The sequence below is a fragment of the Aquarana catesbeiana genome, linkage group LG03 (genome assembly GCF_042186555.1).
Source record: "Aquarana catesbeiana isolate 2022-GZ linkage group LG03, ASM4218655v1, whole genome shotgun sequence".
Lineage (NCBI taxonomy): Eukaryota > Metazoa > Chordata > Amphibia > Anura > Ranidae > Aquarana > Aquarana catesbeiana.
The window spans coordinates 692690360-692762448 of record NC_133326.1 but is presented as its reverse complement, the minus strand read 5'-3'; the positions used below and the strand labels follow the sequence as shown (position 1 = coordinate 692762448).

The 72089-nt window shown below is 42.0% G+C and overlaps 4 protein-coding genes across 4 annotated transcripts; 1 reads left to right on the top strand and 3 right to left on the bottom strand.

Moving 5' to 3' along the window:
* Nucleotides 1–9768: 9768 nt before the first annotated feature.
* LOC141134796 (olfactory receptor 5P55-like) lies at nt 9769–10823 on the bottom strand. The gene has a single exon (XM_073624231.1). It carries the CDS (start codon nt 10803–10805, stop codon nt 9858–9860), a length of 948 nt encoding a protein of 315 aa, XP_073480332.1. The 5' UTR covers nt 10806–10823; the 3' UTR covers nt 9769–9857.
* A 9167-nt stretch (nt 10824–19990) lies between these two features.
* On the bottom strand, nt 19991–20944 carry LOC141134205 (olfactory receptor 11L1-like). Its single transcript, XM_073623787.1, has one exon. It carries the CDS (start codon nt 20930–20932, stop codon nt 19991–19993), a length of 942 nt encoding a protein of 313 aa, XP_073479888.1. The 5' UTR covers nt 20933–20944.
* A 20514-nt stretch (nt 20945–41458) lies between these two features.
* LOC141134204 (olfactory receptor 11L1-like) lies at nt 41459–42391 on the bottom strand. Its single transcript, XM_073623786.1, has one exon. It carries the CDS (start codon nt 42389–42391, stop codon nt 41459–41461), a length of 933 nt encoding a protein of 310 aa, XP_073479887.1.
* A 26899-nt stretch (nt 42392–69290) lies between these two features.
* On the top strand, nt 69291–70226 carry LOC141134795 (olfactory receptor 10A7-like). The gene has a single exon (XM_073624230.1). It carries the CDS (start codon nt 69291–69293, stop codon nt 70224–70226), a length of 936 nt encoding a protein of 311 aa, XP_073480331.1.
* The last annotated feature ends 1863 nt before the right edge of the window (nt 70227–72089 follow it).

Below are 72089 nucleotides of genomic sequence, written 5' to 3'. Positions count from 1 at the left end.
GAGCTCCAAAGGGATGAAGCTAAGGGGAAAATAATACTGGGAGTATGCTATAGGCCACCTAACCTGAGGGAGGAAGTGGAGACGGATCTCCTATCACAAATTGGATTAGCAGCAAGGATGGGAAGTGTTATCATAATGGGGGATTTTAATTATCCAGACATAGACTGGGCGGAGGGAACCGCGCATTCATTTAAGGCTCGCCAGTTCCTTAGTGTCTTGCAGGACAATTTTATGGGTCAGATGGTAGACGCACCAACTAGAAATAAAACATTACTAGATCTACTGATTACCAACAATACAGACCTGATAACAGATGTGGAAATACGGGGCAATTTAGGTAACAGCGATCACAGGTCAATTGGTTTCAGTATAAATCACACAAATAGGAGACATGAAGGGAACACAAAGACACTGAATTTCAAAAGAGCCAACTTCCCTAAACTACAAACCTTGCTAAAAGGCATAAATTGGGATAAAATATTAGGAACAAAGAATACGGAGGAGAGATGGGTTTGCTTTAAGAGCATATTAAATAAGGGCATTAGCCAATGTATCCCATTGGGTAATAAATTTAAAAGAGCGAACAAACATCCTGGATGGCTTAACTCCAATGTAAAAATGCATATAAAAGCAAAGGAGAAGGCCTTCAAAAAATACAAGGTTGAGGGATCATCCACAGCATTCAGAATTTATAAAGAATGCAATAAGAAATGTAAGGGTGCAATTAGGTTGGCTAAGATAGAACATGAAAGACACATAGCGGAGGAGAGCAAAAAAATCCCAAGAAATTCTTTAAGTATGTAAACAGTAAAAAAGGGGGGACAGACCATATTGGCCCCATAAAGAATGAGGAAGGACATCTGGTTACAAAGGATGGGGAGATGGCAAAGGTATTGAATTTATTCTTCTCCTCAGTCTTCACGAGTGAATCGGGGGGCTTCAGTAACCAAAACTGCAGTGTTTATCCTCATGACACAACACAGGAAGCACCTACATGGTTAACAGAGGACGGAATTAAAATTAGACTTGAGAAACTTAACATTAATAAATCACCGGGACCAGATGGCTTGCATCCGAGGGTACTTAGGGAACTCAGTCAGGTGATTGCCAGACCGTTGTTCCTAATTTTTACAGACAGTCTATTGACTGGAATGGTACCAGCTGATTGGAGAAAAGCCAATGTAGCACCAATATTTAAAAAGGGCCCAAAAAACATCCCTGGGAATTACAGACCAGTTAGCCTAACATCAATAGTATGTAAACTCTTGGAGGGGATGATAAGGGACTATATACAAGATTTTAGTAATAAGAATGATATCATTAGCAGTAATCAGCATGGATTCATGAAGAATCGTTCTTGCCAAACCAATCTATTAACCTTCTATGAGGAGGTGAGTTGCCATCTAGATAAAGGAAGGCCCGTAGACGTGGTGTATCTGGATTTTGCAAAAGCATTTGACACAGTTCCCCATAAACGTTTACTGTACAAAATAAGGTGCGTTGGCATGGACCATAGGGTGAGTACATGGATTGAAAACTGGCTACAAGGGTGTGTTCAGAGGGTGGTGATAAATGGGGAGTACTCAGAATGGTCAGGGGTGGGTAGTGGGGTTCCCCAGGGTTCTGTGCTGGGACCAATCCTATTTAATTTGTTCATAAACGACCTGGAGGATGGGATAAACAGTTCAATCTCTGTATTTGCAGACGATACTAAGCTAAGCAGGGCAATAACTTCTCCGCAGGATGTGGAAATCTTGCAAAAAGACCTGAACAAATTAATGGGGTGGGCGACTACATGGCAAATGAGGTTCAATGTAGAAAAATGTAAAATAATGCATTTGGATGGCAAAAATATGAATGCAATCTATACACTGGGGGGAGAACCTCTGGGGGAATCTAGGATGGAAAAGGACCTGGGGGTCCTAGTGGATGATAGGCTCAGCAATGGCATGCAATGCCAAGCTGCTGCTAATAAAGCAAACAGAATATTGGCATGCATTAAAAGGGGGATCAACTGCAGAGTTAAAACGATAATTCTCCCGCTCTACAAGACTCTGGTCCGCCCGCACCTGGAGTATGCTGTCCAGTTCTGGGCACCAGTCCTCAGGAGGGACGTACTGGAAATGGAGCGAGTACAAAGAAGGGCAACAAAGCTAATAAAGGGTCTGGAGGATCTTAGCTATGAGGAAAGATTGCGAGCTCTGAACTTATTCTCTCTGGAGAAGAGACGCTTGAGAGGGGATATGATTTCAATTTACAAATACTGTACTGGTGACCCCACAATAGGGATAAAACTTTTTCGCAGAAGAGAGTTTAATAAGACTCGTGGCCACTCATTACAATTAGAAGAAAAGAGGTTTAACCTTAAACTACGTAGAGGGTTCTTTACTGTAAGAGCGGCAAGGATGTGGAATTCCCTTCCACAGACGGTGGTCTCAGCGGGGAGCATTGATAGCTTCAAGAAACTATTAGATAATCACCTGAATGACCGCAACATACAGGGATATGTAATGTAATACTGACACATAATCACACACATAGGTTGGACTTGATGGACTTGTGTCTTTTTTCAACCTCACCTACTATGTAACTATGTAACCTACTATGTAACTATGTAAGATAAGTACCTGCCTTTGGGATCCTTTATTTCCTTGTGTAAGGTGAAGTTAAATGTGTCTTTAATGGCCGTCTATATACCTCTCTTTTTTCTGTTAGTATTGGCAGTGAAGACATGAGGGAAGTTTGTATGAGTACATTTGGGTGGTGCGCTATAACAAAAATGTGTCTCCTAAATGCATAGAACATCACAGTGGAAACGCAGAGCTTCTTGCCATAAGGATTTGCGTTTGACAGGGTGATTCAGGTCATTTGAGTTAATAGACAGAAAGGTGAATCCCATTGTTTAGTTATGAGAAGTTGCAGTGTGAAGTGAAAAGTACATTTACTCACTGTGGACTGTGGATACTCTCTAGTGGCTGAATCCATAAATGATCATATCTCAGTGGTGTTCACCATAGGTACTGGTAAGGAAGTTTTTGATGATACAAGTTGTTTTAGAGGTAAATAATCATGCTCAAAAGGGAAGAAAGAAAAGTAAGTTGAACAAACAAAAAATGCGATTAGAAACTGCATTAATCGACAACTGAAAAGAATAATAGAACTAATATGGGTAATGAACCCGTTTGCGGCCTTTTGCTGCTCAGGTTAAGTGGGGGGGAGTTTGAACTAAAGTTCATCTTTCATCTCCCAGATAATTTGATTACCTTTTCGTAACCCTTACCAGGTCAATTGTGCTTCCGCAAGTTTTTATTGGTCACCTTTTTCCATTCCTGAACTAGATGGTTTGTGTTTTTGGGTGAGGAGGAAGGAGCAGATGATTCAGGGATTATTTGCCAGGATTTGAGCAGCCTTTTTCCAAAGAGTCTATGACGTGAGCAGAGCCATCTGATGTCATGATTCCATAAGGCTTTCATAATAGTGTTGAGATTTCTCCTCTTCTGTAGTGTATACTGGGACAAATCAGCATAGAATTGCAATGGCAAATATTGGGAGGGAATGTGATCTTTTCTGCGCATTGTAGACATGAGCTTTTCTTTAATATGAAAAAAGTGTAGGTGCAGAATCACATCTCTGGGGATGTGGGCTGAAAGATGGGGAGGTTTCAGAAGGTGATTGACTCTGTCTACTATGACGTCCAGATCAGAAGCTTTAGGAAGTATGGCTTTGAACATGATGGTAACAATGGAACACAGTTCAGTTTGTGTAACTGATTCAGGGACCCCCCTTATTTTCATATTATTCCTTCTAGATCTGTCCTCAAAGTCTGCGATTTTTGCTTTTACCCACTCCATCTCCTCATCCTTTCCCTCAAAGTCATCCACTAGATCATTAATGGTGGTAGCAAATTCCCCCATCTTATTTTCTATGTGATCTACCCTGGATTGAACAGCTTTTAACTCTTTGTTAAATTTGTACATACAGGAAATCAGATCAGCTTGGAGGGAGCGTCTTAAAGACATTAACATATCTTTCATAACTGTGTCTAGCACAGGTTGATTAGAAGTTGGAAACTCCTCAATGGAGTCAGGCAGCTCCCTAGTGTCCTCCCCAGAATCCACTATGTAGCTCAACTCATGTCCTTTTTTCTTTGCATCCATCTTGAATATGAACTTTTCAGGGCTGCCAGCGGTGTGGGGGAGCTTGATTGAGGGCTGTGTGGCGATCTGCTGGAGGAGGCATGTATTCCCTGCTGGGACACTTGTGGTGCCACTCTGGGAGTCGGGGTGGAAGGCTCGCTGGTGCCATCTTGTCTGCTGCCTCATTGTTGTTGAGGGAAGAAAGCCATGATTTCTGAGGCTTTTTTCCTCCTTGCGCTTCTTCGTCATGGCCCCTGGGGTGTAAACCACAGGAGTGGGGTGACTTGTGGCGGGTCCTGGAGGTTGGTTGGAGCCATTATTATCCCCTGCTGGGCCGGAGCTTTTCTCTCAGACTGCCATCTCAGATCACAGCAAGCTCCGCCCCCCCAGATTTTGCTTCTTAAAGGGAATTTAAGAGCACAGACTTGTCAACCTGGTGAATTTTTATTTCCCCAACACTAATCATGTCTTGTTCCTAGTCAATCTTATAAAACAACTAAAAACATTTAGGACTGATGCTCCAATTTTTTGGAAGATTTTACCCTAATCTTATATTTCCTACTAACTAATTCAGATAGGAAATCATCCATGTCTTATAGAGTCTTTAACCACTTACAGACCGGAAGATTTTCCTCCTTAATGACCAGGCCATTTTTTGCGACATGGCACTGCGTCACTTTAACTGACAATTGCACGGACGTATGACAACGTACCCAAACAAAATTGACGTCCTTTTTTTCCCACAAATAGAGTTTTCTTTTGGTGGTATTTGATCACCTCTGCAGTTTTTATTTTTTGCGCTATAAACAAAAAAAGAGCGAGAATTTGGAAAAAAAATAAACAATATTTTTTACTTTTTGCTATAATAAACCCAAATTAAAAAAAATAATTTCTTCATCAGTTTAGGCCAATATGTATTCTTCTACATATTTTTGGTTAAAAAAATCACAATAAACATATATTGATTGGTTTGCACAAAAGTTAGCGTCTACAAGGGATAGATTTATGGCATTTTGATAATTTTTTTATTACTAGGATCAGCATATCTCTCTCTAATTCCCCTGTCAGAACGGGGATCTGTCTTTTTACATTGACAGATCCCCATTCTGGCTCTCGTTACCGCCTCCGGCCACGTGCATCAAGTCCCCGCCGTACAGCGGGTGTGTGCGAGCGCTTGCTACGGCTCCTTGTAGGAGCCGCCATACACCTACTGCGATTTGCAGGAACGTGCCGACCTGCTGCCGTATAATGCGTCAGCAAGTGGTTAAACATATCTTGAACCACTTGTGTGCACTACATCTGGTTGACACATTGCAGCTTCTACATATGTTTCTTTATTTTGAAAGATGCTCTTCCACTCCTTAGGACTGCATATATTTATTCTATAAACCTTCTCAGACCACACTGCCCTTAGGATCACAATATCTATTAATTATTGCCAGCTTAAACAATGATGTTTGTGACAAAACCTCTAAAACCCTCCCTCTGATATTGATACTCTATCCATCCACAAAGCAATTATACAAGTGGAAGAGAAATCTTTATTTACTATGTGAGAAGCCCAAGAGTGCACTCTGCAGGGGGACTTATCTCATTAGCAGAATAAAGAAACAAAGAGCCAAATTAAAAACAATCTCCAAGACCAGATTAAATATATTCTCACTGGAACAAATTCAGTAAATATCTAGCTAAATCTCTGAGATTACAATTGAGAAAACAATATCTTTGAGAACAAAAAACCTCCAAAATAGGTCCCATCACAATCCAGCAGCTATAGCATATATATTCAAGGAGTACTTCTCTAAGCTCTGTCACCTGCATACACCTTCACACTCCAGCCAGGGGACCATTGACCACATTCTGAAAACAATGGATTCCCCTCCAAAAGTAAAGACCAGGCAAGAGTGTTAGAAAAGACCCCTGATGGATAACTGACTGCTTCTATTGGTGACACAGCAACACCAGTGCAGAGGGCTTGGACATAACACTGATGACATGTTATATTTGTTTGTTTGTTTATTTGATTTGATACATATTTGAATGTCTATACGATATGTAACCCAACTTCTATCTTCTAAACAATTTTAGAATTTTAGCATTTTTTTTCTCTTCTCTTTAACAGTACCACTTGGTCATGGTACCAATGTTCTGATATGTCATTGTAACCTACTCTTGGTGGCCATATGCTGGGCTGCAATCACAGTTCCTGAGAATACATCAAGCTAGCTGATCACAGTTTGTTCCCGATAGGGGTGCCTTGCTTTTCATAATAATTATTCCTTATTCCTTTCTGCTATCTGACTTCTTTAGGTACTACAGTACAGATCAAGGAATCAACGTTACTATAAGGAACCAAAGAAACCCAGATGTGCTTGTATAGCTTACTGTGAAATGTAGTGACATTAATGTACATCTGGCTTGTATGTATGTATGTATAACTTCATTAAGATATCCAATAAAAATCTTAAAGTAAAAAAAAAAGAAAAGACCCCTGATGAGTTACTCCAAGCCTGGTCTTTCATGAGAACAGGGGAGAATCTAGGTCCAAATAACTTTACCATACTTTCTTATAAAACTTTTGTCAATCAACTCCCGCAACACCTTCTGAAAGCCTTCTACACAATCATCTATGGCGTTCCACTTCCAGTCTTCTTTGTCCAGGATCACATGTTGGTTATTCTGCAGACATGCAAGGATACAACATTCTAGAATTAATGACTGTCCCAATCGTACTACTTTAAATTAATGGTCACTTGTCAGATCCATTTTCTAATAAAAATGGGACACATCAGTGCTGCTACATGCCCCCCTTAATCTATTTCCTGTTAATAGTTCCTTTTATCCACACTATTAATTTATAATTTCTTTACAGAGGAGTACAGCGGGGAAGATGGCAATACCTGGTTTCAGCTTTTGTAGATGATTTACTTTTATACATATCTCATTCAAATCACATGATTACTCATCTCATGGAAGTTTTTAAAACCTTCAGCTCCCTGTGTAACTTAAAAATAATTTATGGTAAAATATATGGCTCTTAACAGTCCTGTTCCTAGTCCACTTCTAGAACTTTTTTCCATTTCAATATCAATTAAATATCTAAGTGTCCACATCCCAGCCCTCCCAGTGGTACCTCACAATTTTCTCCTGGTTTGGTCAGGTGACCATAATTACCTAGACTCCTATTCACACTTCAAACAATACCCATTCTGTTCCCAGCCCCTATTTGAATAAAACATGCTCTTCTTACTTTGCCCAACTGATAGGTGCAATAGGCTTGCCTAAGTTTAAACTGTATAATTACACCTGCCTACTAATTACAATTGTTGACTGTCCTTGGTACTCATTTTCTAAGGGCCATGTCTCTTTATTTCATTATAAATGCATGTCTTATTTATTATCATGTTGTAAAGTGCTGTGCAAATTGTTATCGCTATATAAATATTGTATAATAATAAAAAAAGTGCAATATTTTATTTCAACAGCATAGTTTAGGCTCATTGCACCTTAAAGTATAATGGATGGTGAAGACAGGCATTCAGTAATGTTCCAGGATGGTCCTCTACTAGGTACCAGATAAACATAAGCTGGGTGGCATAAAAGAATGAGACCACAGTCAGGGGAGCACTGCATGTTGAGAAAACATCTCGTCTGACATTATTAGAAGGAATTTTGAGGCCAGTGTCTATACTGTTGATGCTATATGAATCCTGTATAACAATAATAGTTTGGAAGTCATGAGTGATCCAATTTATCAAGCTTCAGTAATGTAGTATACATTATATAAATAAGCCAATGTCCACATAAAATGCAAGTCAAGCTTGTAGCACAAAAAGAGCAGAGATTGAGTAGACACTAGACAGGATAACTGTAATTTAGCAATCAACTATTAAGAGTTTTGTTAGTTAGATCCTACCATACTGTGGACTGCATACTTGCCATAGAGATTACACTCTGTAGTTATTCAATGAAACTGGCTATGTAAAAGCCTTCAGACCATCCATGCATAAATCTGTATAGATAAGGAAGATTCTATATACATCACAAGATACTAGGATGTGCTCACTTCACAGAACAAAGTATAAAAATGGTATAAGTGGTATTGGCCCTATATCACCAAGCACACATCACACTGATATGCCCTATAGGTACCCCAACTGTGAGCCATTAACTTGAAAATTCACAAAATCAATGCCCATAGATGAAAGTACTACCTTAAACATGTAAATCATAAAAGACAGTATCTTTCATTGTTGAAAAATTCAAACGCTCAGATAAATTGCATAAAAGTTTACTTGACCCTTCGCATTGAGCAAAATATCTGAAAGACTTCATGTCCAGTCTGCTGGTGGATAGCCTTCTGGGTTGTAGGAGTTAAGGAATCAACAAAGATCCACAAGCTGATGGAAGAGGAAAATGTGGTCACAGGAACTCCCTCTATTGCTGCAACTTGCTTGGTAGCCACATGTGACTTTTCAAATAAAAGTGGCACTGACGTTACAATAGAAAAGTCCCTTATTTTGGTTTGGTTTGACCTGTTTTACCTGCCAATGTATCTGTGTCTTCAGAAAATGCCTCTTTAAAAAAAAAAAAGTTCTAAATATCTAAGGTCCTCAGCTAGTGACAAGATGTTTCCTTCTATTTTACTTCTTTTTTTTTAAACTACAAACAACAGAAATTCAGTAGATTTTCACCAATTTTCAAGCCTGTCTTCCACATTTTTACCATCTAATAAATCTTGGCAAGTTGTTCAACCATTTTGAATTGTTACTGCATTTTTAACCTTCTTTAACTAATTTTCCTCAGAACATTCATTGGACAAATCAAATACTTACATTTTTAAAGAATTAAATGTTGAACAAGTAGGTATTTCCCAATGAGTAAGGACTGATGTGTGAATTGTGTTGAGGTTTTTTTTGTATCTTTTCACGACTTGCTGGTTTCTGGACATGTTTTTTACAGATCTACAATTGGGCAAAGATTTTTTTACCACTCACAGCATGGGGAGAAGGTACCTTTAGATCATTTAGCATGTGAACCTGTGGATTTGGACCCAGCACTAATTCAAGGTGATCCTTTCTTTGTTGAGGGTCAGTCCTACAGGAATCTTATGGATGCTCTTAGATGCAATGGTGCCTTTTAGTCCTATTGTTGGGTGTGCAGTTTGAAGATACATGTGAAGTCATATACTGATTGTGAACCCTGCTTTCAAAAAGTCTGTTTGCTGATATTCACACATTAATTGATTTTGGACAATAGTCTAAGGCAGCCCATGCATGCCTATTTTTTTTTTCTTCAACCTGAAGGTTGAATGAAAAAGGTGACCTGATTCCCCCATCTACCTGATTGATGTGGACAGGGACTCACTCTTGCTGAGTTCCTCACCTTCAAAACACACTGATCACTGATCAGTGTTGCCATCTATACCTGGCAGCACTGATTAATCAGGAAAAACCCGACAGGCTGGTTGTATGGAAGCCAGTTGTTAGATCAACGTCTGTACAACCACATGGTCTGCCCACATGGATTCAAATTCGGCCGGATCCCTGTTGAATTTTGTTCCATGTATGATGGGCTGTATGAGGTGCTTTCTGTATTTTTCCTTAGGTCCCTCATGCAGAAGCAAGTTGATTTTTTTTTATAGGTTTGTGTGTTACTGATAAATATTTCCTCAAATTTAACTCTTATAAATATGTGTATGATATTAAATTCATACACATTTTAATCTTTATTGAAACAAATTATCAAGTTTTTGATTACATTTTTAGCAGATTTTTTCAGATCTTTGTTCCTCAGGCTGTATATAATTGGATTCATCATTGGGGTGACAACAGTGTACAGTAATGATAAGAGCTTATTTAGGGTCTGTGTCTGTCCTCTCCTAGGTGTCAAGTAAACACAAACTAGGGTACCATAATAGATGGACACAACAGTCAGGTGGGAGCTGCATGTTGAGAAAACTTTCTTTCTGCCAGTAATTGATGGGATTTTTAAAATTGTGACTATAATATAAAAATATGATACAAAGATGGTGAAGAATGGGACAATGACAACAATAACACCCAAAATTGTTAGTTCCAAACGAGCAATGGTGGTGTCAGAGCAGGAGAGTTGTAGGATGGGATCAAAGTCACAGAAAAAATGATCAATAATATTGGGACCACAAAATTGTAAATTTGACATGGTGAAAGTGTAAATCAATACTAAAAACAATCCTATAATCCAGCATAGGATAACCAGTATCCAACAAACCTGGTAGTTCATTTTCAAGGCATAATGCAATGGTTTACAGATGGCCAAATATCTGTCCCAGCTCATCACTGTCAGAAGAAGACACTCTGAACATTCTGTGATAACACAGAAAGAAAACTGGGCGAGGCAATCAGAAAATGACATGGTAGTATTTTTTACCAAAACAGTGCTGATCATGTTAGGAAGAATATCAGTTGACAGTACTATATCCAATACAGAAAGATGAGAGAGGAAGAAGTACATGGGAGAATGGAGGGATTTGCTGTAGGACACCAGTGTGATAATCAGGAGGTTTCCACATATTGTCACACAATAAAGCATAAGGAAAATATAAAACACCAAAAATGTTATACTTTGAGGAATCTGGAATCCTAAGAGGCGGATTGTGGTAATTCTGGTCACATTTCTCTGATCCATCAGCTGAAGGCAGAAGATTACAATTCTACAAATCAGATTTGCCTAGTTGATGTAAATGAGTTCAGTTTGAATTGAAAGGAAGAGAGGAAGTAAGGTGTGATAGTTAAATTAGATGTAAACCCAATAATGAAAGCTTTAACACATTACAGTATTTTCAAACGTCATTTAAATGTTTCTCACTCTGTAGCTTTCTAAAAATATAATACCTAGAGATCTTATTGTGAAGGTCCTTTTTCATGAGCATTTTACCCTTACCTTTACCTGCACTGTCTCCTTGTCACATAGGCTTCCAATCGACATTATTAAAGTTGCTGTTACTAGACATTACCCTGGCATGGTCTACTGTTGTCACCATGAGGATGCCAACCTGAGAAATGCCAAGAAGTCATCACTGGAGGGCATGTAGAAAGAAAGTGGATGAGAAATGGCTACAGGAAATCAGCTGTACTCAGATGTAACAAAATAAGAAAAAAAATGAAAATAAGTATTTTGTACAGTAAATCTTCAGTATTGAATGCAACAAAAAGTGAAAAAGGCAATTGTTTTTGATGCAGAGGGTTTTTACAAACTAAATAAAAGTGCAATACCTCAATTCAATTTTAATTTTCTGGAGACAGGTCATGTTAAAAACTTCATTGTGAATGGTTGATATGAGTTGCTGCAAGCTGATTAATCTCTTAGAAGCAAAAACTAAAATTCCCTCATGTTAGTTAAGAATAAATACCAAATTCTCCAAATACTATTAGTGGTAAATCGAAATGTTATAAAAAAACACCCTGAACATATTTGCAATGTACTACTGATGAAGGAGATAATGATGGCAATGCTTCCTAGTGCTTCCTAGTGCTTCCAATGCTTGTATTTCTGCGGTATATGATCTTTTCAGTGATTATTTAATTTTATACAATTGTTTAAGAATTATTTTAAAATATACTTATAGAGACGAAAGCACTGATATTTACTTACAGTACATAGTAATCAATAAATAAATCAGCATATCCAGAGATGTTTGTCTACTGAATGTTATATATTTTTCAATGAGTAGTGCTTTTATAAACAACAGGAATTAATTCCCTATACACATCTGGAGTCTGTCATGCTTATTAATATTTTCTTGGGATTTAATTTTTTAACTACACTAAATAACTAGAATTAATTGGATGGAAACTGTGAGTCTGTAGTGCTTATTGTTATTTTCTTGGGATTCATTGTTTTGTTTCTACATAGGAAACTTATTTATTTTTTATGTAAAGCATGATTTTATTTAGGTTCAGTAGGTTTCCATTCACTTTTTGCATTTCATTACAAATAATATAGACAATAATAAAAGTAGCTACTGTTGGCTGAATTCTCTAGATCTGCTCAGTCGGATTTGTGAGGTTCTGGGGAGGGGGAGAAAAAAAAGGGGAGAGGAGTAGACATAGGGGAAAAAGAGTATTGGCAAAAGAGTTCACTGTCAAACTAGGCCTACATTTCCAGCATGCCAACATCATTTCCAGATAGGAGAAGTGTGTGTGAACCAGGGGTACCAAATAGTTGAGTAATTTTTCATTTTGTCAGACAGCCTGGCCTCTGATTTCTCATGCAACATAGTCTGCCTGATTCTGGATTAGGTATCAGCTATAGAAAAGGTGGATGTTTTCCAAGCTTTTCCAGGCATTTTCTAATGCCGCGTACACATGGCCGGACTTGCAAATGGGCTAAACGCCGTAGGCATTTCCGACGGAAAGATTTAGAATATGTTCTATATCTGAGTCAGTCGGAAATGCCGACAAAAAAAGTCCGATGGGGCATACACATGGTTGGAATGTCCGATCAAGAGCTCCCATCGGACTTTTTCTGTCGGAAAGTCCAGCCTTGTGTACGCGGCATTAGAGTAAACAAGCACATGGACCATAAATTTGAATTATACTTTGAGAAGCCCAAGACACAGAGGAGAACATATTCCACCATGGAAGGGATTTTATGTACCATTAGTGTAGAAGAAACAAATAGAACATCAGACCAGAATTATGGGCATGTCCCCATTTGTTCACAGCCTTGAATACATTGAGGAGATTTGCTGGGTACAAAACAAGGTATTCCAGTAACTAATCCCAAGACCAACATATCATAATTAATAATGTTGTGGCCCATATTTGAGATCATCCTTCCTTATCTAATGCCCCACACACATGAGCGGAAAACCATCCAAGATTTTTCCGCCGGAATTCCGCTCAAGCTTGGCTTGCATACACACGGTCACACAAAAGTTCTCTGAACTTTTGACCGTCAAGATCGCGGTGACGAACAACACTATGATGAGCCGAGAAAATGAAGTTCAATGCTTCTGGGCATGCGTGGTTTTTTGCGCGTTGGAAGTGCATACAGACGAACGGAATTTCCGATAGGAACTTTTTCCGACGGAAAAATAGAGAACCTGCTCTCAATCTTTTGCTGGTGGAGATTCCACCACCAAAAGTCCGATGGAGCATACACACGGTCGGAATTTCCAATCAAAAGCTCATATCGGACTTTTGCTGGTGGAATTTCCGATCGTGCGTATGGGGCATAAAGCCCTCCCTAAGTCTGTTGCCCACCCTCCCTAAGTCTGTTGCATATGTTGGAAGCTGAGATGCTGAGGGGTCAACAGCAAGGTATATATTAGTGAGATCATGGCCAGCGAGTGTGGGTCAGTGCAGCACCTTTTCCAGGTCAAGAGTGGAGTACCATTCGAGAGCCTAAAATAGTGTTCTATGAAGTGTTTTAAATTAAAATCTCTAAACGGTTATGTGGTTGGTAGTTGGCAGAAAGGAAATAGGAGATTTTGTTCATGATCATCATAAACTAAGCCTGAAAACCTTCCTTTTGGGAGTAAGATGATATAATAGGCAACGACTTTGCCTATTCCGTACTCTATCCAAAACAACAAAATTGTTTTAGCATTAGATACAGTTTAACCATTTTAATTTACACATAATGGACAATTGTGTTTCTTCTAGTAAACAATATGTTCTTATTCTCAGGTTATAGACCGTATGGGGGTTGATTTACAAAATTCAAATAGGCTGTTCACTTCAGTTTGCAAGGACATTTTTCCTTTAGCCTAGTGAATGAGGTGGACACTGCTGACTTCCATCACCCGATTAGATGCAAGCAAATATAGGATACATTAAGGTGAAAAAACACAAGGGTTTACAACCCCTTTGAGCAAACATGGACAGGGATGGCAAGTATCTAACTGAAACACTTACAAGAGTTCACTCCAATGGACTACTGAGTGCTAATGATCTACCATTGGCTAAAGGTGGCCCAATATATGCTTGAGGTCCTAATCTGCTCCCCTGCATTGAGACTGAGAAGCTGACTTTTTTAACAAATGAAGACTGTTGTCCAGACCTGGACAACAGTGGACTACCCCGCAGATGATTACAAAGTGTAACTGAGAATGATTATTGGGGAGAGTGGAACTTTGGGTCTTTTACAAGAAGTGACTCAGAAATTGGTTCTGGAATTTCAAATGGTCACCATCTTCCATTATTTCCCCGAGGCACAAAAGGTAGAAATGCCAGTAAGGGGCAGACCAGCTGTCATCGGTATCGGTTCCCTCTGTAAACCTTTGGAAAATGTTATTGAGCTGTTCTTCAACTGTTCTTAAAAAATCAAATAATTTTGAAACCCGAAAATAAATAAATTAAGAGATACCCAATATAAATGGTTAACATGTGATGTTCTGTCACTTTATTTCCCATGACTAATGCCCCATACACACGATTGGACTTTCTGACAACAAAACTGTGGAACTTTGTTCGAAGGTTGTTAGCTCCAACTTGTCTTGCATATACACGGTCACACAAATGTTGGCCAACGATTACAAATGTAGTGATGTACTAGAGGTACTACATGGTTTTTCAGCTCTTTAGCGCCAGCCTTTGGGCTCCTTCTGCTAATTTTGTGTTAGTAGAAGTTTGGTGAGTGTTGATTCGCGCTTTTCTTTTTGTGTTTTTCATTTAGCGCTATTATTATTATTATTATTCTTGATATCACTTGAAAAAAAAAAAGCCTTTGAAAATTTGTTTGCAATAACTCCATCAGTATCACCAGCTTCCTTATTATCCCATTAAAGAAGAAGAGAATTGTGCGCTGCATTTGGAGATTTCCTAATTTGCCACATCACAAATGTTAATTCTCCATTATGAACGCTAGTTTACAAGACCAGCCGCTTCTGCTTCTGAGCATGCGTGGACTTTTGTGCGACGGACTTGTGTACACACGATCAGAAAGTCCGACAACAAAAATTTGTTGGTGAAAAATTTGAGAACCTGCTAGCCAACATTTGTTGGTGGAAAGTCCTCCAACAAATGTTCGATGGAGCATACACACGGTTGGACTTTCCGCCAACAAGCTCATATCCAACATTTGTTGTCGGAAAATCAGATCTTGTGTTCAGGGTATTAGACTTGGAAGCCATTAGGTATCATCTGCATTTCTATGTAAATATTCTGAGTGTTGAAGTGGTTTATCCTCGAGTTTGTAGATTTTTTGCTAGGGCATAATTATTTTATATATGACAATGGATTCTATTTCCAGAGACACAGTACTTTTATGGGAGCAAAATTTTCTCCCATTTACTTGTTCATGGGTTCAATTTATACAGGAAGGAAAATAAAGTTCTCATATTTTATAAGAGATAGGGACCTACCATTAGTTGGATTTATAGAATATTTAAATAATGAATGAATGAACAATGAATGAGGTTAAGGTTTACAGAAATGGAACAAACAGGAAGTATTAATTATACTCTAGAAACATACTTTTTCATGCCAATAGCTGTCTTCCAGCCCATCAAAACAGCAATACCGAAAAGACAATTCACGTGAATTAGACAGAATTGCTCTACTCTTGAGAATTATTATATGGAAGCACAAGTGATGGAGGAGTGGTTCTTAGGGTGTGTTTATGGGAAAAGGAACATTAGATAAGCCCACCTGAGAGCTAGGGACACATGAAGAGCATTTTCAGGATCAATCAGAGAAAAGGTATGTGATGGAGCTGACCAGATAGAATGACTCTGATATGTCATGGAAGTTCTGCCCAGAGAAGAGGGAGAAGAATTGGGATTTCAAATCCCCAGACTGCTGAACCAACTGTGTGGGCACTGACAGTTCAGAGGCCCCAGAGGTAGGTCCAGCAGTGATCGGGAATGTAGGGAGGATGTACAGTGTTAATTCACCTTTACATTTTTTATTTAACCAGTTCCGGACCGCTTTGCGACGATATACATTGGCACTTTGAAGAGGAATATCTTTGTTATGGCAGTAGCTAGCTGCCATAACCCCGTTATCCTCTTCTTCAGTTAGCGGTCCGGTTTCAGAGAAAAGTGATCTCTGTGTCGGATTCACCGCAAGATTACTTTTATCAGTGACGGGAGAGGGCCCCCCTCCCGCTGTGCTCTGGTGCCCTCCGCAGCTTACCGGAGCCACTGGCAGCGGCGGAGGCAAATGTGTTCCCTCCGCTCTGTGGTATGAGTGAGGGGAAGATGGCTCCCACCCAGCTCCATACCATTGCAGGGCGTAAGCAATGTCAAAACGTCACTTCCACCCATAGCTCTTAAAGGGAATTTTTTTTTTTTTCAAATGACATTTTTTTTATTGTATTTTAGTGTAAATATGAGATCTGAGGTCTTTTTGACTCCATATCTCAGATTTAAGAGGTCCTGTCATGCTTTTTTCTATTACAAGGGATGTACAGCTCGCATGCAGAAGTGAATGCATATGTGAGTAGCGCCTGCATATGAAATCGGTGTTCAAACCACACATGTGAGGTATCGACGTGATCGTTAGAGCAAGAGCAATAATTCTAACCCCCATTCCATGAGTGGGTGCAATTTTGAAGCGTGACATGTTGGGTTTCAATTTACTTGGCGTAACATCATCTTTCACAATATAAAAAAAAATTGGGCTAACTTTACTGTTGTCTTATTCTTTAATTCAAAAAAGTATATTTATTCCCCAAAAAAGTGCGCTTGTAAGACCGCTGCGCAAATACGGTGTGACAGAAAGTATTACGACCACCATTTTATTTTCTAGGGTGTTATAAAAAAATATATAATGTTTGGGGGTTCTAAGTAATTTTCTAGCAAAAAAAATAATTTGATGTCCTTCCTTTTTCGTTTCTTCTTCCCCTTTATTTTTTTTATTATTTATTTATTTATTTTTGGTTTTCTAAATATGCCCAGTAAAAGATAAGATCCAACTGATATTGGGCCTTAGTCCACTTACAGCTGGGTATATGGGTTCAGGGGAACTAGGGTATGTTGGTAAAGTAATGTAATAAAGTTTCATGTTGTGATTTTATAAAAGGAAATGAGGAAATGCATATACCACAATGATGTAAATTTGAGAAGGCGTCAGTTAATGAATGTCGAGCTGATTTAGCCCTCTAACATTGTTCGCTGATGTGGAAAAAAAAAATAAATAAAAAAAACAAAAAAAAAAACACCAAATCTCAGAAAGAGGCTCGGTCCTTAAGTGGTGAACTAACACTTTAAGGAATGTTCGGTACATAAATCCAATAATTGCCATGACTCTTTTTAATCAGTCACTTTTTTGACTAATTACAGTTTAGGATTTGATCAGATAAAGAAAATTGTACGGAGATACTTAACGTTTTTGGAATGTGAGGTGAACTTGAGGGGTCTGATTATAAATATAAAATTAAATGTTAAACTTGCTGATGCCATGCCTGATTGGTTCAAAATATGGGAACCTTGGGTCAAATATTACTTACCTCCTAATTCAAATTCTCATGATCTTACCCAATACGGGTATAGATATGATTGACTGCTTCTTGAAAACAGTGATTCCCCCCAGCTGTGTAAATCTCCATATCGCCCATTCTATTTTTTCCCTATTTTTCCCTTATTTATGATATTTTTGTTTTTATTTTTTTCGTGCCATCATTGAGTTCTTTTTTTTTTTCAATCAAATAATTTTTATTAGTTTTTTTTATAATACAACAACAATTCAAAAAACACACAAAACAATTCCCACATGTATCCCCACCCAAATACACCTAAAAAAACCCCAAAAAACACAGCATTACAATATTTTATGCTCACCAGTCTATGCTTCAATCTTTATTCCAGACCCTTCATCTGATTATTACTCCTTAATGGAATATATTAACTTATCCCCCTCTTATGTCATTGTTGATTTTCCACAAGATGATATTTTTACAAGTGTTGGGACACCCACATTAAAAGGCATACTAGCAGGTGACAGAATCTAACAGTCATAGAAGAATGAATAGTGAGACCCAGTACTCACAAGCAACAAATAACAGACACTACTGGAGACTATTATGTTATAACACTATGACTTATTTATTGACTCTATCATGAAGACTTGTATAGAGAAATACAGTCCAAGAGTGGCCATGGAACCTTAAGGGACACAAACCATATTTTTAAAAAGTATAATTTTTATTCAAATAAAATGTCTAAAAGATTTAGTCACATTAAAAAGTCTTAGGACACATTTTCCAGATTTATGCACACAAGATATCAATAACTGCATGAATTAGGACAGGACTGATGATCCAGGGAACAGATGTCTATAAAAATGTATTATTGACACATTTTACGAGATAGCACTTCCTCAGGAGAGATATATCTAAATATCTGAAAGCAGAGACCAGGTTGTTAGAAGAGAAAAAAAAACAATCATACTTGTTTAAACAGGCAAAGTTCAAAAAATATTTACAATTCAGACAAAATATTACATTTTGATCCATGCTTGGTCAAAAAAAATAAATATGCGTGGGGTAATTTTGTAGCATAAACCTCACAAGCATGGGTGAGGGCTAAGCAAAAACAGGGGGAATTGACCAATGGTCTGCACTGTCCACTCCAGGAGTTGTGATTGGGGGGTGAACAGAGCAGATAATTTCCTGAGATGTCCCAGCTGTGAAGTGAAGGCACTAGGCCAAAAAAGATATGAGCAGATGAAGCCCCAAGTGCACATGAATGGGGGTGAGAAGTGAGGTGAAAAGTAAGGTGTATTGTGAGACAAGAGTTCTCATACAGGAGATTGACAAAATGACCTGGTAATACCTGCCAGGAAGGTTACAATGTGAATGTTAACAAGTAAGGAAAAGGGCATTGAGCCCACCAAATGCAGTATATAGATAAATGGAATGGTAAGGTTGATTGTAGTTATTTTACTGTAGGAGTGCCAGATAGCTGAAAAAGAAATACCGTGTATCCCAAAGATTTGTGATAATGGTGAATAGCCATATATAACAAGAATTCCATTTAGGGTTCCAAAGGGAAGTGAGTTACAAGAAATTGTGCCAAGATTTGTGATGATAGTAAGTGGCCATAAATGAAACAAGTTCCATATAGGGTTCCGGTAGGGGGTGAGTTGCAAAGTTTAGTGCTATGTATCAAAATATCCTCTCATATATCATTGATACTTACCATCCAATATGTAAAAGTATGAATTGCATGGTGAACACATCCCTACAGATCCAGAGAAATAGTGTTGGTGCTGGCAGCCTTCTAACCTAACAGACTATATATATAGGCTGCGACAAACCCCACCCCTCCAGTGTCACAATGGCAGGAAGCCTGCCATGTGGGTCATCTGTGCTGAAGGGCGCAGATAACCATTGCCATCTCTGTGATGCTGTGGCCGATGTGCCAGTGCACACAGTAATCACTCTTATGCCCCGTACACACGGTTGGATTTTCAGATTGAAAATGTTCGATGGGAGCTTGTTGTCGGAAATTCCGACCCTGTGTAGGCTCCATTGGACATTTTCCATCGGAATTTTCGTCACACAAAATTTGAGATCTGGATCTCAAATTTTCTGACAACAAAATCCGTCGTAAATTCGGATTGTGTGTAAACAATTCCAACACACAAAGTTCCACGCATGCTCGGAATCAAGCAGAAGAGCTCAACTGGCCATTGCACTTCATTTTTCTCGGCTCATCATATGTGTTGTATGTCTTGACGTTCGGAATTTCCAACAAGATTTGTGTGACCGTGTGTATGCAGGACAAGTTTTAACCAACATCCGTCTGAAAAAATCCATGGATTTTGTTGTCGGAATGTCTGATCGTGTTTACAGGGATTTACTTGTATAACGTTTTACATAAATGTGTCACATTTGTAACTTTGTCAATTAAATGAAATTGTTCATTAAAACATATTAAATAAACAGTTTTGAATGCATTTTCTTCCAGCTTTTTTTAGTTCTTTATTCCTCAGGCTGTATATAAGTGGGTTTATCATTGGTGTAATTACAGTGTACAATAATGATACGAGTTTAGTCATGGCCCTTGTTTGTCGTTTATTTGGTATCAAATATACACAAATTAGGGTACCATAATAGATGCAAACCACAGTCAGATGTGAACTGCATGTTGAGAACATTTTCTGTCTGCCAGTAATAGATGGGATTTTAAAAATGGTGGATATAATATAAGCATATGATACAATGATGATTAAGAATGGAATGACAACAAATATAACAATCAAAATTGTCAACTCAAATTGAACAGCTGTGATGTCAGAGCAGGAGAGTTGTAGGATTGGTTCAAGGTCACAGAAAAAGTGGTCCATAATATTTGGACCACAAAATTGTAATTTTGATATGGTTAACATGTAAATAAAAGCTACAACGATACTTAAAATCCAGCATAGGATAACAAGAATGCAGCAAACCTTGTAGTTCATCTTCAAAGTATAATGCAATGGTTTACAGATGGCCAAATATCTGTCCCAACTCATCACTGTCAGAAGAATACACTCTGAAGATTCTGAGATAATAAATAAAAAAAACTGAGTGAGGCAGTCAGAAAATAACATGATAGTCTTTTTTACCAAAACAGTGTTCATTGTGTTAGGAAGAATATCAGTTATTAGCAAGATATCCAATACAGAGAGCTGGGAGAGGAAGAAGTACATGGGAGAATGGAGGGTTGTGCTGTAGGACACCAGTGTGATGATCAGGAGGTTTCCACATATTGTCAAACAATAAATCAAAAGGAAAAGAAAAAACACCAAAAATGTAATATTTTGAGGGATTTGAAAACCTAAGAGGTGGATTGTTGTAATTCTAGAGAAATTTCTCTGATCCATAACCTGAAGACAGAAGAGTAGAATTTTACAAACTAGCTTTGTGCAACTTATGTAAAGTATTTTAATTGAATCGCTGAAGGAAGATTATTTCATAAGACAAAACAAAAAGGAAACAATAAAGGTTAAAAGGCAATACCCAATTATCTTCAAATACCCTAATTAGATTTCACTCTACTGGAAAGTTAAATGTGCCTTGTGAATGTTTGAAATGGGTAACTATGCATTAATCGTATCTGAATTGAAGCAAAAATATAATTGCATTACATTAGCCAGGATCAAATACCACATTTTATTAGTAGTAAAAGGATCATAATAATGTGGAAATCCATTCAAAAGAATCACACAGAGATGTCTGTCCAGTATTTTTTTTTTTTAATGCAGAGCATCCCTACTTTTATAGAAAACTAGAATCAACTATAAGGAATCATTGGAAGTCCTCAGTGTTTATTGATATTGTCATAGGATTAATTATTTCATTTACACAGGGACATTTTTCTCTTGATGTTTGCTTTTAGCAAAACAAACATAACATGTTACATAGTTAGTCAGGTTGAAAAAAATGTACACAATCCTTCATTGACAGTTGATATAGAAGAAGGCAAAAAACCCCAGCAAAGCATGCTCCAATTTGCCACAGCAGGGGAAAAAATTCCTTCCTGATCCCCGATAGGCAATAAGATTTTCACTGGATCAACTTTACCTATAAATGTTAGTACCCAGTAGTAATATTATGTAAATTTAGGAAGAATCCAGGTCTTTTTTAAAGCAATCTACTGAGCTTGCCAGGACCACCTCTGGAGGGAGTCTATTCCACATTTCCACAGCTCTTACTGTGAAGAAACCTTTATGTATTTGGAGATTACATTTTTTTTCCTCTAGACGTAAAAAATGCCCCCCTAGTCCTCTGTGATGACCTTAAAGTGAATAACACCAAGTTCACTATATGGACCACTTATGTATTTGTACATGTTCGATAATATCGCCCCTTAATCTCCTCTTCTCAAGAGGGAATAGATTCAGTTCCTCTAATCTTTCCTCATAGCTGAGCTTCTCCATGCCTCTTATCAGTTTGGTTGTCCTTCTCTGCACTTCCTCCAGTTCCCTTTTTGAGAACTGGTGCCCAAAACTGAACTGCATATTCCAGATGAGGTCTTACTAACAATTTGTACAGGGGCAAAATGATATCTCTCTCTCTGAAGTCCATATCTCTCTTAATAGAAGAAAGGACATTGCTCACTTTGGAAACCGCAGCTTGGCATTGCATGCTATTATTGAGCTTATGATCTACCAAAACCCCCAGATCCTTCTCCACTATGGATCCCCCCAGTTGTACTCCCCCTAGTATGTATGATTCATGCATATTCTTAGCCCCCAAGTATATAACTTTACATTCATCAACATTAAACCTCATTTGTCACTTAGTTGCCCAATTAGACAGTGCATTGAGGATGGCTTGTAGTCCTGTAAGGATGTTATTTCACTGCATAGCTTGGTGTCATCTGCAAAGACAGAAATGTGACTTTTAATCCCAGACCCAATATCATTTATAAAGTTATTAAAATGTAAGGGTCCCAGCACTGAACCTTGGGGTACACCACTGATAACCTTAGACCATTCAGAGTAAGAATCATTAGCCACTACTCTCTGAATTCAGTCTTTTAGCCAGTTTTCTATCCATTTACAAATTGATCTTTCCAAGCTTGTAGATTTTACCTTACACATGAGCCTTAAGATGGGAACTGTGTTAAACACTTTTGCAAAATCCAGGTATACCACATCCATTGCCACCCTCATCTGTTGATGCCGGTGAGTAAAATCACCATTGTGCTGTAAAAATTATGTATAGTAATGTTTGGGGTTCCATCTTCCTTGATGCTATCCAAGCACAGTGCTTTAGCCGACCTGTGAGTACAGTATCCCTTTCCCCCCATGAGGTCTTTTCTCCCCTTAGGGGTAGAATATATTAACTAATACCACATATAAATTTGTATTTACAGTTTATCTCTGTACCCAACTCCTGATGAATGGCATATAACCATGAAACGCGTTGAGTTTCCATGGGGTGCTCAGTCAAGTCTGGCTCATTACCTATTTACTGGCCCATATATACCTTCATACATTCAAAATGTATTGAGTACTATGTGATTCTTAAAGTGTATGTGTATCTTCCTTTGTTTTTACAGCAACTCTGTTGCATATTGGCATTTTATATTGTAGGCCTGAAATTCTTAGCAATAAAAAAATTAAATCTGTCCACCAAGATTCTAGTAGATATCCTGGGTATGATGAAGTTTGAAACACAAAATCATAAATCATAATAGATAGAAAGAAAGAAAAAAAGAAAGAAAGAAAGAAAGAAAGAAAGAAAGAAAGAAAGAAAGAAAGAAAGAAAGAAAGAAAGAAAGAAAGAAAGAAAGAAAGAAAGAAAGAAAGAAAGATTCTGGCCAGTGTGTAATGGAGAGGAATAGAGCATGGACTAGAATATAAAACATTCAGACCATAGTTGTACATTTAGAGTTAGACAGCCATATGGCTCATTTTTCTCTAAACATTTCTACAGTGGAGTTAGTGATTGCCAGCAGTTTCTCCATCTCGCACTGATGGTTGAGAGTAGTGATGGCATCAGAGGGACATGGGGAGTTGGATGTTTTCCATAGTCTCATAATAGTGAGCTTCCCTGCCAGAAGTTGTAATATCACTACTTTTGTTTTGGGTTAAAATTTGTGGATGTTTAGGTGTAGGATGGCTAACTCAGGGTTAGGCAGAATGCTTTGGTCGCAAATGTCTGATAGGACAGAGAAGATTTTGTTCCAAAATGAATGTATTGATTTGCATGACCACAATATGTGATAGAGCGTACCAGTTTCTCCACAATTTTGCCAGCAAAGAGCTGACTGGGAAGGGTAGAACTTAGAGAGCTTGTACAGAGTAAGGTACCATGAGTGCACAGCTTTTTTAAATTGTTCCCAATGGTTCATACATTTGGATGCGGCATATGTGGTAGTGAAGGCTTTCTGACAACTATTATCTGGAAATACCATGCCCAAGGTTTCTTCCCACTTAAGAATAGTTGTGGATTTTGAGAAGGAATCTTGAGCATTACAAATGTTGTAGACTAGTGGGCACATTACGTCTTGAAAAAAACTTAAATATCGAGGCTGGTAGCTCTAAATATAGGGGCAAGGGTTATTTCAAGAGAAATGACTGAATTTGCACATAGGTAAAGTGAGTGTAGGGAGGGAGATTGGAGTGTGAGTATAGAAATCCGAATTTATGGAGAGAAGTGCCATGGTATAGTTCCTTTAGGAGTGTAAGTCCTCTGGACTTCCAAAGGTTTAGGTCAATAAGAGGGATGAAGTGGTGGAGCACCAAGAGGGGGTCTTACATAGCGAGTTTCGACTTGTAGAGGAGATGGGGAATTCTGACCACACTTTAGTAGAGATCTGTATTGTCGAAGTTAAGGAGGTAGGGGAAGGGGCTTACAATTTAATAGCAATAAGGGTTGATATAGGATCCTTAAAGAGGTTATTTACATGCTCCATATTTGACCAAGATTTACGTTCATGAGGAGTTCACCAATATCTAAGTTGGTCTAGCACACTTTGGGCACTCCTATTCCTCCATTTTTCCTGTGCTTCAACATAATTGAAAGGGAGCACTTAGGCGGATTATGGTTCCAGATAAACTCGGTAAAGATTTTTTGAATCAAGGAGAAAAAGGTGTGTGGGATTGGGATTATTAGGTGTAATAAAAAAAGTAAAGCAGTTTGGTTAAGATCAAGATTTTTAAAGTCGCTATTCTGGCTGCAATTGATAGTTCCTGGGTTCGCAGATGGGATAATTGTCTGGGGGTGATTCCAAGAGGGGTTTAAAATTGTGATGGCATAATTGTGCAATGTGTGTGGTTAAATGGATGCCTAAATAGGTCAGTGAAGTGGGGGTCCAAACAAAGGGAAATTCCTTACTCATTGAGGCTTGCAAGGGGATCTAATACCTAGTATTTGAGATTTAGAGACATTTAATTTATAGTATGATAGAGCACTAAACTCTTCAAGCAGTTTTTGTGTCTCAGCTAATGAGGACTTGGGATTGGAAAGCATGAGCATGACATCGTCCGCAAAAAGACAAATTTTGTGTTCAATGCCAGCTATGGTAAGACCTGTGGTTTTGGGGTGGGATCTAATACTCTTCGCCAATGGTTCAATCAGAAATGCAAAAATGATAGGTGAAAGAGTTAAGATTAAAAATTGGTAGAATACTTGTGCGCACACCAAAACAAGGGAGAACTAAAGGAGTATATGAATAAAGCTGCCAACATAAGGGTGTTCTCACACCAATCAAGGACAAGAAAAATAGTAAAAATATGCGGCGCTACTAAATTTAAGCTAAATTATGTAAAACAATTAACCATACCAGGAGATTTAAACATAAATTCCAAGTAATAATTGTATCTTAAGAATTGGTCTTCCACTGTATCGTGTAACCAGAGGTTAAAGGTGAACCAATGTTACATCAAAAAATGAATTGTATGAATTATAATGTACCCACTTCACGGACTGAAACTAGCCTGAGGAAAAATAAGGATAATAAATAATAAACAGAAATAAACCTCCAATGAAGTAATTATTCCTCAGTAATAGGTGGGTTCAGGGGAGCACTTTGATAGGTAGTGTGAAAAATAAATAAAAACTACGTGAAAATAAAAAAATGAAAAAACAAAAAAATGTGTAGAGTAACACGTGCAAATCCGCCAAAAATTTTTTACAGCATCAGTTCAGCCTTGAGCAATTTAAAGCATAATATGAAGTGCAATACTCCACAAAGGAGTATGCCACAAAAATGAATAAATACCTATAAAATTGATAAGTGCAAAAAACACAATCAGTGCAGCAATAAAAATAACAAAAAAATTACAAATAAAACCTAAAACTACATATGTGCAAATGAGCAATCAGTGCAGCATCAATTAACCTTAATAGATCTTGAATAAATAAAATGTGTAGCATGTGCAACACAGCAAGTGAAAAACCAATATGCCTTTTACCAATATTGAAATAGTTCCTAACATGCAACACTTCACACACGTGTGTTGAAAAAATGTGCAAATTCCGTGAATAAAACAAAAATTGTCCAAAAAAATGTCCCATAGGCAATACAATCCCAATCCGTGTCAAAATGATTGAAAAATTTGTGCCAGAGAAGGTTCCTTCAGGAGTGACCAGTGATGTGTCAAGGGTGTATGGAAAAAAATGGTCCCCCCAGCCTCTCACCTCACGGCTGAATGATAACAGCCCTGTAAACTAGTACAGATACCCCGAACAGGTTCCCAATCTCCTCAGAAGGCTGCTCCCCTAGAGGTCTCAAATTTTCTTTGCTTAGTGTTTTGGAGCATAGAGGTTGACAAGTATAAAAGCAATTTGATTGAGTTTGCAGAGAAGGATGAGATATCTGCCTTGAGAATCTTGAATGGTGCTAATGTGGTTGAAGGTTATAGAGTCTTTAACAGCGATGAGGACTCCATAGACCTTTTTTGGTGGGGGAAGTTATGGAAATTCACCTTGGGACATTTATGGGCAGCAAAATGCGTTTCCTGGGTAAATATAATGTCCACGGGCTTCTTTAATAGTGATCACCGCCTATTTAGACCTTTAGTGTTCAGTGACAGAATTTTCAATGGCATAAGGAATGAAATGAGCGATGGAGAATTGTTGCGCAGAAGCTTACTATTTGGATATGGATAGAAGAAGCATACCTGGGAGATGAAGGAGTCTGTATGCAGAATGTACTCCTTTGGGCATCCTTAGGGGCCAGGCATTTGAGGGTATGTGAGGTGTTGAAGGGATCCTGGGCATCAATGTTCTTGTCAGGTGATTCAGTAGGTGAACCAAGTCCATTCCGAATACGTGCCAGATCTTGCATAGTGATTGGATAGGTGGAGGGCTCAGAAAAAAGGTTAATCAGAAGAGAAGAAAAAAAAATCAAAAACAACATATTAAGTAACTACTGTCGAATGTAGGCTCAATGGGCAGCCTAAGCTCCTATGGTAACTTGGGGGGTAACTTGAACTAATAGTGAAGTGCACCATGTAAAAATAAAGGGAATTTAGTAACACAGGTAATCTCACAGCCTCACGCTAGGGAGATCTTGTAATGGAAGTGAGAGGCCTGTTAAGAGTAAAGGGTTTGGCTCATGTCCATTCTGTTTCTGGATGTTCCAGCGTGGATGGAGATGAGGCAGGAGGGTGTGCTTCCGCTGGGAGCAGTTGCCACTGCTTAAAAAGTTGTATGACTTTGTCTACACTGTGGATAGGGAACATTTTTCCATTCCAGGTGACCAGTAACTTTGTGGGGAAACCCCATCGGTAGGGGGCAATTATTGTTTTTCAAAATTTTTGTGAGGGTGGCGAGCTTCTTCCTGTTCATCGCTGTTTGTTGCGATATATATGTATACATGGATATGCCCGTGAAGTCATCTGGAACCACAGGGTTTTTCTTAGCAGCCGTCATGACATGCTCTTTCACATGGTAGTAGTGAATGCGAGCCAGGGTGTCTCTGGGCGCAGTGTCAGGCAAAAATTTAGGTTTGGGTATGCAGTGGGCTCTGTTAATGTACAATTCGATATCAGACAAGGATGGCAGAAGAGCTTTCATGAGGCGTTGGATAAAACTTGTAAGCTCATTTGGAGGTATGGATTCAGGTATTCCTCTGAACTTTATATTGTTCCTCCTTGAGCGGTCTTCTAGATCTGCTATTTTATTCTGGAGTCGCTGATGTTCATCCTCTTGGTCTGTGTAAGCATCTACCAGGTCATTGTGATCAGAGTACAGATCCATCATTTTAGTTTCCAGGTAGTGTTTTTCATCAGTATGGGTTTGAACTGTGGCACTCATGGGAGCAATCATGTCAGAAAAGTCACTGAATAGAGTTCTTCCGAAGGACAGCAACATATCCTTCATAGTGCTTTCTGATATTAATCGGCTTGTGGCAGGGAACATTTCAATTAAGACTCAAGGCCTGTTTGATCTGCACGAGACAGGGAGAGATCACAGGCTGCATCCCATGAGAGAGCACATCCTCCTCCTTACGCTGCCTAGTTTTAGCAGAGCTGCATGTAGTGGGTGTGGAAGGGGAAGACGAACCCCCTGAGTCCTCGGGAGGATTTGTAGTATGTTTCCCCACGCTGTGGTGGCTGTTAGGCGACTGTGCCTTGCCTCTGGAGCTGGGTCCGGCGCCATCTTGCTTACCTCGAGCAGCCGCTGGATAGAAGTCTGTGAGGCACTGGGGAGGTTTGTTTCCCTTCCTCCTTTTTGCTCCTGGGTGTGATCGCTGGTAGAACAAGCGGGTTCAGGGCTTAGTGAATCTCTTTCTTGTGCTATATACTCGTTGTTGAGAGCATGAGGCTGCTGGAGCTCTAAGTTAAGCAGCCATCTTCCACGCCGGCCGGATATGCCCCCCCTTTATGTTACATTTTATTGGTTAAAAAATGATCAAAAGACACATGTCTTAAGCCCAGTTTGTCTGCCCCTTTATGTCACATGCCCCATATAAATTAAATCCAGACACTCCTTCAAGAATTGCTGGTGGGTCATAAAGGCAGCGCCAAGAGTGGTGACTTTTATTAGGGATTGCCCTGAAATTGACATTGGATGGGCTCCATTCTAGTCACAATCTAAGCAAAAAGAAGGATGACCTCTGTAATGAAGTGGGGACATGCAAATGTGGCTCATGCAACTATTTCCACTATTTTAATCAAAGTAAAGATTTACCAGTTTTACCAAGTGAAATATGTTTGTTAGTAAGTGTTACATTGATGTTTTGACCATCAACCTCATCAGTGCACATCAGTGAGGGAGAAAAATAATTTATTTGCAAAATGTTATAACAGAAATTAAGAAACTTTTTTTTTAATTTGTTTAGAAAAAATAAAAAACCCAGTGGTGATTAAATAACACCTAAAGAAAATTCTATCTGGCTCAAAAAATTATTATAATTTCATATGCATGACCCCGCAATTATCATTCAAATTGCGACAGCTCTGAAAGCTGAAAATTTGCCTGGGCAGGAAGGGGGTGAAAATGCCCGCTATTGATAAGGATTTTGGGTGTACAGATATGTGCATACAGGCAGCGCGTATAAGAAAATATAATGAGATCAATATTCAGTGCTCAGGTAAAACTTTGGGTTGCCCTCACAGCTGGAAGTGCTCCGCCCACCCTGGGCAGGTATCTGAATAATAAGTATGGATAAACTAGCAATCAAAATTTAGTTATCAACAATACAGTCCCATATCATGCAATATATATTCTTATAGGCTCTTTTAACCACTTCAATACAGGGCACTTTCACCCCCTTCCTGCCCAGGCCAATTTTCAGGTTTCAGCACTGTCACATTTTTAATTGACAATTGCCTGGACATGCAACAATGCACTTAAACAAAATTTTTATATTTGTTTTCCCCCACAAATAGAGCTTTCTTTTGGTGGTATTTGATCACCACTGGGTTTTTTTATTTTTTGCACTACACATAAAAAAAGATAGAAAAAAAAGTTTTTCTAAGTTCCTGTTATAAAACTTTGTAAATAAGTTTTCTCCTTCACTGATAAACACTCTGATGAGGCTGCACTGATGAGGTGGCATTGATGGGCACTGATGATGAGCACTTATATGCAGCACTGATGGACACTGATAGGTGGCACTGGTGGGCAACACTGATGGGCACTGATGAGATGGCACTGATAGGCATCACTGATTAGGAAGCACTGACAGGCAATCACTGATGGGCACAGATTGGCATTGCTAATGGACACTGATTGGCATCCCTGGTGGACTCTAGTGGATATTCCTGGTGGGCTCTAGTGGGCATCCTTGGTGGACTCTAGTAGGCACCCTCGATGGGTCTACACTGATAATCAATGTACTGATTATCAACGCAGACCCCCCTATCAGGAGAGCAGCCCATCGGCTCTCCTCTGCTTATGCCTTGTCAGCACAAGTAGAAGAAAAGCTGATAAACGACACTTCCTGGTTACCATGTGATCAGCTGTGATTGGACACAGCTGATCACATGGTAAAGAGCCTACATCATAGGCTCTTTACAGGGATAGGAGATGCGGTGTATCAGACTGACACACCACACTGCCAATCGCCACGATGCACTCAGCTTATCCTCCTGGACATCATATGATGCCCACTTTCCGGCCAACATTCTGCTATATGGAGGGCGGGAAGTGGTTAAAGTCTCAGTTTTTTTTTCTTTAAAAATTACAAACATGTTATACTTACCTGCTCTGTGAAGTGGATTTGCACAGGGCAGCCCAGATCCTCTTCTTCTCGGGTCCTTCTTTGGTGGTCCTGGCCCCTCCCTCCTGTTGAGTGCCCCCACAGCAAGCAGCTTGGTATGGGGGCACCCAAGCTGAGTCACAGCTCCCTGTGTCTATTCAGACATGGAGCCGAGGCCTGGCCCTGCCCCCTCTCTCTCCTGATTGGCTAACTGACTTTGATTGGCAGCAGCAGGAGCCAATGGCACCACTGCTGTGTCACAGCCAATCAGGAGGGAGAGTTTCGGACTGCCGAGACCCTTGTGGACATCGCTGGACAGAGATGGGGCTCAGGTAAGTATTAGGGGGTCTGAGGGGGGTTGCTGCACACAGAAGGCTTTTTATCTTAAAGCATAGCATGCATTAAGATAAAAACCTTCTAACTTTACAACTCCTTTAAAGTGATACTAAAGTCTGTTTTTTTTTCTTTAAAATAACAAACATCTTATACCTAACTGCTCTGTGAAGTTGCTTTGCACAGAGCAGCCCAGATCCTCCTCCTCTTGGGTCCCTCTTCGGTGCTCCTGGCCCCTCCCTTCTGTTGAGTGCCCCCACAGCAAACAGCTTGCTATGGGGGCACCCAAGCAAAGCCACAGCTCCCTGTGTCCATTCAGACATGGCCCCACCCCCTCTCTCTCCTAATTGGCTAACTGACTTTGATTGACAGCAGTGGGAGCCAATGGTGCCACTGATGTTTCCCAGCCAAACAGAAGGGAGAGTCCCAGGCGGCCGGCGATAGAGATGGGGCTCAGGTAAGTATTAGGGGGCTGAGGGGGCTGCTAAACACAGAATGTTTTTTATCTTAATGCATAGATTGCATTAAGATAAAAAACCTTCTGCCTTTACAACCACTTTAATAATACACTCCAAGTGTCCTTGTCTTCTTCCTTCCACACTGTGTTCTTCACCTTATGCCTCCAGAAGTGGTATAAGAAAAAACGAAAACAAAATTATATAGTATAATAAGCGCTGGACCAAAATGTGTATAATAACAAGTGATTGTACTCACATGTATCTGTGCCAATAAAGTGCAAAAATCACACTTCGCCATTGCTTGCTCCACCTAGTGCCTTCTCCCCCAAGCCAATATACTCTTACCAGAATCTCTCAAACCCGGGGCCAAATTACACATGACACAACTCTATTCTTCCTCCAGTCTCTTCATTAGATTCCAGTGATCATCCCTTTTAGTTTCTCCAAAAGTTATACCCAAAAAATATAAAACTCTATAGTGTAATATTTTCTAGTCAAATTGCATAAATAAAAGAACATCTGTGCTCACATTAAATTGTGCCCATCTGGTGCAAAAATCTACCACCATATGCCGCATTCTACCTGTCAATATACTCTTACCCAAACCCAGAGGCGGCCCATCCATTAAGGGCACAAGGGCGCCTCCCCCTATCCATGTGTCCGGCCCCTTGCAGGATGCCTGATACATACATTACAATGGTGGGGGTGGAGGGGTAAGCACCTGATTAGAGCCAGAGGCTTTAATAGGCTTCAAATTAGGGTGGGTTCGGGGAGCAGAGAATGCGCACGGAGCCCACCGAGGTGTGTTACAACAGCAAATTAATATTCACTATTGTAACACTGATTCTCCTCCCAGCTAATCAGGGAGCTGGTTTTGAGACCCATCACCTGACTGGCTGAAAGGACAGGCAATCCTATTGAATGCCTAGTAGGAGGGGAGGAGCCGCACGCTGGAAGCCGCCGATGGAGGAGAGGACACGGAGCCTCTGCCCTCCACCCGCTACCCGCCCAGATGGGGTAAGTGCCAGAACAACCGGCAGAAAATGAGAGCTAGGAGGTGCGGCTGGCTGCTCAGGGGGTAGTTGTTTGCCCCCCAAAAAAAACAACACCACCTGCCACTGTCCAAACCTATTGCTCATACTTCCAAGGGACAAAAGTCTCAGATTTACTCAACTTTCCTTTTCTTCTAGTTCCCCTTTAAGATCTCACAATCTCCACAATATGGTTTAGGTTTCACAGCGTCCCCAATACTCACAGGTCATGTGACATCATGTATATAATATACCCATAATATATTCTGGAAGAATAAAGTGAAGAACACAGTGTGGAAGGTAAAAGACAGACACTTGGGGTGTATTATTAGGTTTTATTTAACCCTCACGTGAATTAAGGGCATGGCCACTGATAAGGTAGTACAGTCAGCCCTTCTGTACTGGGCCCAGGCCCCATCAGTTCAAAATGGGGGCCCCAGCACCTGCTGAGAAGGAGGGCCAGCTGTACTGACTTACTTCAGACAACAATCCTCTTCTGCCTCCTCCTGCAGCACTTCTGGCTTTTCCTTTGCTCCCTACCTCCAGCTGTGCTGCAGGGGGATCAGTGCTAGCATCCGCACCCCCATCCCCCTGCTTTCTAGGCCCCCCCTATGGGAACCTTTTTTCTGCAGAATTGTCGGTTTCGGGCTGCGAGCACACAACAGAATGTTTCAGGATGGAGAGAAACGGAAAAGAGGCCAGTAAATATGTCCTATAATAATGATTTTAGTGTATTAGCAAAAATATAATAATATATAAATATTGGTATTTTCTGGGGGTGGGAGCTGAGCCCTGTCATGTAGGCAGTATGGAGCCCTGTGATGTCCAACAGCAGCCCTGATTAAGGGTCCTGTTATTTGGTGAGAGTTTAACTACTTGACCTCCCGAAGATTTACCGCTCTTCATCACCAGGCCATTTTTGCGATACGGCACTACCCTACTTTAACTGACAATTGTCCGATCATGCAACACTGTACTCAAATTAAATTGATGTAATTTTTTCCCACACATAGAGCTTTCTTTTGGTGGTATTGGATCACCTCTGCATTTTTTTATAAACAAAAAACTGACAATAAAATTGTATTCTGCTACATATTTTTGGTAAAAATAAAACAAAAAACAATAAGCAGATATTGATTTATTGATTTTTTGGTTTACAGAAATGTTATAGCATCTACGAACTATGGGATATATTTATGTATTTTTTATGTATTTTTTATTATTTTATTATACAGGATTTATATAGCTTTAACAGTTTACGCAGCACTTACATTTATTTATTTTTATACTAGTAATGGCGGCGATCAATGACTTATAGCCTGACTGCTATATTGCTGCAGGCATTCTGACACTTTTGACCCTTTGCGGGAACCAGTGACACTAATACAGTGATCAGCGCTAAAAATATGCACTGTCGCTGTCATAATGACAATGGCTGGGAAAGGGTTAACATCAGGACTGATCAAAGGGTTAACTGTGCCTTATCAGTGTTTATGTGTGTACTGTGAGGTGCATTTTCTAAGAGAAGACATTAATTTTGTTGCCATTTTTCATCTCAGTTCTCTGTGTATTACAGGCAATCGGTGGGATTTCCATCAAAATCAACAATGCAACCATCAGTCCCTCCCCTCACTCCAGGGTACTATGTGTAATCCTAGACTCTGACCTGTAATTTCAGCCTCAGATCCAATCATTGTCAAAAGTTTGTAGACTTCACTTCCATAACATCTCTAAAATTCGCCCCTTTTTAACAAATAAAACCACCAAGCTGCTCATTCACTCCCTTGTTATCTCTCGCCTTGACTATTGCAACTCCCTTCTCATTGGCCTGCCTCTCCATAGGCTATCCTCTCTTCAGTCTATCATGAATGCTGCTGCCAGGCTTATCCACCTTACCAACCACTCATTGTCTGCCAACCCTCTCCTCCAATCCCTACACTGGCTCCCAAAATACTAATCACAACATACAAAGCCATTCACAACTCTGCCCCGAGCTACATCACCAATCTTGTCTCCAAATATCACCCAAATCACCCCCCCGCTCTTCTCAAGACCTCTCGACCAAAACCTGTCCGACTATCCCCTGGCCTGGGGAAATGGCGTGGTCATTAACCACTTCAGGCCTTGAAGGTTTTACCCCCTTCCTGACCAGAGAGTTTTTTGCGACACAGCACTGCGTTGCTTTAACTGACAATTGCGCGGTCATGCAACGTGGCACCCAAGCAAAATTGGTGTCCTTTTTTTCCCACAAATAGAGCTTTCTTTTGGAGGTATTTGAAAACAATTCGAATTCGACAACTATTCAAAATTGGTTTGAAAACTTTTAGAATCAATCAGAATTTGAAAATTTTAATTGATTTGAATGTACCAAAATTATTCCAAATATAAATTTAAACAAATTTAACTGAACAAACTTATGTAAATAACTAATCGAAACGAAACAAATTTTTTTCGTTCTGCACATGTCTAGCAAATACCATATCACATAAAAAATTGCAATCACCTCCATTTTATTCTTTAGGGTCTCTGCTAAAAATATATATAATTTTAGGGAGTTCTAAGTAATTTTCCTAGCAATAAAACACTTATTTTTACATATATGAGAGAAGTGTCAGAACTGGCCCGGTTGGCAAGTGGTAAATAAATGTTAAAATAAAATCCAGCAAAATTTAGTAAAACAAAAATGCCTTTTGAAAAATACACAACCTGTTATAATAGTGAGGCTGAAAAGAAGTTGCAGGATATCATTAGAATTAAGATTTACACCCCCCCCCTCCTCACCAAATCCCCCAAGTTATGCAACATTTTGCTATCTACATAACATTAGGTAAGGGTTTACATCTATCCAATGCCAACCAGCACTGCACTAATCTTTGCCTATGCAACTTATAATGTAATATATTTGGTGTTTTATGTGCTTCCCTTATAAGAACATTGTCAATATAGTTGCTTGGAACCCAACCTTTTATAATGAGAGGGCTAGGTTATCCTAACACCCCTTTATTGGCGATTCTAAGCCATCTGACCTAAGTTTAAAGGACCTAAGTTCACCAGGACCTTACATAGGTTGGGTTCATTTCAAGCCCACGTTAGTCCTAAATATTATATCTATAGGTCAGTCAATGGAACAAATTCCAATAAAACACCTTTGCAAGGTGGTAGAATTGGATATATGCAGCATGAATATACAGATTAAAAATTCTGTGGAAACCGTGTGTGTGCTGATTGGAGACCAATATAACAAGGGCAGATTCTTTTGTATCTCCTGTTTAAGCACCTCTGAAGGAGAGACAGAGGGTGCAAAGAGACATAAAGAACATGAGTGCCAGAGGATGTAGTTGACAAAGCCATCAAATTGAGATGCTGGCCAGGAAGATCCAACATAATGTCCAAGCAGGAAAGCCAGGTCAGGAATCAGCAGGAGAACTGGCAGAAGTTAAAGGGGAACTTTGGCTTGCTCAAAAGTTCAGGATGACAAAGCTCACTGATGAGGTGTGTAGCAGGACTATGCATAAAAGCAGGCAGCTGCATCAGTACGTAAGGCAAGCAAGCACTCGAAAAAGGTATGAATCAGCAGCAGAAGAAAAGCCACAGATCAAGTCAAGGTCAATAAAGAGTACCAATGAAGTACCAAATCAGGAGCAAGATCAAGGTCAGGGATAAAGCTTTGGCCAAGAATAAGTAGAACAGAAGTACGGGGCAAAATCCAAAATCAGGTCAGGAGGAAGCTGGGGCTCTAACAGGAATCATATGCAGAACACAAGTAAGGGGGTAAGGGGCATGCTTAAGACCAATCAGCACTGACACTGGGATGGAGCATTCCTCAAATATGCAATCTGGTGCCAATGCTGACTCTGGGTGTACACGCATGTCCTTGCAAAAGCCGTGATGCATTCTTGCACATGCTAATATGTTTGACTAATGTTCGTTCAGGTATACATGCATGCTTTTGAGCCATCTGACTTGTTGATATTCCATGATAGTTTCAATAATGTCTATAACTTAAAGGAAGGTTTGTGGAAGATGGGATGTATCTCCCAAGAATTTAGGCTGTTTTGACAATACAACTTAGTATTATTATATAGTGTTCCTAATAAATAGTAAAGTTCATTTTGACAATACAACTTAGTATTAGTATATAGTGTTCCAAATAAATAGTAAAGTCCATGTGTGTATAAAAGGCAGGAGTCCAAATACTTTTAACAATATAGTGTAGCTCAGTGTGTCTATAGGTGAGAATGCATTGGCTCATGGGAAGTGGGAAGTGCTTAGCCCCTTCCCCAGAAAGGGAGTAATCTTCACCCTGGCCCTGGGCCCTTCACCCTGGCCCGATTTCCCCCGGGCTCTGACTGTGCGCTGTGCCCTGATTGGACAAAGCCTTGCACCTGACCGATGGTCAGGGACAGAGACCGAAGGATGCCACAGTTGGATTGAAATTCTGACTGCAGCTCTACCCTCGGAGGAACTGCTGGGTAGAATGGATACTCTGTCCTCTGCCTCAACCTTTTAAGCCCCTCAATTTGTGTATGTTTACTTCAACTACACAACTTATTGCCAAGACATGGAAATATGTAAAGATGTGTATATCTCGGATAATTATAAAAAAAAAAAAATTGACTGCCAAACTTGCTGATACCATGCTTAATTGTTCAAAATATGAGAACCTTGGATCAAATATTCTTTACCTCCCGATTTAGATTTTCATCTCAGATCTTATCCAAACTGAACATGGATATGATTGATTGCTTCATGAGAACTGTGAACCCCCAGTTGTAGAAATCCCCTTCTATCCTTTTTTCCTACCTTCTACATATTTATGTTATTTTTATCATTTATGTGACTTTTTAATATGTTGGAAATCCACATTAAAAGGCATACTAGCAGGTGACAAAATCAGCCATGGAAAAATGAATAGGTCTCACAAATAATTAATGACAGACAATAACCGAGATTATTATGACATGATGCTATGCCTTATTTATTGAGTCGATCAAAAAGAATTTACTTTTATATAGTTTTATAAATATAATTATAAAACATAATATAATATTGTAATAAATTTAAGTATGTCACATTTGTAACATTCTTTGTCAGTTAAATGAAAATGTTCAATACTTACTAATAACTAGTTTATACATGCATGCATTTGAGGCAACTGACTTATTGGTATTCCATCCACAGGGGGCGTTGCTAGGTCTGCAAAAGATCTGGGGCTAGAGCCCATAGCAGCGGTCACCAAACTTTTTGCAGGCCCCTGGGGGGGGTGTCACGCCAGTGGTAAGCCATATTTTACTGGCAATGGCTGGTGTTGGCGCTTCAATCATCATGGCACCATGGTTGATAGCCCCAATAGCCACCCAAAAGCCACCCCCTAGCGACGCCCCTGTTAGTAAGTATAATTAGTAAGTATAATTATTAGTAATACTTGAATCATAAAAGAGATGGCAGCTCTGATGCTCTTGAATAAAAGTCCTTTATTGGGTTACATGGGTACACGGGTACAGGCTACGCTGGCTCATTTCAGCTAAGAAGCCTTCATGAAACCATGCTTTGATGAAGGTTTCTTAGCCGAAATGCGCCAGTGTAGCCTGTACCAGTGTACCCATGTAACCCAATAAAGGACTTTTATTCAAGAGCATCCGAGTTGCCAGCCCTTTTCTGATTCAAGGACACAGGGCCTGAACGTCCTGGCTAGAGCACCGGTTCACAGTTCATAGATCATCATATTGGCAGTGGAGCTGGGGTATCATTTTGCTTTACTAGTAATACTTATTGAATAAACAGTTTTTTTTTTTTTAAATCATTATTTTATTGTTATTTGACATAAACAAACACAAAAAAAAAGAAAAAGAGAGATAACAAAACATATCCATATATATAAAAGAAAGAAATGTTTGTGCAATCGACCTCGCAGGGTCAAGTAAGTACAATAAAACCACCTGATTCGTTTAAGGCAAATATGATCAGGATGTTACAATCTCAGACCACATATCAAGTAGTCTAGTAATGTGTGTCGGACGGGGAGACCATCCAATATTTTTAAGGCTACTGAAGCCTCCATTTAATCTATCAGCTCACCGGAACCTTTTTTGAGAGCCTGAGTTAGTTTTGAGCTGGAAAGGTAAGTCTTTTATCTGAACATCAAATAACTTAACCTTCGGCCTGCGGGTGAGGCGAAGGGGGGGGCCCTAAGGCCTTCATCATACCACCCTCCACCTCCATCCCACATAAAGGGGCCGTTAAGTAGTAACAGTATGCTTGTCAGATAGGGACTACTGTGATTATGCTACCCATAGGGCAACTTCACGTGAAGGTCTCACCGTCCGTCAACTTAAAACCAATAACACAATCCACTGTTTATAAAATAAACCGGATAAACAGGAAAGAAAGGAGAAAAGAAAATGGAGGGGGAGGGAAAGGGGAGAGCAGGATGGAACAGGCTAAACATACCTGTGTTCTTTAGGGACGTGCCGTCTGAGTCCACGCCAGGCACACCATAGCACTTGCATCCGTCACATCAATCAGGGCCAATCCACAGCAACTACTCAAATTCCGATGTCCTTACCTTTCAGCACCTATTGATCTACGAGCTTTTAGTGAGGGATCTGCTAACTCTAATAAAGCTGCATCCAAGCTGGATGGGACCCAACGTGGGTCTGGGGAAAATTCATTCCAGGGTGCCCATATTGCTACGTGTTTCTCTCGCAAACCTCGGCAGGTCGCTATCCACTCCTCAGCCTCACGTACTGCATTCACCCCTACAATCCACTGTTCCCTTGTAGGGATGTTGGACTTCTTCCAGTAAATTGGAAGAAGTTGTCTAGCTGCATTCAGCAGGTGTGGTAATACACTTTTTTTATATTGTCTAAGTGAAGATGCGGGTATATGCAATATGAAGTGCTCGGGAGAAAAAGGAACCTCCAGTTCTAATATAGTTTTTATCTGCTCTTCCCAGAAGGGCTTAATTACGGGGCAGGTCCACCATATGTGCAAAAGAGTTCCCCAGTGCCCACATCCTCGCCAACAGCGATCCGAAACCGAGGGGTAAATGCGAGCTAAATCTGCTGGCACACGATACCAGCGAGACATTATTTTATAATTCGTTTCTTGGGTACGGGAGTCTATGGAGGATGAATGTGTCATATAATAAAGATGGTGCAGATGTGTTTCTGTAAGTTTGTGCCCTAGATCAGCTTCCCATTTACGAATATATGTGGGTTTCGTATAGGGGTCCGCCTCTCCCAAAAGTTGATACAGCTCCGACACCATGTTGAGGAACTGGCTCTTCATCTGTGAAGAGGCGTTCAAAAGAAGTGGGTGTAGACGGGTCTCTAATCAGATGAATATGCTTCTCAAAGAAGTGGTGCAACTGCCTGTATCTCCAAAAATTGAGTTGTGGGCCCTTGCATCCTACTGGTAAACTTTCATAGCTCATGAGTTTACCATCCTTCATGAATTTACCGCAGCTAGCGTTCCCATCATCTAGCCATGGCACAAAAAATGCCATTTGTTCGCCTGGAGGGAACCATTGGAATCCACCCAGCGGTGCCAGAGGGGATATAGGAGGAGCTAGTTTCAGCAATAAGTTTGTTTTGTCCCAGACCGACAGAACCTGAGTTGTCAGCGGGGAAGTTGATTCAGAAAGCCCCCTACACTCCCGTGGCAACCACGGAGCATAAGCCAAGTTTCTACCAGCCAGGCATTTCTCTAAGTTAACCCAGAGTTTAGATTCTGTATGGAAACGCCAGTTCAGAATTCTCTGAAGGGCTACAGCGCGATAATAACGTTTTACGTCTGGGATACCCAAACCACCTGTCCGCTTAGGACGATTTAACAGACGCAAAGCTATCCTGGGCTTTCGTGAGTTCCAAATGAAATTTGAAAGCATTTTGGCCAGATGATCAAAAAATGTTCTGGGTAGGGGGATCGGTAGCATCTGTAAGAAAAACAGTATGCGGGGTAAAACATTCATTTTTATAATATTTACGCGACCGAGCCACGTAAAGGCAGTCCGCGTCCACCGCGAAAGGTCATCTCTCACCGTGGCCAATAGTTGTGGGTAGTTGGTCATATACAGGGTGTCAAAACGGTCGGTTAGTCGTATGCCTAAGTATTTTAAGTGGGACGAGGTCCAAGTGAAGGGGAAGGCCGCCTGAAGGTTTGTTGTCAGTTGGGGAGATAAGCATATAGGAAGAATCTCCGATTTAGAGAGGTTAATTTTAAAATTGGATATTGATCCAAAGATCTTCAGTTCCTGCATTAGGTTAGGCAATGAGATCAGGGGATCTGATAAGTGGAATAAAATGTCATCGACATAAGCCGATAGCTTGTGCTCCATATTTCCCACCTTTAGTCCCTTGATGTTCTGATTGGATCTCACAGATCGGAGAAGTGGCTCCAATACCAAAGCGAACAACAGGGGAAAAAGAGGGCATCCTTGCCTCGTGCCATTGCCAATGGGGAAGCGAGATGAGAGAGTCCCATTAACTTTGACCTGTGCGCAGGGTGTAGCATATAATGCTAGTATGGATGTCAGCATTCGAGGGCCTAAACCTAATGACGTAAGTACCGCTGTCAGATATGACCAATCAACACGGTCGAACGCTTTTTCTGCGTCAGTGGATAAGATCAAATAAGGTTGAGGATCTGGATGGGTGCGTGCCCAATGTATAAGTTGTATTGCTCTAAGGGAGTTGTCTCTGGCCTCTCTACCGGTTATGAAGCCTGTCTGGTCAGGATGGACAATATTTGGTACAATGTGTTTGAGTCTATTGGCTAAAATTTTTGCTAGGAGTTTTATGTCTAAATTGAGAAGGGAGATGGGGTGGTAGCTCTGGGGGACGGTGGGGTCCTTGCCCTCCTTTGGTATCACTGTAATGTGTGCCAATAACGCTTCCGAAGGGATTACGGCCCCTCCTGCTACGGCATTAAAGTATTTACACAGGTGTAGCTAATAAGGAAAAGAAGGTTTTATAGTAGTCTTTAGTGAACCCATCTGGGCCAGGACTTTTCCCATTGGGCAAGGACTCCACCGTTGCCCCAATCTCCGCCACCGTAATTGGGGTTTCTAAGGCTGAGGACTGTTCTTCTGTAAGTGGTGGGAGACCGGCCGAGGACAAATATTTTTGTATCACCTGTTGTCTAGTTTCTGTCGTAGCAGTGGGTGTCTCTGAGTCTAAATTATAGAGTTTGGCGTAATAGTCTCTAAAGCTAGAGGCGATCTTGGGAGATTGAACCACTGTCTCCCCCGAAGCCGATTGTAGTTTATGGATACATGTCTGAGCTTGTCGTTATCTAAGTGCTCGTGCTAACATTCGTCCGCATTTGTTACCATGCTCATAATATTTATGTGACATATAGCGGAGCTGTTGCTTGGTCTGTCTATCTAGAAAACGAAGGAACAGCTCCCGCAAGTCAGTAAGTTACTTAGAATAAACAGTTTTGAGTGAATTTCTTTAAAGCTTTTTTCAGTTCCTTATTCCTCAAGCTGTATATAATTGGATTTATTAATGGAGGGACTACAGTGTACAGTAATGAAACAAGCTTAGTAATCTCCATTCTCTGTCCTCTATTAGGTATCAAATATACACAAAGTAAGGTACCGTAATAGAAACAAACCACAGTCAGGTGGGAGCTGCATGTTGAGAAAGCTTTCTGTCTCCCAGTAATAGATGGGATTTTAAAAATGGCAGATAAAATATAAGCATATGACACAATGATGAGCAAGAATGGTATGACAACAAATATAAGAACAAAAATTGCCAACTGAAATTGAACAGCTGTGATATCAGAGCAGGAGAGCTTTAGGATTGGTTCAAGGTCACAAAAAAAGTGGTCAATAATATTGGGACCGCAAAAGTTTAATTTTGATGTTGTCAAAATGTAAACGAAAGCTACAAAAATACCTAAAATCCAGCACAAGATAACAAGAATGCAACAAAACTTGAAGTTCATTTTTAAAGTATAGTGCAATGGTTTACAGATGGCCAAATATCTGTCCAAACTCATCACGGTCAGAAGACAACACTCTGAAGATTCTGCGATTGTAAAAAAATAAAATTGAGTGAGGCAATTAGAAAATGACATGATTGCCTTTTTTACCAAAACAGTGCTGATCATGTTAGGAAGAATATCAGTTATTAGAAAGATATCCAATACAGAGAGCTGGGAGAGGAAAAAGTACATGGGAGAATGGAGGGATTTGCTGTAGGACACCAGTGTGATGATCAGGAGGTTTCCACATATTGTCACACAATAAATCACAAGGAAATTGAAAAACACCAAAAATGTAATATTGTGGGGGATTTGAAATCCTAAGAGGTGGATTGTAGTAATTTTAGTGACATTTCTCTGATCCATAAGCTGAAGGCAGAAGAGTAAAATCTCACAAACCAGCTTTTTACGTGTGTCAATTATTTGAATTCTAAATCGGAAAGAAGGACGCAAAGGCAATCATCTGTTCTTTCTCTAGATTATTTCGTAAGACGAAACAAATAGAAACACTAATGGGTATAGACCTATACCCCAAATAGATATCACTGTGCTGGAAACAAACATGCCTTGATAATGTTTGAAATGTGTAGCTATGCACTGATCATATTAGAATATGAGCAGGAAATATAATTGCATAACATTAGCTAGGTTCAAATACCAAATTTTATTAGTAGTAAAAAGAATCAAAATATTATGGGAATCTATTCAAAATATTTGAATATTTATAATACTGACAAAAACTGATGAAGTGATATAGTTGCTCCAAATGTTTGAAAATCATGTTTTTTATAGACCTTCCATAAATATTCTTCCAGTGATTCTATATGTAACTGTTAAAGAATTATTTTAAAATAATTTTATACTATCAGTGTTGGAAAAAATTCAACCAACCCACACAGAAATGTCTGTCCAGTATTTGTTGAATTTTTCCAAGGTAGAGCATTTCTACCTTTATATAAACCTAAAATGAAATATATGGAATCATTGGGAATCTGTGCTATCTATTGATATTGTCATAGGATTAATTATTTCTGCTACACAGGGACATTTTTCTCTTGATATTCTTACAAAAAAAACCTTATCATGTTGAATAAAGTCATTCAAACTATCATTATTGTAAACCCTTCCAATGTCCAAAATCTTTTTTTCTTATTTTTATTCTGATAAATGTACCTTTGGAAGTGTTTGGCATATCTGTTAAGTCCAAAAAAAAAAAAAAAAAACCTGTTGATTACGTCAGAAATTCAGTTGTCTATTGTCTTGTATTGTGTATACTTCCTGTTTTATCACAAGGAGTTTAACTGGTCCTCCTAGTTGTTATCATTGACTTCAGAATGACCTGTCTTTTCTGCTATGGACAATGCATACAAAACTATACATTATGGGACCCTTTATTTTAATTTAAACATTTTTTTGTACATAATTGAGTAAAAGACATGCCATGAGCCCAATTTGTTTGCCCCCCTACATGTCACATGCCCCGTATATTAAAGCCAGACACCTTTTCAAGAATTACTAGTAGGGATGAGCCGAATACCTCCCGGTTCGGTTCGCATCCAGAACATGTGAACAGACCGAAAGTTTGCATGAACTTTCGAACACCATTAAAGTCTATGGGATTCGAACGTGAGAAATCAAAAGTGCGAATTTTAAAGGCTAATATGCAAGTTATTGTCCTAAAAATGGTTTGGGGACCTGGGTCCTGCCCCAGGGGACATGTATCAATGCAAAAAAAAAGTTTTAAAAATGGACGTTTTTTTGGGGAGTAGTGATTTTAATGATACTTAAAGTTAAAAAATAAAAGTGAAATATTCCTTTATATATCATACCTGAGGGGTGTCTATAGTATGCCTGTAAAGTGGCACGTGTTTCCCGTGTTTAGAACAGTTCCTGCACAAAATGACATTTCTAAAGGAATAAAAGTCATTTAAAACTGCTTGCGGCTGTAATGTAATGTCGGGTCCCAACAATATGGATGAAAATTATTGAGAAAAACGGCATGGGTAACCCCCCAGCCCATTACCAGGCCCTTTGGGTCTGTATGGATATTAAGGGGAACCCTGCACCCAAATTAAAAAAAGAAAAGGCGTAGGGCTCCCAGGCCCTATATACTCTGAACAGCAGTAGTATACAGGCGGTCCCAAGAAAGACAGGGACTGTAGGTTTGTTCTTAAGTTGAATCAGTTTGTAATTTGGAACAAGTACATTTTGTAAGTGTAGCTCCAGCCAAAAAATCTATTTTTAAGCTTTTTGGAAAACATAGGGAAGGGTTTTCATCACCCCTGTAACATTTTTTTTGCTGTCTGTGCCCCTATTCAGAATATTTCACCTCACTTTCTGTCCCAATGACAATTGGATTTTGAAAATTTTGGGTTATTAGGGAAGCAAGGATTGGTGATAAAGGATCAGTGGAGGAGACACCTTTTTCCCATATTAACTCTTACAGCAGAGAATTTCCCTTCCTAGGGGTAGATTTCCTCTCACTTCCTGTTGTCTCCCTCCTTATGTAAGTAGGAGTCATTTGTAAGTCGGATGTTTGAAAGTAGGGGCCTACCCTATATACTCTGCAGAAATTTGGGCCTTAGGTGTTGGTGGTACCAGAACACTGTAAGCCCTCTCAGTTACTCTTGGTGGGTGCTGGAACAGGCCTTGCTGTGAAATATTATATTAAGAATTGTAATTACATGCCCCTGTTGAACAGGGTCAGAAAAATTGTGCCTTTAGTGTGGTGTGGTGGTGTTGCCACAACACTGTAAGCCCTCACAGTTACTCTTGGTGGGCGCAGGAACGGGCCCTGCTGTGAAATATTAGAACAAAAATTGTAATTACACACCCCTGTTGAACAGGGGCAGAAAAATTGGGCTTTAGGCACTGGTGCTGGTGCCACAACACTGCAACCCCTCACAGATACTCTAGTTGAGAGCAGGAACAAGCCCTGCTGCAAAATATTACAGCAAAAATTGTAATTACACGGCCCTGTTGAACAGGGGCAGAAAAATTGGGACTTAGCCACTGGTGGTGGCGCCCAGAACCAAAAATGTTCTTACAAGCTATCAACATGAACATTGAGAAGGAATAGGATAGTCACTCAGCATAATAGTATAGTCACTTAGTATCAGCATAGGCGGTCTTGAAGGGATCTCACATTCATAAAAATATATTCGGTTACATCAGCATCAGGTGCTTGGTAGCTGGTGATCCAAAACTGATTCATTTTTATGAAGGCGAGCCGATCAACTGGACGTGGACAGGCGCACCCTGTGATTGGTTACAAAGCCTCCAGCAGCACTGAATGTGCATTCCGAAAGAAGGCTGGATGCAGGACAGGCCACTAGCTCAATTGCATACTGTGCAAGCTCTGGCCAGTGATCCATCCTCAAGACCCAGTAACCCAGAGGATTTTCGGTTGCAAAGGTCTCCAAGTCTGATCTTGCCCCTAGATATTCCTGCACCATGTAAATCAGACGCTGGCGATGGTTGCTAGAACCAATCAGACCTTGAGGCTGTGGACTAAAAAATTGTCTGAACGCATTGGTCAGATGGCCACCTTCTCCACCGCTCCTTCTTTGACTGACTGAAGCCTCAGCTATACGTTGTCCAGGACCAGGAATTTGTAACCTCCCAGGCTCTGGAAACGCATTGCACAAACCTTTCTGCAAGGCCTCCCAAAGATGTTTCATCCTCTGCTCCCTCTGCGACGGCTGGATAAGCTCCGCAATCTTACCCTTGTAACGTGGATCAAGGAGGGTTGCCAGCCAGTACTGATCCCTTTCCGTGATACCAAAAATCCGAGGGTCCTTTTGCAGGCTTTGCAAGATCAAGGAGGCCATGCAGCATAGGTTTGCTGAGGCATTCGATCCGGAGTCCTCTGGGTCACTAAGGACAACCTGATCCGCAACCACCTCCTCCCAGCCACGTACACGTCCATGGGTTTCTTCGGACTGTAAACGATCCCTTGAAGACTGCTACTGATGCTGAGTGCTAGGCTCCACCTCCATGCTGACACAATCCTCCTCCTCTTCCTGTGTGATTGGCGGGCCCGCAGGAACACTGTCTGGATAAAGGGGGCCTTGAGAGGTAAGGAAGTCCTCCTCTTCCTCCCTTTGTTCTGCCTCAAGTGCCCTGTCCATTATTCCACGCAGTGTGTGCTCAAACAGGTAGACAAGAGGGACAGTATCACTGATGCATGCACTGTCACTGCTCACCATCTTCGTGGCCTCCTCAAATGGTGACAGGACAGTGCATGCATTCTTGATCATGAACCACTGGTGTGGCGAAAAAAAGCCAAGCTCCCCTGAGCCTGTCCTGGTGCCATAGTCACACAGGTACTCATTTATGGCCCTCTGCTGCATGTGCAGCCGCTGCAGCATGGCCAACATTGAGTTCCATCTGGTGGGCATGTCACAGATTAGGCAGTTCTTGGGCAGGTTGTATTCCTTTTGGAGGTCAGCCAGCCGAGCACTGGCATTATATGACCAGCGGAAATGCAAACAGACTTTCCTGGCCTGCCTCAGGACATCCTGTAAGCCCGCGTACCTGCACAAGAACTGCTGCACCACCAAATTAAGGACGTGAGCCAAACAGGGAACATGGGTGAAGTGTCCCTATCGGAGGGCGGAGAGGAGGTCGGTCCCATTGTCTCAAACCATCATTCCTGCCTGAAGCTGGCGTGGCGTCAACCACCTCTGAGCCTGCCCCTTCAGGGCTGACAGAATCTCTGCCCCAGTGTGGCTCCTGTCCCCTAAGCACACCAGCTCAAGCACCGCATGGCATCTTTTTGCCTGCATGCTTGCATAGCCCCTTGAACCAAATCAGCACAGGAAGAGGCATTGGAGGAAGAAGAAGAGGAGGGGATGGAGGAGAGAGGTGTGTCAGAATCACCACTAGTAGCATTTTGGAGGAGTGGTGGCGGAACAAGCTCCAACAATACTGCACCCTGTCCTGCATCCTTCCCAGCTGCCTGCAGGATCACCCAATGCACTGTGAAAGATAGGTAACATCCCTGTCCATGCCTGCTGGACCATGAGTCAGTGTTAATATGCACCTTACCGCTGACCGCTCTGTCCAGCGAAGCCAAGACATTGCCTTCCACATGCCGGTAGAGAGCCAGAATTGCCTTCTGTGACAGACCTAGCCAGGAGAGAGACTTTTGGAGGGGACTGAGTGCCAGCCTCTTGCCGATCGATTGTGGGCCCTGGCATTTGGGGGAACGGTGCTCTTTGTGAGCTGTATGCCTGGGGACCCTTGAGGTGGTATTACTGTGGATTCGGGTCCTGGTCCCCCAGGACACACAGACTCTGGGGACCCTGGATTTTCCATATTAGAAATACTGGCTGATTCATAATGCTGGGACAAATACTGTTAGGAGATGCTGATGTTAATTCCAGCCACCTGTCTGTCTGTTGCCTGCTAGAATGTGTATTGTAAATATGTCTAGTATGGGATCTAAGAGTCATTAGATCCTCATTGTTGTTTGTGTTAATTAACTCTGCTATTGTGTGAACAAGAGTTCGGTGTTGATTTGTGATAATGTTGATTGGGTTTTCTGAGCTACAAGATGGCCAGTCTGGCCTAAAGGTCATGTCTGAGTCATCTAGGCTGACTAAAGGGATTAGTTAATTAGCCCATGTTAATTATGTTTCTGGTCACAGGTGTATGTTCAGAGTAATATGAGCAGGAGGTATACACCTCTTTCTTTTACTGTATAAAAAAGCCTGTATTCCTTTCAATAAAACAGTTTCCTGGTTGAACTTACAATCAGCCTGCCTGGTGTTTGTTCTGAGCTACACAACTGGATTAGAACGGCACATAGCTGTACTTCTAGTCCCGGAGCATCGGATGACCAAACCATCAGACGTTGCAATCTGATTCAATAGCCACAGAGGAGTGTCGGGAGAGTGGAACCGAGCGAGCAGGGGCTTGTTACACCTTCCATGAAAAAAGTGGCGTTTGGGAACCTGCCACTGAGGTACCGCACATTCCACAAATTCTCAAAAGGGGGCAGAATCTAGCAGCTGAAAAGGCAGCAGTTGGAGTGCTAGCAATTTAGCCAAGCTAGCATTCAGCCGCTGGGCATGTGGATGGCTGGGACTGAATTTCTTTCGCCGGTTTAGCAACTGGGGTAGGGAAATTTGCCTGCTACAATTGGACGCTGGTGTAGCGATAGCAGATTGCCCGCAAGTACTTGGCACACCTAATTCTACACCTTCATTCCTCTCAATGCAGGTTTCTGAGAGAACTGAAGGTATAGTGGGGTTGGAGATCCCAGCTGATGAGGAGCAAGGAGAGGTTCACCTTGTTCTTTGGTGTGGGTCTTTTAAGTATGCTTGCCAATGGTCTGCATGGGAGTTCGACATATGTCTGGTCAAGCATGTGGTGCCCAAGCGGCTGCTGTTTTGGCCATGCGAGATACGCTTCAGACATATGTTGCAAACAGCAACGGTGCGATCTGCTGCACACTTCTCAAAAAAGGCCCACACCAAAGAACTTTTGGAAAAAACGCGCAGAGTCAGCAGCGCCCTGCACATGCGGAGCTCTGCAGTGTGATGCATTCGGTTGGCTGCCCTTAAGCTGGCCCCTGGAGGGCATCCTGCCTCGTTGGAGATGTGCCTCCTCCTCCTCTCTCCTATCAGGCACCCATGTAGAGTCAGTGACCTCATCATGCCCTTTCTCCTCATCACTGGAGCAAACCTGGTAGTATGCTGCAGCAGGGGGAACATGACTGCCAGTTTTTTGTCTTTCTTGGGCTCCCCCCCTCTCTGGGCTCACATTACTGCCTTCCTAAATCTGGGTACCATCATCAGGGCCTTCAAAACGCTGCACATCCTCCTGCAGCATGTACCCAACACTGTGGTCGAACAGTTTGGGGGACTCCTCAGGGCATTATGGTGGGGCTAGGGAAGGAGTGACTGATGACACTGAACCAATGGAAGAGGCCACTTTGACAGCTGCATTGGCAGCCAAAGTACTCTGAGCCTGGGTGACAGAGGATGAGGAGGATGAGGACGGCTTGGTCTTTCACTCTACCAACTCTTCTGCATGTTGTGGCTCAACACGGCCAGCTGCCAAAAAAAGGACACGCGTTCCCCACGGCCATGTGCTAAGGATGCATTGTGTCCACGACCAGCAATGTTTGCAGACACAGAGCCTGCTTGCCTTCTTTTAGTGGCCTGTGAGTGTCTGCCTCTCCTTGTTGGCCTTCCAGACATAATGTATTTGATTTATTTGTAATGTATTTGAATAGGTACACCAGGAATGGCCTGCAGTGAGATGTAGCTGAACAAAGATGGGATGTATATATATATATACTGATTCTGAATATAGTGCAGCTAATTGAATGAACTACCTGCCTGTAGTATATTAGGAAGAGAACAACAGGAACGTTCTGCAGCGAGATCTAGCTGCACAGGATACAGTACTGAATATACTGCTGCTAACTGAATCAACTGGCTGCCTGCAGTATATTAGGAACAGAACAACAGGAACAGTCTGCAGCGAGATCTAGCTGCACAGGATACAGTACTGAATATACTGCAGCTAACTGAATAAATTGCCTGCCTGTAGTATATCAGGAACAGAACCACAAGAATGGTCTGCAGTGAGATCTACCTGAACAGGATACAGTAATCAATAGGGATGAGCTTCGAGTTCGAGTCGAACTCATGTTCGACTCGAACATTGGCTGTTCGCAAGTTCGCCGAACAGCGAACAATTTGGGGTGTTCGCGGCAAATTCGAATGCCGCGGAACACCCTTTAAAAGTCTATGGGAGAAATCAAAAGTGCTAATTTTAAAGGCTAATATGCAAGTTATTGTCATAAAAAGTGTTTGGGGACCCAGGTCCTGCCCCAGGGGACATGGATCAATGCAAAAAAAAGTTTTAAAAACGGCCGTTTTTTCAGGAGCAGTGATTTTAATAATGGTTAAAGTCAAACAATAAAAGTGTAATATCCCTTTAAATTTCGTACCTGGGGGGTGTCTATAGTATGCCTGTAAAGGGGCGCATGTTTCCTGTGTTTAGAACAGTCTGACAGCAAAATGACATTTTGAAGGAAAAAACTCATTTAAAACTACCCGCGGCTATTGCATTGCCGACAATACACATAGAAGTTCATTGATAAAAACGGCATGGGAATTCCCCAAAGGGGAACCCCGAACCAAAATAAAAAAAAAAAAAATGAAGTGGGAGTCCCCCTAAATTCCATACCAGGCCCTTCAGGTCTGGTATGGATATTAAGGGGAACCCCGGCCAAAATTTAAAAAAAAAATGACGTGGGGTTCCCCCTAAATTCCATACCAGACCCTTCAGGTCTGGTATGGATTTTAAGGGGAACCCCGCGCCAAAAAAAAAAAAAAAAAACGGCGTGGGGTCCCCCCAAAGATCCATACCAGACCCTTATCCGAGCACGCAACCTGGCAGGCCGCAGGAAAAGAGGGGGGGACGAGAGTGCGGCCCCCCCTCCCTCCTGAACCGTACCAGGCCACATGCCCTCAACATTGGGAGGGTGCTTTGGGGTAGCCCCCCAAAACACCTTGTCCCCATGTTGATGAGGACAAGGGCCTCATCCCCACAACCCTGGCCGGTGGTTGTGGGGGTCTGCGGGCGGGGGGCTTATCGGAATCTGGAAGCCCCCTTTAACAAGGGGACCCCCAGATCCCGGCCCCCCCCCTGTGTGAAATGGTAAGGGGGTACAAAAGTACCCCTACCATTTCACTAAAAAACTGTCAAAAATGTTAAAAATGACAAGAGACAGTTTTTGACAATTCCTTTATTTAAATACTTCTTCTTTCTTCTATCTTCCTTCATCTTCCTTCATCTTCTAGTTCTTCTGGCTCTTCTGGTTCTTCCTCCGGCGTTCTCGTCCAGCATCTCCTCCGCGGCGTCTTCTATCTTCTTCTCCTCGGGCCGCTCCGCACCCATGGCATGGGGGGAGGCTCCCGCTCTTCTCTTCTTCTTCATCTTCTTCTCTTCTTCTTTTCTTCTCTTCTTCATTTTCTTCTCCGGGCCGCTCCTCACACATGCTAGCATGGCGGGAGGCTCCCGCTGTGTGACGGCGCTCCTCGTCTGACAGTTCTTAAATAACGGGGGGCGGGGCCACCCGGTGACCCCGCCCCCCTCTGACGCACGGTGACTTGACGGGACTTCCCTGTGACGTCACGGGGAATGCCACAGGGAAGTCCCGTCATGTCCCGTGCGTCAGAGGGGGCGGGGTCACCGGGTGGCCCCGCCCCCCGTTATTTAAGAACTGTCAGACGAGGAGCGCCGTCACACAGCGGGAGCCTCCTTTCATGCCAGCATGGATGCGGAGCGGCCCGGAGAAGAAAATGAAGAAGAGAAGAAGATGAAGAAGAAGAGAAGAGCGGGTGCCTCCCCCCATGCCATGGGTGCGGAGCGGCCCGAGGAGAAGAAGATAGAAGACGCCGCGGAGGAGATGCTGGACGAGAACGCCGGAGGAAGAACCAGAAGAGCCAGAAGAACCAGAAGAACCAGAAGATGAAGGAAGATAGAAGAAAGAAGAAGTATTTAAATAAAGGAATTGTCAAAAACTGTCTCTTGTCATTTTTAACATTTTTGACAGTTTTTTAGTGAAATGGTAGGGGTACTTTTGTATTCCCTTACCATTTCACACAGGGGGGGGGCCGGGATCTGGGGGTCCCCTTGTTAAAGGGGGCTTCCAGATTCCGATAAGCCCCCCACCCGCAGACCCCCACAACCACCGGCCAGGGTTGTGGGGATGAGGCCCTTGTCCTCATCAACATGGGGACAAGGTGTTTTGGGGGGCTACCCCAAAGCACCCTCCCAATGTTGAGGGCATGTGGCCTGGTACGGTTCAGGAGGGGGGGGCCGCACTCTCGTCCCCCCCTCTTTTCCTGCGGCCTGCCAGGTTGCGTGCTCGGATAAGGGTCTGGTATGGATTTTTGGGGGGACCCCACGCCATTTTTTTTTTTTTTTTTTTTGGCGTGGGGTTCCCCTTAAAATCCATACCAGACCTGAAGGGTCTGGTATGGAATTTAGGGGGAACCCCACGTCATTTTTTTTTTTTAAATTTTGGTTCGGGGTTCCCCTTTGGGGAATTCCCATGCCGTTTTTATCAATGAACTTCTATGTGTATTGTCGGCAATGCAATAGCCGCGGGTAGTTTTAAATGAGTTTTTTCCTTCAAAATGTCATTTTGCTGTCAGACTGTTCTAAACACAGGAAACATGCGCCCCTTTACAGGCATACTATAGACACCCCCCAGGTACGAAATTTAAAGGGATATTACACTTTTATTGTTTGACTTTAAGCATTATTAAAATCACTGCTCCTGAAAAAACGGCCGTTTTTAAAACTTTTTTTTGCATTGATCCATGTCCCCTGGGGCAGGACCCAGGTCCCCAAACACTTTTTATGACAATAACTTGCATATTAGCCTTTAAAATTAGCACTTTTGATTATTCATGTTCGTGTCCCATAGACTTTAACGGTGTTCGCGTGTTCGAACAAACTTTTTTCCTGTTCGCATGTTCTGGTGCGAATCGAACAGGGGGGTGTTCGGCTCATCCCTAGTAATCAATATATACTGCAGTTAACTGAATGAACTGCCTGCCTGTAGTATATTAGGAACAGAACAACAGGAGCGGTCTGCAGCGAGATCTAGCTGCACAGCATACAGCACTGAATATACTGCAGCTAACTGAATGAACTGCCTGCCTGTAGTATATTAGGAACAGAACAACAGGAGCGGTCTACAGTGAGATCTAGCTAAACTGGATACAGTATACTGAATATACTGCCGCTAACTGAATGAACTGCCTGCCTGTAGTATATTAGGAACAGAACAACAGGAACAGTCTGCAGCAAGATCTAGCTGCACAGGATACAGTACTGAATATACTGCAGCTAACTGAATGAACTGCCTGCCTGTAGCATATTAGGAACAGAACAACAGGAACGGTCTGCAGTGAGATCTAGCTGCACAGGATACAGTACTGAATATACTGCAGCTAACTGAATGAACTGCCTGCCTGTAGTATGTTAGGAACAGAACAACAGGAACGGTCTGCGGTGAGATCTAGTTGCACAGGATACAGTACTCAATATATACTGCAGCTAACTGAATGAACTGCCTGCCTGTAGTATATTAGGAACAGAAGAACAGGAACGGTCTGCAGCGAGATCTAGCTGCACAGGATACAGTACTGAATATACTGCAGCTAACCGAATGAACCATAAGCAGCTGCAGTATTTACAGTTAGTGTAGTGCATCCTCTGCACAGTGTGCACCTAAAGCTACCTGAAGAAAATTGGTGGTGTTCTTCTGATCCTATTAGTACTGCAGGCAGCTGCAGTATTTACAGTTAGTGTAGTGCGTCCTCTGCACAGTGTGCACCTATAGCTACCTGAAGAAAATTGGTGGTGTTCTTCTGATCCTATTAGTACCGCAGGCAGCTGCAGTATTTACAATTAGTGTACTGCATCCTCTGCACAGTGTGCACCTAAAGCTACCTGAAGACAATTGCTGTTGTTCTGATCCTATTAATACCACAGGCAGGCAGCTACAGTATTTACAGTTAGTGTACTGTGTCCTCTGCACAGTGTGCACCTAAAGCCACCTGAAGAAAATTGGTGGTGTTCTTCTGATCCTATTAGTACCACAGGCAGGCAGCTGCATTATTTACAGTTAGTGTAGTGCGTCCTATGCACAGTGTGCACCTAAAGCTACCTGAAGACAATTGTTGTTGTTCTGATCCTATTAATACCACAGGCAGGCAGCTACAGTAATTACAGTTAGTGTACTGTGTCCTCTGCACAGTGTGCACCTAAAGCTAACTAAAGAAAATTGCTGGTGTTCTCATACTAACAATACTACAGGCAGGCAGTTGATTCTGCTAGCTGCAGTATCAGTATATATATACATCCCAGCTTTGTGCAGCTACATTTCACTGCAGGCCATTAGTATGTCTGGAAGGCCAACAAGGAGAGGCAGACAGTCACAAGCCAATAAAAGAGGGCAAGCAGGCTCTGTGTCTAGAGGCAACAGTGCTGGTCGTGGAGACAGTGCATCCTCATCAGCACGTGGCCGTGGGACACGCTTGTTCTTTTTTTCGGCAGCTGACAATGTTGAGCCTCAACATGCGGAAGACTTGGTCGAGTGGATGACCAATCCGTCCTCATCCTCCTTATCCCCTCTTACCCAGGCTCAGGGTACTTTGTCTGGCAAAGCAGCTGCCAATGCGTTATTCCAAAAGTTCTTTGGTGTGGGCCTTTTTTGAGACTAGTGTATCAGATCCCACCGATGCTTTTTGCAACATATATCTCAAGCGTATCTCGCGTAGCCAAAATATCACCTGCTTGGGCACCACATGCTTGACCAGACATATGTTGACCTGCCATGCAGTTCGTTGGCAAGCGTACCTAAAAGACCCACACCAAAGAACAAAGTGGACCTCTCCTTGCTCCTCATCAGCTGGGATCCCCAAACCCACTATACCTTCAGTCCTATCTGAAACCTGCACTGAGAGGGATGAAGGTGTAGAATTAGGTGTGTCACAGCCAAGTTCTTGCGGGCAATCTGCTATCGTTACACCGAAGTCAGATTGTAGCAGGCAAATTTCCCTGCCCCAGCTGCTGCACCACCGAAAGAAGTTCACTCCCAGCCATCCACATGCCCAGCGGTTGAATGCTAGCTTGGCTAAATTGCTAGCACTTCAACTGCTCTCTTTTCAGTTGGTAGACTCTGCCCCCTTCCGTGAGTTTGTGGAATGTGCGGTTCCTCAGTGGCAGGTTCCCAAACACCACTTTTTCTCACGGAAGGCGATTCCGGCTCTCTACCGGCATGTGGAAGGCAATGTCTTGGCCTTGCTTTACAGGGCGGTCAGCAGTAAGGTGCATATTACCACTGACTCATGGTCCAGCAGGCATGGACAGGGACGTTACCTATCTTTCACAGCGCACTGGGTGACTCTTCTGGCAGCTGAGAAGGATGCAGGACAAGAGGCAGTAGTGTTGGAGGTTGTTCCGCCACCACGCCTCCAAAATTCTATTAGTGGTGATTCTGCCACACCTCTCTCCTCCACCCCCTCCTCTTCTTCTTCCTCCATGACCTTTTCCTGTACTGATTTGTCCTCAGAACCAGCGGTGCTCCGTAGGCGTTCAAGGGGCTACGCAAGCACGCAGGCAAAAAGATTCCATGCGGTGCTTGAGCTGGTGTGCTTGGGGGACAGGAGCCACACTGGGGCAGAGATTCTGTCAGCTCCGCAGGGGCAGGTTCAGAGGTGGTTGACGCCACACCAGCTTAAGGCAGGTATGGTGGTTTTTGACAATGGCACCAACCTCCTCTCCTCCCTCCGACAGGGACAACTGACCCATGTGCCCTGTTTGGCTCACGTCCTTAACTTGGTGGTGCAGCGGTTCTTGGGCAGGTACCCGGGCTTACAGGATGTCCTGAGGCAGGCCAGGAAAGTCTGTGTGCATTTCTGCAGGTCATATAATGCCAGTGCTCGACTGGCTGACCTCCAAAAGGAATTTAACCTGCCCAAGAACCGCCTAATCTGTGACATGCCCACCAGGTGGAACTCAACGTTGGCCATCAACATACTACACAGGGCCGACCTGCAGGTGGCCTTATATAGTGTGGGGCATGTAGTTAACCCCCTGAGCCATAATTGGCCAAAGGCACCCTGCCTTTGGCCAATTATGGCTCTGTTTGTTTACGGCGCTGTGATTGGCCAAAGCATGCGGGTTATAGTGCATGCTTGGCCAATCATCAGCCAACAAACCACTGCGGTGACGCAGTGCATTATGGGCCATGATGCGCCGCTTGAATTGGGAGCGGTTGGCACATAATGTTAGATCTTCATCAAACGATCGATCAGCCGATGTTCGAGTCAAACTCACGTTCGACTCAAACTCGAAGCTCATCCCTATTTACTAGTGTGTCCTAAGGGCAGACCCAAGAGTGTCAACACTTATTAGGGATTTACCTGAAATTGTCTTTAGATGAGCAGCATCCCTAAATGATATGGAAAAATAAATGTAGTAATTGCGCAGGTGAAGAGTGGTGATAAATAATCAAAAAAGCAGATGGCAATCACACAGAACAGACAAACAGAACACTTTGTGTAAAAACATGAAAAAGTAAAGATTGCCTCGCTAATAACTTCTGAACAATGTAATAACTAAATAATGGTGATTAGTCAATAAAGTGTCCAGACATGAAGAAATCCTTGAAATCGTGTGTCTTGGGGTGATAGATGACAGAAACACCCAAAGTGCACCTTCCACCGTTAAAATAAAAGATGTGCCCTTACTGGATAGCTAGTAGGGATGAGCTTCGTGTTCGAGTCGAACCCATGTTCGACTCGAACATCGGCTGTTCGATCGTTCGCCGAATTGCGAACGATATGGGCCGTTCGCGCCAAATTCGTGTGGCGCGTCACGGCCCATAATTCACTGCGGCATCGCAGTGCATTGCTTGCTGATGATTGGCCAAGCATGCACTATGACCCGCATGCTTGGCCAATCACAGCGCCGCCTTAACAGAGAGCCATAATTGGCCAAAGCCAAGGAGGCTTTGGCCAATTATGGCTCAGGGGATTTAGTACACGCCCCACACTATATAAGGCCGCCTGCACGGCGGCCCTGTGCAGTGTGTTCCGGTGTGCTTAGAGAGAGAGAGAGACAGTGTCATTTCATTTGAGTTAGCTAGATTAGGCAGGACAGTCAGTCAGTTAGCTGCACTTAAAGTGTATTGTGTATATATATGCATCCCAGGTGTTGCATATATATATATATATATACACTGTATTCAGTTTAGCTAGATCCGTTCCTGTTATCTTCTAGACTATTTACATTTAGTGCAGTGCGTCCTGCTCACAGTGTTCAGCTAGATCCGTTCCTGTTATATTCCTACTGACAGGCAGGCTTGTCTTGTTACAGTATTTTGAAGAAAATTACTGGTGTTCTTTTAATCCTATTAGTACCACAGTCAGGCAGCTAGACTATTTACATTTAGTGCAGTGCGTCCTGCTCACAGTGTTCAGCTAGATCCGTTCCTGTTATCTTCTTACTGACAGGCAGGCTTGTCTTGTTACAGTATTTTAAAGAAAATTACCGGTGTTCTTTTGATCCTATTAGTACCACAGTCAGGCAGCTAGACTATTTACAGTTAGTGCAGTGCGTCCTGCCCACAGTGTTCTGCTAAACCTACAAGTAAGTGGGGTGCGTCCTGCTCACAGTGTTCAGCTAAACCTACAAGTTAGTGGGGTGCGTCCACCTCACAGTGTTCAGCTAAACCTACAAGCTAGTGGGGTGCGTCCTGCTCACAGTGTTCAGCTAGATCCGTTTCTGTTATCTTCTTACTGACAGACAGGCTTGTCTTATTACAGTAAATACAGCTACCTGAAGAAAATTGCTGGTGTTCTTTTGATCCTATTAGTACCACAGTCAGGCAGCTAGACTATTTACAGTTAGTGCAGTGCGTCCTGCTCACAGTGTTCTGCTAAACCTACAAGTTAGTGGGGTGCGTCCTGCTCACAGTGTTCAGCTAAACCTACAAGTTAGTGGGGTGCGTCCACCTCACAGTGTTCAGCTAAACCTACAAGCTAGTGGGGTGTGTCCTGCTCACAGTGTTCAGCTAGATCCGTTTCTGTTATCTTCTTACTGACAGGCAGGCTTGTCTTGTTACAGTAAATACAGCTACCTGAAGAAAATTGCTGGTGTTCTTTTGATCCTATTAGTACCACAGTCAGGCAGCTAGACTATTTACAGTTAGTGCAGTGCGTCCTGCTCACAGTGTTCTGCTAAACCTACAAGTTAGTGTGGTGCGTCCTGCTCACAGTGTTCAGCTAAACCTACAAGTTAGTGGGGTGCGTCCACCTCACAGTGTTCAGCTAAACCTACAAGCTAGTGGGGTGCGTCCTGCTCACAGTGTTCAGCTAGATCCGTTCCTGTTATCTTCTTACTGACAGGCAGGCTTGTCTTGTTACAGTATTTTAAAGAAAATTGCTGGTGTTCTTTTGATCCTATTAGTACCACAGTCAGGCAGCTAGACTATTTACAGTTAGTGCAGTGCGTCCTGCTCACAGTGTTCTGCTAAACCTACAAGTTAGTGTGGTGCGTCCTGCTCACAGTGTTCAGCTAAACCTACAAGTTAGTGGGGTGCGTCCACCTCACAGTGTTCAGCTAAACCTACAAGCTAGTGGGGTGTGTCCTGCTCACAGTGTTCAGCTAGATCCGTTCCTGTTATCTTCTTACTGACAGGCAGGCTTGTCTTGTTACAGTATTTTAAAGAAAATTACTGATGTTCTTTTGATCCTATTAGTACCACAGTCAGACAGCTAGACTATTTACAGTTAGTGCAGTGCGTCCTGCTCACAGTGTTCTGCTAAACCTACAAGTTAGTGGGGTGCGTCCTGCTCACAGTGTTCAGCTAAACCTACAAGTTAGTGGGGTGCATCCACCTCACAGTGTTCAGCTAAACCTACAAGCTAGTGGGGTGCGTCCTGCTCACAGTGTTCAGCTAGATCCGTTTCTGTTATCTTCTTACTGACAGTCAGGCTTGTCTTGTTACAGTAAATACAGCTACCTGAAGAAAATTGCTGGTGTTCTTTTGATCCTATTAGTACCACAGTCAGGCAGCTAGACTATTTACAGTTAGTGCAGTGCGTCCTGCTCACAGTGTTCTGCTAAACCTACAAGTTAGTGGGGTGCGTCCACCTCACAGTGTTCAGCTAAAGCTACCTGTAGAAGGTTGGTGGTGTTCTCATACTACAGGCAGGCAGTTGATTTTGCTAGCTGCAGTATCAGTACATATATATATATATATCTATCCCAGCTTAGTGCAGCTACAGGCCATTAGTATGTCTGGAAGGCCAAGAAGGAGAGGCAGACAGTCACAAGCCAATAAGAGAGGGCAAGCAGGCTCTGTGTCTAGTGCTGGTTGTGGAGACGGTGCATCCTCATCAGCACGTGGCCATGGGACACGCTTGGCCTTTTTTTCGGCAGCTGGCCATGTTGAGCCGCAACATGCGGAAGACTTGGTCGAGTGGATGACCAAGCCGTCCTCATCCTCCTCATCCTCTCTCACCCATGCCCAGGGTACTTTGTCTGGCAAAGCAGCGGCCTCTTCCCTCGGCTCAATGTCATCAGTGACTCCTTCCCTAGCCCCACCATGTCCTCCTGAGGAGTCCCTCGAACTGTTTGACCACAGTGTTGGGTACATGCTCCAGGAGGATGCCCAGCGTTTGGAAGGCTCTGATGATGATACTGAGCTCGATGAAGGCAGTAACATGAGCACGGACAGAGGGGGTGCCCAAGAAGGACAGCAATCTGGCAGTCATGCTCCCCCTGCTGCAGCATACTGCCAGGTTTGCTCCAGTGATGAGGAGGGAGGGGATGATGAGGTCACTGACTCAACGTGGGTGCCTGATAGGAGAGAGGAGGAGGAGGAGGAGGCGGCACATCACCAACGAGGCAGGATGCCCTCCAGGGGCCAGCCTAAGGGCAGCACATTGACTGCATCACACCCCAAAGCTCCACATGTGCAGGGCGCTGCAGTTTCTGCGCGTTATTCAAAAAGTTCTTTGGTGTGGGCCTTTTTTGAGACGAGTGCATCAGATCGCACCGCTGCTATTTGCAACATATGTCTCAAGCGTATCTCGCGTGGCCAAAACATCTCCCGCTTGGGTACCACATGCTTGACCAGACATATGTTGACCTGCCATGCAGTTCGTTGGCAAGCGTATCTAAAAGACCCACACCAAAGAACAAAGAGGACCTCTGCTTGCTCCTCATCAGCTAAGATTTCCAACCCCACTAGACCTTCAGTCCTCTCTGAGACCTGCACTGAGAGGAATGAAGGTGTAGAATTAGGTGTGTCACAGCCACGTACTTGTGGGCAATCTGATTTTGGTACACCGACGTCAGATTGTACCAGGCAAATTTCCCTGCCCCAGCTGCTGCACCGCCGAAAGAAGTTTGCTCCCAGCCATCCACATGCCCAACGGTTGAATGCTAGCTTGGCAAAATTGCTAGCACTTCAACTGCTGCCTTTTCAGTTGGTAGACTCTGCCCCCTTCCGTGAGTTTGTGGAATGTGCGGTTCCTCAGTGGCAGGTACCCAAACGCCACTTTTTCTCACGGAAGGCGATTCCGGCTCTCTACCAGCATGTGGAAGGCAATGTCCATGCCTCGCTGGACAGGGCGGTCAGCGGTAAGGTGCATATTACCGCTGACTCATGGTCCAGCAGGCATGGACAGGGACGTTACCTAAGTTTCACGGCGCATTGGGTGACTCTGCTGGCTGCTGGGAAGGATGCAGGACAAGGTGCAGTAGTGTTGGAGGTTGTTCCGCCACCACGCCTCCAAAATGCTAATGATTGTGACACACCTCTCTCCTCCACCCCCTCCTCTTCTTCTTCCTCCATGGCCTCTTCCTCGGAACCAGCGGTGCTCCGTAGTCGTTCAAGGGGCTACGCAAGTACGCAGGCCAAAAGATGCCATGCGGTGCTTGAGCTGGTGTGCTTGGGGGACAGGAGCCACACTGGGGCAGAGGTTCTGTCAGCTCTGCAGGGGCAGGTTCAGAGGTGGTTGAAGCCATGCCAACTTAAGGCAGGAATGGTGGTTTGCGACAATGGCACCAACCTCCTCTCTGCCCTCCGACAGGGACAAATGACCCATGTGCCCTGCTTGGCTCACGTCCTTAACTTGGTGGTGCAGCGGTTCTTGGGCAGGTACCCGGGCTTACAGGATGTCCTGAGGCAGGCCAGGAAAGTCTGTGTGCATTTCCGCCGGTCATATAATGCCAGTGCTCGGCTGACGGACCTCCAAAAGGAGTTTAACCTGCCCAAGAACCGCCTAATCTGTGACATGCCCACCAGGTGGAACTCAACGTTGGCCATGCTGCAGCGGCTGCACACGCAGCAGAGGGCCATCAATGAGTACCTGTGCGACTATGGCACCAGGACAGGGTCAGGGGAGCTTGTTTTTTTTTCCCCACGCCAGTGGGCCATGATCAGGGATGCATGCACTGTCCTGTCACCATTTGAGGAGGCCACGAGGATGGTGAGCAGTGACAGTGCATGCATCAGTGACACTGTCCCCCTTGTCCACCTGTTGGAGCACACGCTGCGTGGAATAATGGACAGGGCACTTGAGGCAGAACAGAGGCAGGAAGAGGAGGACTTCCTTAGCTCTCAAGGCCCCCTTTATCCAGACAGTGTTCCTGCGTGCCCGCCGATCACACAGGAAGAGGACGAGGAGGAAGAGGAGGAGGAGGAGGAGGAAGATTGTGTCAGTATGGAGGTGGAGCCTGGCACTCAGCATCAGCAGCAGTCTTTAAGGGATCAGTCCCAAGAAACACATGGACTTGTACGTGGCTGGGAGGAGGTGGCTGTGGACCATGTCGTCCTTAGTGACCCAGAGGACTCCGGACCGAATGCCTCAGCAAACCTACGCTGCATGGCCTCCCTGATCCTGCAAAGCCTGCGTAAGGATCCTCGTATTCGTGGTATCAAGGAGAAGGACCAATACTGGCTGGCAACCCTCCTTGATCCACGTTACAAGGGTAAGGTTGCGGACCTTATCTTGCCATCGCAGAGAGAGCAGAGGATGAAACATCTTCGGGAGGCCTTGCAGAAAGGTCTGTGCAACGCGTTCCCAGAGACTGGGAGGTTACAAACTCCTGTTTCTGGACAACGTGTTGCTGAGGCTTCGGCTAAGGTATGATCGGTTCCAGCAACCATCGCCAGCGTCTGTTTTACATGGTGCAGGAATACCTAGGGGCAAGATCAGACTTGGACACCTTTCCCACCGAAAATCCTCTGGGTTACTGGGTCTTGAGGATGGATCACTGGCCAGAGCTTGCACAGTATGCAATTGAGCTACTGGCCTGTCCTGCATCCAGCGTTCTTTCGGAACGCACATTCAGTGCTGCTGGAGGCGTGGTAACCGATCACAGGGTGCGTCTGTCCACTGACTCGGTCGATCGACTGACCTTCATAAAAATGAATGAGTCTTGGATCACCACCAGCTACCAAGCACCTGATGCTGATGTAACCGAATAATTTTTTTTGAAATCTCAGATCCCTTCAAAGACTGCCTATGCTGATGCTGAGTGACTATCCCTGAGTAATTATCCTCTTCCTCCTCAATCATCACGCTGATAGCTTGTAAGAACATTTTTGGTGCCTAAGGCACAATTTTTCTGCCCCTGTTTAACAGGGGCGTGTAATTACGATTTTTGATGTAATACTTTGCAGCAGGGCTCGTTCCTGCATTCCAACTAGAGTGTCTGTGAGGGGTTGCAGTGTTGTGGCACCAGCACCAGTGCCTAAGGCCCAATTTTTCAGCCCTTGTTTAACAGGGGCGTGTAATTACAATTTTTGATGCAATACTTTGCAGCAGGGCTCGTTCCTGCATTCCAACTAGAGTGTCTGTGAGGGGTTGCAGTGTTGTGGCACCAGCACCAGTGCCTAAGGCCTAATTTTTCAGCTCCTGTTCAACAGGGGCATGTAATTACAATTCTTGATCTAATATTTCACAGCAGAGCCCTGTGAGGGCTTACAGTGTTGTGGCCACAGCAACACCTAAGGCCCAAATTTCTGCTGAGTATATAGGGCAGGACCCTACTTTCAAACAACTAACTTACAAACGACTCCTACTTGCAAACGGAAGGAGACAACAGGAAGTGAGAATAAATCTACCCCTAGGAAGGGAAATTCTCTCCTGTAAGAGTTAATATGGGAAAAACATTTCTCCTTTCCACTGATGCTTTCCAATCCATTGGGACAAAAAGTGAGGTGAAATCTTCTGAAGAGGAGGAAAGACAGCAAAACAAATGTCACAGGGGAGATAACCCTTCCCTATGTTTTCCAAAAAGCTTAAAAAAGATTTTTTGGCTGGAGCTAAACACGTTAAAAATGTACCCGTTCAAAATTACAAAGATATTCTACTTAACAACAAACCTACAGCCTGTATACTGCTGTTCAGAGTATATAGGGCCTGGTGGCCCCACACCTTTCCTTATTTTAATTTGGGTGCGGGGTTCCCCTTAATATCCATACAAGACCCAAAGGGCCTGGTAATGGACTGGGGGGTACCCATGCCGTTTGTCTCACTGATTTTCATCCATATTGCCAGGACCCGACATTACATTAAACCCGCAAGCAGTTTTAAATGAGATTTTTTCCTTTAAAAATGACATTTGGTGCAGGGACTGTTCTAAACACGGGAAACACGCGTCACTTTACAGGCATACTATAGACACCCCTCAGGTACGATATTTAAAGGAATATTTCACTTTTTTTTTTTTACTTTAAGCATCATTAAAATCACTGCTCCCGAAAAAACGGCCGTTTTTAAAAGTTTTTTTTGCATTGATACATGTCCCCTGGGGTAGGACCCGGGTCCCCAAACCCTTTTTAGGACAATACCATGCAAATTAGCCTTTAAAATGAGCACTTTTGATTTCGAACGTTCGAGTCCCATAGACGTCAATGGGGTTCTAACGTTCGTGCGAACTTTTGGTCCGTTCGCAGGTTCTGGTGCGAACCGAACTGGGGGGTGTTCGGCTCATCCCTAATAGCTAGACTCCACATTAAAAATTGCAGGAAGTGGCAGGTAAGTCCGTAATTAGATAAGGCATCCCATCCCAAAAATTTCATACAAAATTGGAAAATACTGGATAGGAAGGGATTATTACGGTGCCAATGTTAACTTAAACAGAAAAAGAAATTAATTTATAGAAAACAAAGATAAATTTTATTACAGAATCTCAAAATACAAATATTTCAAATATAACAAAGCTAATCAGATATAAACACTAAAATAGGGAGCACATAGGATTTAATGACGGCCAAGCTGGCATAGGCCTCAGTATATAAGTGGGTCAGGTCTTTCCTACATGTTTCGCCAAGACATTGGCTTCCTCGGGGAAACAAGACATGACCAGTATAGAGAAATAGCTCCCAATCAGCCCAGCCAAAGCTCATGGCAAAGGGTGCGCCAGAGAGGCGGCAAACTACCACCTACTTAGTGTGGCTGCAGGGGGTAGAAGGTGGCCAATAAAAACACAGTTAAGTTGAAAGAGGGTATAAAAACAGGGGCGCTGAGAGTGTAAGGACAATTCCTGTCAATCAGGATTGCATCCGCAGTGTTGGATCTTTATAGATGGAGACACTTGATCAAACAGTGATAGATCACATCTGTACAGAATAAATCAGCAAGGCTGTCTCCACTGGGAGATAGCCGTGTGCTAGTCAGAAGGCTGTCTCCCAAGGGCCACACATCATTGTCTAAATACTAAAATTTTGCTACACATTGTGGACAATCTCTCAGTCTCATATTTGGACTATTTTCCTGGTGGGTGTCCACATTGCTTGGTGGGCTTTAAAGCCCATAGTTGGCTCCCCTCCCTCTTTGGCACTGAGTCCACACTCTGTGCATTATTTTGCCCCTGTTTCTCGAGCCGTTTGGCTTTTCCTGCTCTTCTCTCACTAGCAGATTGGGCTGGCCTGACCTATCTGTGCATAGATCCTGACGGTGGTGTAGTAGAACCTGTTTCCAGTGGGATGGTACCCTCTGAACCAATTTTCATGATACTTATAATTGAGACTTATCTCTTTGCAAGACAGTGAGGTCCATTCTCTTTATTTGCTATCTGTAGAACCTTGACCTGATCCTGAAGAAGCCTAACGGTGAAACATGTAGATACACAAGGGCTCACTGCACATTATGTATCAATATACATGATTTTTAATCTTTCTGTACTGTTCTATTCATGTTGTGTATTTTTCAATAAATAATGCTTATTTTCATACCTCTTCATTATTTCCTATGCCTTTAAAGTCCGACCTAGGTTTACTGTTATAGTATACCCTTTTTTTGTTAATTCCCTTAATTTACGGATGTGGCCATGTGAGTGTGCTTCTCTTTTTTGTTTACTATAAAAGGTTCCTTCCCATAGGAAGATTTTGCAGTGTGTTGGAGTTAACAGGGCTCAGTTTACTACTAGCGAGTGTGTGTGCTCACTTATTGTAACTCTGAGGGTAGAGTGTTAGTGTAATGTTAGTATACTGTGTGAGTATAGTGTGTCAGTAAAGTATAGTGTCAGTGTAGTATAGTGCAGTGTTTAACATAGCATTCCATAACATTTAGTGCTGTATACAGTGCTGTATCCCCCTCTTTTGTTTTTCTTTTGGTTGCTGCGTGTTTTTTAATTTATTTACTTTTTTTGGGGGGGTCTTTTTTTCCGTCTCCTGCCTGGCTCCTGAAATTTGGGTAATAAGCCTCTCCATCATGTCTAGGAGGCCAACAAGGAGAGGCAGACGTTCCCATGTCACTATGAGAGGGCCAGCAGTGTCTGGTTACACAGGTTACAGTGGATGTGGTCTGTCCTCAGGCAGGGCACATTTGTCTCTGTTTAGTGATGTTGCCCGTGCTAGTCCAGCCACAGCATGCAGAGGAGGTGGTGGACTGGCTTATTAAACCATTCTGCCACATGCATATATGTGTATATGCATGCATATATGGGAAGCCAAGGGAATGACTGTATATCTCATAGAGTATGTGCGCCAATTCTTGGTATTGTGTTGTACCTATCATCTTTTGGTCCAATCTGCTACTCTACCAATATAGCTCATAGTAGATTAATTGGTTGGACGTTATATGCTGTGGCAATTGCAAAAGGAGATAAATGTTATGGGTTTTTTTTTCTCTTTTTGGTCTCAGTTGTTTGATCCATCTTTATATATAAAGGTGTTCATTGTTAAGGCTGACCTTTCCCTGGGGTCTCACAATGGGGCCTCCTATGTGTGTATCCACTTCCCCCCATGTAGGTACATCAGTCTTCTGGTAGGGCTTGGTGGAAATTTTTATTTTTTTGAATAATTCCATTTTCTTCAGTGTTTTGAGCACCACCTCCTCTGTATAGCCTATAACCTCTTTGTTTAGATTTTGGTTCCTGGGGTAGTCCCAGGCCCAGAGAGAGTTATCTCTCTCCCACCCCCCTTTTTTTTTCTTTCCTTTTTTTTTCTTCCTCCCTTTTTTTCTTCCTCCCTCCCAGGAAATGGCAACTGACTTGTCCTCTCCATCTTCATTGAAACTTTGTTCATATAATGTTAATGGTATTAACAATCAATCGAAAAGAGGCCAGATTTTATATGCGCTTCATAAATCTAGGGTAGATATTATACTTTTTAATTTTCCCATTTTGGAGCAAATTGTATTCCAACATGCTCCCATAGACACTATTCCAGATGGTTCCATAGTACTGTGTCTTCTTTGCAGAAGGTTCTATCCTTGTAGGAGGGGATTTTAATCTGGTGCTAGAACCTCAGTTCTCATAAAACTTCTCGGCAATCAAATATATCCTACATCCATCTGAGGGCCCTTAGAAAGCAGTTGTTTGAACATCGATTGCTTGATCTTTGGCATAACTTAAATCCTAAAAATCGCAATTATACATATCTTTCATTAGTCCACCAATCTTATAGCAGGTTAGATTATTTTTTTGTGGGACCACATATATTGGAATGGAATCCCCTCATGGATATTGGGACTTTTATTTGGTCTGATCATTCACCTCTTTTCCCTGACAATATATCCTCTAACACCCTGCGCTCCGACTGGTCCTGGCGTTTAAATGACACTCTTATATCAGACTCACTTTGTCATCAGGCAATTGTAGTATGTAGAAATGATTCAAAATAGCCATCATGGATGCGGAGCTGCCCCAAAAAGAAGATGAAGAGAAGAAGATGAAGAGAAGAAGATGAAGAGAAGAAGATGAAGAGAAGAGTGGGAGCCTCTCTCCATGCCATCATGGATGCGGAGCGGCCCAAGGAGAAGAAGGGAAGAAGACGCCGACGCCGCAGAGGAGATGCCAGATGAGAACACCGGAGGAAGAACCAGAAGAACCAGAAGAAGATGGAGGAAGAAACCGAAGGAAGATAGAAGATAGAAGAAAGAAGAAAGAAGAAGCATTTAAATAAAGGAATTGTCAAAAACCGTTTCTTGTCATTTTTAACATTTTTGACAGTTTTTTAGTGAAATGGTAGGGGTCCCTTACCATTTCACACAGGGGGGAGGGCCGGGATCTGGGGGTCCCCTTGTTAAAGGGGGCTTCCAGATTCCAATAAGCCCCCCGCCCGCAGACCCCCACAACCACTGGCCAGGGTTGTGGGGATGAGGCCCTTGTCCTCATCAACATGGGGACAAGGTGTTTTGGGGGGCTACCCCAAAGCACCCTCCCAATGTTGAGGGCATGTGGCCTGGTACGGTTCAGGAGGGGGGGCGCTCTCTCATCCCCCCCTCTTTTCCTGCGGCCTGCCAGGTTGCGTGCTCGGATAAGGGTCTGGTATGGATTTTTGGGGGGACCCCACGCTGTTTTTTTTTTAAATTTTGGCCGGGGTTTCCCTTAATATCCATACCAGACCTGAAGGGCCTGGTATGGAATTTAGGGGGACCCCCCACGTCATTTTTTTTTTTTTACATTTTGGTTCGGGGTTCCCCTGTGGGGAATTACCATGCTGTTTTTATCAATGAACTTCTATGTGTATTGTCGGACCGGCAATGCATTAATAGCCGCAAGTAGTTTTAAATTACTTTTTTTCCTTTGAAATGTCATTTTGCTGTCAGACTGTTCTAAACACGGGAAACATGCGCCCCTTTACAGGCATATTATAGACACCCCCAGTTACGAAATTTAAAGGGATATTACGCTTTTATTGTTTCACTTTAAGCATTATTAAAATCACTGCTCCCGAAAAAACGGACGTTTTTAAAACTTTTTTTTGCATTGATCCATGTCCCCTGGGGCAGGACCCAGGTCCCCAAACACTTTTTTTGAGAATAACTTGCATATAAGCCTTAAAATTAGCACTTTTGATTATTCATGTTCGTGTCCCATAGACTTTAATGGTGTTCGCACAAATTTTTTGCCTGTTCGCATGTTCTGGTGCGAACCGAACAGGGGGGTGTTTGGCTCATCCCTAGTTGCCAGCGGTTTAGACATTAATGGCTGTGTGTTGAGTTATTTTGAGGGGGCAGCAAATTTACACTGTTATACAAACTGTACACTCACTACTTTACATTGTAGGAAAGTGTAATTTCTTCAGTGTTGTCACATGAAATGATAGAATAAAATATTTACGAAAATCCTGCAATGGTGTGAACCCAGCCTAAAGTGCTAATAATAAAAAACTTTGAATGTAAAAAAATATCTAACACCTATAGATTGTGGAAACTAATGGAGCAATAACCCACAAATGATTCTCCACTCAGAAAAAGGGTCAGAACAAACTACCCTGAGCTCTCAAATTGAAGGTGTACAAATTGGCCTTTCATCACCAGTAATGATCAATGCCCAAATTTGTGCAGCATCAGCATACAATATTTATTTTGAAAATATATCCTATGAAAACAGCAAACAATGAAAATGTAAGTGAATTCCAAATTAATGTCTGCAAATGAGAAATATATAACTCAATATAAATTGTTTTTACAGCACATGTATGACTTGGCCTACTGACAATAAATTAAGTTTGTTTTGTTTTTTTTTGTAATCATATAAATAAAAATAATTTCCTTCTGTGAAAAAAATGAATCCCATGAAAATATCATCACTCACTACACATCCCCAGTGCTTCCATGTGATTAATTCTAAAGATCTATAAAAGAAGCAAAATCTTCATTCGGTGAACAGCATTTCCTGCTGATCTGAGCTTTCTTCAGTATTACATTCTCTTTAAAGACATTTTCAAGTTATTCACAAGCACTAGAAGTTCATTGTTTTTACTTTATATGAAAGGGGAAGAAGAAAATAAATCCTACCTAGGAAAGGCTGATGAATATACTTGAAACACAATAATTTGGAGTACTATAAATCTTAATCAATGATTTTTTCAGTTTTGTAATGCAGATATTTTTGGCTGGCTTTCGATAATGCATTGATCCTTTTTTACAATCAAAGTGACTTTAATTAGTGAGAATTAGATATCTAAGCATAGCCAATCTGATGGAACTTGTTTTGAATATGTTCAATGTTCAATATACAGTGTGGTGTAACTCACACTGACCAATCAGAATCTGTTTTTGACTTGCATTCCTTCCTTCCTTCCTTCCTTCCTTCCTTCCTTCCTTCCTTCCTTCCTTCCTTCCTTCCTTCCCTCTTTTCTTCCCTTCTTTTTTCCTTCCAGCCTTCCTTCCTCCTTCCATAATTTAATAAAATGGTTTGTATCAACTATACAGGGCAGGTTTGACAATTTTTAATCTTCTGCCTTCCACAAATGGATAAAACAAATGTGACCAGAATTGCAAACATTTACCTCTTAGGATTTCAGATTCCTCAAAGTGTAACATTGTTTATGTTTTTTCTTTTCATTTCACTTTATTGTGTGACAATATGTGGAAACCTCCTGATCATCACATTGGTGTCCTACAGCAGAACTCTCCATTCTCCTATGTACTTCTTCCTCTCCCAGCTCTCCGTATTAGATATAGTACTAGTAACTGATATTCTTCCAAACATGATCAGCAATGCTTTGGTCAAAAAGACTATCATGTCATTTTCTGATTGCTTAACCCAGTTTTATTTCTTTGTTATGGTAGAACCTTCAGAGTGTCTTCTTCTGACAGTGATGAGTTGGGACAGATATTTGGCCATCTGTAAACCATTGCATTATACTTTGAAAATGAACTACAAGGTTTGCTGGATACTGGTTATGCTTTGCTGGATCTGTGGTACGTTTGTAGCTATAGTTAACATTGTAACTATATCAAAATTAAAATTTTGTGGTCCTAATGTTATTGATCACTTTTTCTGTGACTTTGATCCAATCTTACAGCTTTCCTGCTCTGATTTTACCACTGCTCTATTTGAAGCACAGATTTTGGGTTTTACATTTGTTGTCATCCCATTCTCCATTATTATTGTATCATATGCTTATATTATATCTACTATTTTTAAAATGTCATCTATTACTAGACACAAAGTTTTCTCAACATGCAGTTCTCACCTAACTGTGGTTTGCATTTATTATGGTACCCTAGTTTGTGTATATTTGATACCTAATATAGGACAGACAAAAACAATTACTAAACTCCTATCATTACTGTACACTGTATTCACACCAATGATAAATCCAATTATATACAGCCTGAGGAATCAAGAATTAAAAAATGTTGCTGGCAAAATCATCCAAAACTTTTTAAACATGTATTGACTTAAATTTGTACTCATTATAATATTTTTACATTTTATGCAGAATATGTAAGTGCAGGAGACAAACATTTCCACCTAAAAAAACGCCATTGCTTGAAAATTTCAGAATTTATAGATTCAGATAAAGGGACAAAACTTGAATAATATAAATGATTGATTATATTAATGCTGTCACCACAGGGTGGCACTGTGGACAGCACAATGAATGATACACAATGCCACGTACTTAATTAGTCATAGAGATTGGAATATTGGGAAAGATGGACTTTTTAAAAAAAACTTTTTTTTTATTTTACAAATCAGTAACAAAAAACTAGCACAAGAATAAAAAAATATTTACATCAGTGAGTGTGGTTTAAAACATATCTCAGTGACCAACCAATCAGTCCAGATTTCCATCAAACTCAATGGACTGGGCTGGTGAGCCAGGAAATTCTGAGGCTTGACAATAACCCCAATATAATAACATATGTATAAAATGACCTAGACAAATTTCACACTGAGACGATATATAAGGGGTTAACAAAGACCAAACCAGGATGTATCATGTCATCAAATGTGGAAAAAAATTAGAAAAATATGCTATACAGATACTCCTTGTTTAATCACTTACCTGTTTAATGACCACTTGGACTTACGACCAGCTCTCCCCACCCTAACAACCCGCTATACATCATTGTATTGTACAGAATTTTTGTTTGTGTTCTGTACTGATGCAAATTAAAACAACGTTATTGAGCTGGAGTTGTGTGTTTAGATTTTTTTTTCACAATACAATACAGAACAGTAGTTAAGAATGCCTAAAATATTGATTAATTGTGGTTCCTCGTTTAACGACCAATTCGTTTACTGACCTGGTCTTTGGAACGGAACCTGGTCGTTAAGTGAGGAGAGCCTGTACAGTTATGTTGCACTACAAAAAAAAGCAGAGCAAAATGTATAAACAATTTCATGAAGGATATTGTGAGAACATTTTGGTTGGAAACTTTGAGTTAAAATATATATATATTTTTATAAGCTGCATTTTTTTAAGACATACTGTACAATATATGGGTGGTTGCTAAGATAAGATTAATTATGTTTTAATCTCTAAGTTCAATCAAACTATACTCTATGGTCAAACCTATTTTGACACTGCTCCAGTTTTTTTAGATATTTCTTTTTTTCTGTGAAGACTATTGCTAAATAATGCAAGATTATACAATGACATTTTAGAAAACTATACACTTCTAACATTTTTAGAACAGTTTGGAGAAGTACCTTTTCTGTTCCAGCATGATTATACCCCTGTAAACAAAGCCAGCTCCGTAAAGACATAGTTTGATGAGTTTGGTATGTAGGGACTCGAGTAACCTGCACAAAACCCCGAACCTCAGTCCTATTGAACACCAATGGAACACCAATGGAATAAATTAAAACACAAAATGGGAGGTCTTCTTATCCACAATGAGAACTTGACCTCATCATGCTCTTCATCTTGTGAAGCCCAGTATAGCCACAAAGAGAAGAAAGGGGGAATTCCATAATAATGCCTACAGTTTTGTAAAGAGATGTCCAACAAGCGTAGAAAAGTGTGATGGTCATGTGGAAGAGTGGTGTCCAAGCCTCTGATATGATAGGAAGCTAAAAGTAGTAGCTCCTGCTGTCTCCTGTTTTGCCCTAGCATAGAATTAATCTTTGCTTTGATTACCCCCTCTAGGTCAGCATTGCTGGCTTATAGGTATGCTGGCTTACTGGTCTGTCAGCTTGTCAGATGGCTCTCTGGCCTGTGGAAAGGCCTGCCAGCTAGCTTTTATTCTGTTTTTTTCTCTGCTTCCTATTGCTATCTGCCTGATTGCTTGTAAGACCTTGCTGTGAGAAGGTT

Bases quoted from the DNA above. Each gene is read 5' to 3' on its own strand.
- LOC141134796 (XM_073624231.1), bottom strand. From the start codon at position 10,805: ATGGATCAGAGAAATGTGACCAGAATTACCACAATCCGCCTCTTAGGA.
- LOC141134205 (XM_073623787.1), bottom strand. From the start codon at position 20,932: ATGGATCAGAGAAATTTCTCTAGAATTACAACAATCCACCTCTTAGGT.
- LOC141134204 (XM_073623786.1), bottom strand. From the start codon at position 42,391: ATGGATCAGAGAAATGTCACTAAAATTACTACAATCCACCTCTTAGGA.
- LOC141134795 (XM_073624230.1), top strand. From the start codon at position 69,291: ATGGATAAAACAAATGTGACCAGAATTGCAAACATTTACCTCTTAGGA.